The following is a 72,089-nucleotide window of genomic DNA, read 5'->3' as shown; positions in this document are numbered from 1 at the left end:
TCATTAATTTTGGAATGTGCTCAGCTATCGCTCCTTCAAATATTTCTTCTGTTCCTTTCTGTGTTTCTTATTCTGTATTCTAGTTATGTGTATGTTACATCTTTTAAAATTGACTCACTATTCTTGGATGTTCTGTTTTAGTTATCTTTCCTCTTATTTGTATTTTACTTTGGGAAATTTTGATTGATCTGTCTTCAATTTTAAATTCTTTTCACAACCTTTTTGTGCCTATAGTGAACGCATTGAAGGCATCCTTCATCTGTTACATTTTTAATTTCTAGTGTTTCTTTTTGATTTTTTCTTAGAATTTTCATTTCTGATTACGTTTCATCTTTTCTTGCATGTTGTCTGCTTTTCCCATTAAAGTCCTTAGCATATTAATTGTAGTTATTTTTAAATTTCATTCTGATGAGTCCAACATCTGTATCATGCCTGCGTCTGGTTATGATAGCAATTGCTTTGTTTCTTCAAAGTGTGGGTTTTCTTGCCATTTTTGTTGAAAATCAGTTATGTTAAAAGCCATATATGCCAGAGATAAATAAGCCATTAGTGTGAGAATTTATGTTAAATGGGAGTTTATGCATAAGATTTGGGTTGTATTTAATGTTTGCCAGAAACTTCAAATTCCTCTAGTGTTTTTGTTTGACTTTGGGCTTCCCTAAGTACCCCTCCTTAGAGAGTCTGGGTCTTGCAGCTCTATTAGCTAGAATTCCCTGTTATTATGCTGGGGACATGTTGGTACAATAGTAAGATTCTGGGGAGAGAGAGCATTCTATAATATTCAATTAATCTCAGCATTTCAGTGAGCCTGTGTCTGGGGACTGTGACTCTTACAATAGTTTCCCCAATTGTATAGCTTTTTACCCCCACTCCTACTCTTTTCTGACTGTGGTATTTGCAGCTACGTCCTAAAAGCCCTGACCCCTGTTGACTATTTTTCTTCCCTTGTATGAGACAGAAAGGCAGCTTGAGTTGGATAAATACTCTCCATTTAGGTGGTTAAGTCTGTGATAATATCTTTTGCCTTATAGAGTAGGCCTTTGTTGCTGTGAAGGCTCTTGATGTATTTTACAATTATTACTTTCCCCATCATCCTACCAGCACCATGAAGTCTCTTTCTTGGAGCTTCACATTGAGAACCTGGTGGGATTCCTGCAGGTGAAGCCTACAACAGTATGTAGGACCCCCTGAGACAACAGCTCTCATAAGTTTCTCACTTTCATGCTAGTCCATATTTAGCCTTCAGAAATGCATTAAAATTTCCATTCAAGTGTTTCTACCAGTTTATGGTCCCAACAGCTTCTGCTTTAGGGAAGCAGTTGTAACCCTCTGGATGCACTTGTTTTCCATATTTTGGAGTGGCAGTTTGCCTTGAGTCCTCATTTCTCTGGTGGGTCCAAGAAAAGTCACTGATTTTCAGTTGTTCAGCTTTATCTTGTTACAACACTGGGAGCAACAACTTCCAAGCTCTTGGACTTTGAAGCTAAATTAAAAGTTACATCTTCTCATTTTTAACTTGTTTTTCCAGTCTCCATATTTTATTGTTTACTCTAATTTCCATCACAACCCCCTCTTTTTTTCATTATTATTTTTTTTCTATTTGAATTTTGGGGGCTTTTAAGCATTTCCCATCAGCCAAATCTGAATTTATTGTCTTGTGCTTGGCAGTCATAATCACTGGTGCTACCTTGATGGCTTCTTCTATTTTAGGCTGCAGGGTCACCAGGAGACAAATGCTACTTTTATTCGTATATTAGCAACATTTGGCAGTAACAAATTTGTTTGTAGTGAAAAATGCATTGGTAACTTACTCTAAGTTAAGGGGTGGGACACTAGATTAGAGAGTGTCATGAACCAGAAAAGAGCATTTTTATCAGAGGACCTGAAGTGTATCAGTCAGCATTTCAGATATCCTTATTTTAAATATCATGTGCTTAAGTGTTTAGTGTTTGGGGGTCCTTTAGAGTATCCAGACAAATGTCATAAACGATACAGGTGGTCAACAGATAGTAGATCAGTGTACACCAAATTATTATAGAACAGGATCTCTAAACTCAATAAATGGACACAGAAGAAAACTATAACAAACACATACAGAGTCCAAAAGTGAAAAGTAAAACAACAGTGAAAACCCTGCCTCAGCACATCTACCTTGGGTGTGGTTGTTGCACTGAGAGTATATTTCCTTAAATAAACTTTCAGTAGTATAAAGGTTAAATAATCCCGGGAAAATAAAGCTGTTTTTTAGTTTTCTAAAGAAGACAAAGGAGATACTTTTGTTCCCATTTTGATCAGTTTGGTGGATTTAATCTAGAACCTGCAGGGTCAAGAACAAGAATAATAGAAGCAGTGAGAGATCTTTGTTAAGATAATGATTTTCCCCTGTGTTTTTGCTATGAGGTGGCTGATTTGAGACACATGGTATAGAAAATTACAGTGTAGCTTGGGGCAAGATAAATTTTTCAAAACTTGAAAAATTATCCTACTGAATAATCCGTGTAAAGAAATGCGTCACATCTTGATTTATAATAATAAAACTTGAAAGAACCTAGATAATCATCAACTGAATACTGTACTTTGCACATTCCATGGAGCACAATATAACCATGGTGTCATTTTTGCTGTGTTTTGGAAAAATATCGCACTTGCTAAGATCATCAATGTTCTCCTTGCTGACAAGTCCAATGTACGGTTCTTTAGTACTCATCGTACTGTGGAAGCTCAGTTCCCTGGGAAACAGACTCTAAAATACAGATTTACGTGGATGAGAGGTTAAAGAGCACCCAGGAGCAGCACCAGTGCAGGAGTGCAGGATGCAACACTAGGCCGAGGGAGAACAAAGGCTTAAGCCCATCCTAACAGGCAGCTCTGAAGCTGAGAAGACCCTTCAGGGTTGTCTTGGATTGGGGCAAGGGTTAGGACTTTCTTTGCCCTTGTTGAGCAGTCATCACATGCTGGCCATTATGCAAGGAAGGCATGACCTTAGGCAAAGTAGTTCCCTTTAGCTGAAGGCAATTCCCAGAGAAGGGTCAGCCGAGAGCTATTGGCCACTCAGAAAATGGAGGAATGAGGGGTAGGGTAGAAGGGAAATCTGGCCATATCATCTACTCCTTCTCCTTTGCTTCTTGCCATCGTTTGGTATGATTAGATGCGCCTTCTGTCAAAATGCTCTTCCCTTTGCTTCTGAGTCGCCACATTGTCTTGGTTTCTTTTTTTCCTTTCCCTCTGAGTCTCATCCTTCTTACCCAAATTTCATAGAGATTTCCCTGGACCTTCATTTCTTTTCACTCTACCCACATGAGCAGATTCTTTCTCATGTCTTCAGATATTAGCTGATAACTTCTAACTATAACAACTCACATCTCTCAACTACCTCCAGTTAGAACTATGTACCTAACTGGTTATTCCTTATTTCTTCTTGATTGTGTCATAGGCATCTCAAACTGAGCACTTCTAATAAAAACTAAACTCATTATTTTCAGTTGCAATCCTCATTCAATGTTCTCCATCCCAGATGCTCATGCTACAATCCAGAAAGTCATCCTTAACAGCTCCTGCATTATACACTCATTCAAGAATGACATAGTCCTAGTGAATTTGATAAATAAAATCCATCTCACATGCATCTCTTCTGTTATTTTTTTTTTTCTATGTCTATTGCTATAACCGGATTTTGTCTGCACTGCTATGATAGTCTCCTACCTGGTCTCCCAACAGCAACTTTTACTTCCCTCAAACTCATTCTTCATACTGCAGCTAGTATGACTGTTTAGGAATACAGATATTACCATGTTACTCACGTGTTGAAAACTTCGCAATAAGCCCCCTGAACACTTTGGATTGAATCTAAAATTATTGCCATGACCTAAAAGGCCCTTTTGAGGGTACACTAGACTTATGTGTATTTCTCACATGTGTTTTTCGTATGCTGTTCCCACTGCCTGGAAGATAGTCCCCTCAATAGTTCTGTAACACTTGATAATTCTTTAAATTTCTGGACAGAATCAATATGTCACTTTTTCAGAGAAGTCTTTTCCGACTTCCCTGGCTAAATTTGCTTCCCCTGCTAAATGCATTTTTAGCGTTCACTCTTTTCTCAGATGCCTTATCAGAATTTAAATATAATATATGAGTTTTATTTGTCATCTGTCTCCCACATTAGACTGTAAATTCTTGGGAACTAAAACTATGATTTTTGGTTCACCACTGGACTATCAACGTTTAGAAAGTTTCTTGAACATGGCAGTGTCTCAATAAATTTTAGTTTAGTATTTTATTAAATACACACATGTACATAGAGATTACATATACATAATAAAATACAAAACAAGTCTGGAAGATATGACAGGAAATCATGACTTCTATATATAAATTCTGAAAATGTGTTAGAAAATTGAGGGAATAAAAGTTGAACAGCATATTACCAGGGGCCAGGAACCTTCCAAGAGAAAGATGACACCTCCTTATATCTGCTCCAGCAGTCCTAGACTCTTGAGTTCCATCAAGCCGCACAGCCATTGAGAGTACCAATGAGCAATATGTAAAATCGTGTAAAATTTGTAAAATATGTAAAATTTCCTTGGTGAATAAGAAAAATTCCATGTTGAATGGGTGGCTGCCTGAATTGTTTCTTTTTTTTTTCCTGGGAAACTTGCCCCTGAATAGGCCGTGTAGGTTTATGATGTCATAAAATGCCAGGAGCAGCTTCTAAGGCAACATTTTCCCCATAATTAATATGTGGACTTGTGTTTGGCTTTGACTAGGAAAGCCACATAATCTTTCATTGAGTTAGGATGCTACCTGCTTGATTTTTCCTTTTTCATGAATGTAAGCATAAGCTATACATAAGAACAGGCTACCTTTCCCTATGCAGCGTTTAGGGAAAGCTTGAGCTTTCAGACTCAGCCTGGTACACGGGGAGCCTAAAATTAAGAGACAAGAGCCTGACTTATGACTTGGTTTAGAAAGGTGTGCAGTGATTTAGTTTAAGCAGTCATGCAAATGTGTGATCCAAGAAGCATTTTCGCTAGTCCAGAAACTGCTGATTTGTATTTCCCTAGTTAATCAAATTTCTCTTGTGTTTGGCCTTGTGACTATGATGTAATACGGCCTGCAAAATGGGTGCATCTTATTTGAATAGACCTTGGTAAGTTTCTTTTTGTGTTGTTGCCAATATTTTTATGTGTTTGTGCTCATCTCTTTAAGATTTTAGGAGAGACCCAATGTAGGTGTGATTTCAAGTCTATTCGTTTCCTAATGTCTCTGAGAATAAATAAATGTGTATAATAATTCAGAATCATTAATTTCAGAACTTTTGTAGGAATCTTGGGGAGTGCCAAGTTTGTGGTATGTGTTTGGTACATGCTTATTGATGAAGTAGGCAATAGAATAAAGAGAATGGTGAGCCATATTACCACTTTGTGATCTGGAGTTTGAATACGTGAGTTACTGATAAAAGTCAGGGTGTTGGATGCCCTTTCTATCTTTTCCTGTCTCATCATGGATTATAATGAATTATGTTCCAAAGTGTGATTTTTCTTGTATGCTTTGATATTAACACATTACAACTTTCTCTGTTTCAGTGGAATTTGGATAAGCAGGTGAGTTAAATGAAAAGAAGTGTGAATAAATCCTACTTTCTAGCATACAAAATAAATTATCTTCCTAATTTTAAAATCTAAATGAAAAATTTGAAAGTTCTTGGCTCCAGGGTGTTTGCAGTCACCACATGACCAAGTGCAGCTAGAGATCATCTAATGATCTATTTAATATTCACTGACACCAAATCTGCTGTGGAAAGCACTAGGCAACTGACTGAAGACCTTTCCTGTAAACTAGGCAGAAATTCTGAAGTAATGAACTGTGCTCCCAGTGTGGGTACCATAAACTTTGTAATGAATAACACTCTTTGAATGTCTGGACAAGAAAGATGTCTCACTCCAGGGGGGATGTTTTCCTTTCTGTAACCAAACTGTGCTTTGCTGATATTTGAAGCCTGACTTCACACTCTTCAGAGTCCTTCTTTGATCCAATACGGTTTAGTCAAATTGACTCTGATATGTTTGCAGATGGGAGTAGGGGTTAGGAAAATGTGGGAGTGAGGGTGTGAACCCATATGTTTCCCTTCAGGTGGGAATTTGCCAATATTTGTCCCCTAAGGAATAAGATTCCCTTTCCAGTTTTGATTGATCGATGGTAAGAAGAGATTCCAATATAGCTTTTGGCTCTAAATGCTTTGGAGGAGAGTCCCAAAAAAGAGCCACAAGGTTGGATATGGTTTGACAAGTGAAATATAGAAGGGGAGATGAAAGAAATGTCAGGCTGGAGGAATGAACATAGGAACAGTTGACTAATGGTCTTCAAGCATGGAAGAAGAGGGTTGATTATTTCTCCAGACATACAGAGGAGAAAAATAAGAAAACCGCCAAACTGTAGGCTATTGTATGAATGCTGACCACACGTAAAAAATTTTTTGTCAGTTAAGTTTATTGAATAAAAGAAAATTATCAATGGAAATCCTGAAATATTTTCCAGAGTCTTTCTAATGAGGCAATTCTCTATCTTATCTCACTTAGATGTTTGAGATGCTTTACATTAGAGAAAAGATGATTGATGATACCTTTTAATATATGGAAATTTAGTATTTGTGGAAGCTTATGTTATCATTCAGCAAACACTAGCCTTCCATCATCTGCCCTCCAGCCCCTCCATGGGAGGTGGTGTACTTTCCCACCAAATGGACACTGGGCTCAGCTCTTGATGTGCTTTGAACAAATGGATCAAAGTGAAGGGTACCAGTTCTACAGTTCTAAGCCTTGCCCTTAAAAGACATCACATTTCTACTTAGCTACCTGGTAGTTTCTGACTTCCATCATGAGAAAAATATGCTCTAGGTGTGTCTTCAATTCTGGATTCAGACTGGGCCCCTCTAGCCTGGATCCAAATTGACACAAATGCTGTAGACAAGTTGACCCCCAGTCTGAAGCAGAGCTGTCCTAGCTGCCTTGTAGACTAATGGGTGAGAAATAAATGCTCATTGCCTGTGTCACTAAAATTTTGTGGTTGTTTAAACGAGTTCAGTGCTTATTCATCAAGTCTTTATTGGGCATTTACCATGTGCCAAGCTCTGTGTTAAATCCAGGAGATACAAAAGACCCAGCATTCAAAGAGCTTCCAGTCTGTTGAAGGAGATGGATATGTACACAATGATTCAGTTCATAAAAGGTACCATAAGTCTTTTGACAAACACTGTAAGAGGTAAAAATATAGTGTCATGCAGGTTAAGGAATTGAAGAGATAACCAGCTTGAAGGGGGTGAGAGTATATTAGGGGTGACTTCATAAAGACAAGTTGTTGAATATGTTAATTAGAAACACTGCTTGTATAAATTGCATTGACTAATGCCTCGTATGTGTATGTGTATGTGTATGTGTATGTGTGTGTGTGTGTATGTGTATGTGTATATGTGTGTACATGGGAAGTACTTGCCTCCCATAGTGGAGCTATTGGATTTGTGTCATGCATGAAGCAGCTTTACAGAATGAGGGTCAAATATACATATCCACAGCATGAGGTCATTTTTAAAACTCAGTTTTGAAATGAATAACATACCAATTCACCAATTTTATCTCTATTCATACAAATGTAAAACCACATTACACAAACTGGGATTTATAGTTCTCATATGATGAAAAATACACAAATTAAATTTGTTGAGTCTTTTTGGAGCAGAAGTAGTCAGTTCCTAGGAAGTAATTCTTTTTGTGAAAAGTCAGATTTCTCATGAAGTGCTGGTACTATTGGAGCTGGTACTATAATCAAAAAATATATATTTATCTCTGCAACAAGTAAATAGAATAAAATTTCAGGAGCACAAACTTCAAGAAAACAATTTGATTTTTGACATCTTGACTTTATGGCTTAGATTTTAGTTTAGCTGTAGATTAAAGGGCAAAGTCAAGACTTTAAGAAATATTTATTTGTTTATTATTTATTTACATTAAAATGCAAAGTTCTGTCCTCTCAGGAGCACATTTTGTGAACTCAGGATGCCTGGATTTCAATTTCATGTTCAGTTTTTACCAGAAATATGACACTGAGCAAGTTCTAACTCTAAGCTTCGGTATTTCATTCTGTAAAGTGGAGATAATAACATCTTAAAAGTTGTTGAGAGAATGTATGTAATGTACTTTGCATTGAGCCCGGAATTTGGAAAAATGTCAATGAATGTTAGCTGCCATTGTTATTATTGTTAGGATGGTAGCTAACTTCCTTTCAGTAGAGGAACACCAACATTTAAAATATACTAGTAGTCATTATCTATGAGACATTTGTGAGTATGAATATATGAGTGTAAAAACCTGCACCCTTAAATTAGGCACTGAAACTTTGTATTCTTTTGACTTCATGTGACTGAGAACAAAACTTGAGCTCACCTGAATCCTCTAGACTTTATGAAGTACTGTTAGAAGACACTTGTGACAACAAACAGCACAGAGAACCACATTCCCTGCCTTTAACTTCTGAGTCACAGTTATAAAACATAAATCATACGAACCATCTCGGACATGTACCATAGCTCAAGTCTCTCCTGCTCAATTATTTTCTTTTAAACTCAATCTGTGAGGAGTATTAGGCTAAATAACCTTTCTCCTTGTTTCTGTTACTTTCCACATGTCAAAAATAGAATATGGTCAAACTATTCTTTTCCACATTACTCATTTTAACCAGGAGTGCTCAGAAAAGTTTGGAAATGACTTTCAGAGAAACATTTTTAATTGTTTTTAATTTATCTAAAAACAGGCTAAAAAGTTTAATTAACAGGCTCCAAGTAATAGTTATACCATTTTTCCTCTGCTATCAGCTTTCACTTTTATTTACGATGGGTGTCCCCTTGTGTCTCCTCTACGCCAAGGTCCACTCTCACTAATATTTCTGTGATATGTGAATAAACCTAAATGTAAAGTTAGCACTTGCAATCAATGCAAATTAATGATTTTTTTTTTTTTTTAAATTTCAATCAGGAAAAGCAGCTTTGTAGTTGAAAATCCCATGCTGGCCCTAGAGTGGGAGTTTTTCCAGCCTCTGCTTAAATCCAAAAAAATACTGCAATCTTCTGGCACAGGCTCACTGTAATGCTTTAAAAACAATTTAGCAACTGTCATTGCTGTAATTACAGTAACTAATTACCATCCTTAGCAAACAAATAGCTTAACATAATACGCAAGCCGAATCAATTTTGAAGAAATGCAAATTCCAAAAGCGAAAAAGGGCATTTTGGCAAACCTGAAAGAGAAGCAGGAAAATAATACACTTTGTTTTATCTGCACATAATTCCCAGGGAATATCATATCATAAATATTTGCATTCAGTTCTTATCAGGACATTTGCATTTGCTTCTTATCAGTGTGCAGACCGGACTCTGCCAGATAGAGAGGGGAGCGCCACACCATGCACATATTTCTAATGAATCACGTCTCGGGCCCAGAGAATATTTTGGCTGGAACTTTATCACCCAGATGAAGAGGTCATTTACTCTTCGAGTTGGTTCATCTTGGAATTGTCTTGAGATTTTGATGTGATTCACCCGACGCCGCATTTATTTATTTCTTTATTTTAGACAAACACTGGAGGCAGTTTTTTACCAGAACATTTCTTCCAGAGGCAGCTATTCAAAGGACACATTTCCCCTCGCCTGCCACCCCCTACCCACCCACTCCTCAACTTCTGCAAAAATAAAATCATAAGTAAATAACAACTGATTCTAGTTATTTCTAATTCTGTACCAGGCGCGGCCATCTTTATTTTGTGGGAATCAATAAAGAGAATAAAAGCAACTCATAGAATAAATCAAGCCCTACTCGACCATCATTATCTGGAAATTTAGGGCCAAATCCTGTTGTTCTCCAGGCGCACATTTGATTAGCCGCGGCTTCCTTCGTAAGGGGAGACAGTGTTGCCGGCCGGGAAGCACCTTACTAATGAGACCATCAGATTCCTCTAACAGTTTATCCAGATAAATCAATTTCTCATCTTCTTATGAGTAACAGTGCATCTTACCCGTGAGCACACATAAGGTCAATAAGGGAGCTGATAGCAGCTTCTCTCATATGTGAATGAGAGTTTAGTCCTTTTAAACTCTTGAATTATCATCTGACATGACACCCAGCACGCATTGGCTTGCTGCGCCTGAACATAAAGCGCTCAAGCCGTCTATTTTGTTTTGGAGAGAGAACCAGAAATATTATTCATCTTGATTGGATCCTTTCTGTTGGGTCTTGCTGTTTAATTAAATCAGATCTGTATTTTAGCTGTTTGGTAACGTGGGCTTCAAATAGACAGGGATATTATATCCTTATGTAAAGCAAGGGCAGGTTTGTATCCAAGAATCATGGCTATGCAAGTAAAGATTTCTACAGGAGTGCTATTATTACACAATTTCCCCTGTAATTTTATCATCTACTTGATATTATTGCACAAATTCTGAGGTCACACTTCAAAGTAAAACTCTGGATGGGATCAATCCGAGTACCAGGAATTCAATTTCCAATTATAAATTAAAATATAGGTATAATGGGAAAATTTCTCATTTATAGTAGTAGCAAAAATGCATTTAATTGTGCTTCATAGCGATTTTATTCATGAATATGGTCACTTAAACTTAATTTCACCTTTTGCCCAAGTAGAATTTCACTTTGATTTATTTGTTTAACATAAAAAGAGAACTTCTGGCTTATTATGATTCAAATGATTGACACATCTCTATTGGAATCCAGAAAATGCTATTTAAAATCTTATAAGAACGTAAACATCTCATGAAACTTTATTCCAATAACCGTAAAAGAAGTTTCTGTCAAATTATTTGTTTTAATTATAATTTTTCTTAAAAAACACAGCTTTTTATTTTTCCCTGAATAGTGCTAACATAGGTATTTAAATATTTTTTTATTTTGACATAAATTATTTCATTTAAAAAGTCTAGACATGGTTGCTCTACTGACTTTAAGAATTTAGAATATTAATTAAATCTTAAATGAACATTTCATAACATTATCTTGTGAAATTATTCCAAGAATTTTCCAAAATTTAAATAAGAAATGAAAATTTATGTCCAGATGAACGGTTAAAATTATGTGGCATCTTAAATTCACATGAAGTTTTCAGAACATTTATGTATTTTGTCTAAATTCAACTTTTGTGTACATATTTACATTATGTGTTATGCTCTAACTCTAGGATGCATCATGAATTATATTTAAAAAAAAAATATCCTACAAAAATGTAAGAGCCTAGAGAAAGAATAACACTAAAATGTATTTGTGAGACTCAATAATTCATCTGGAAAAGACTTCCTATCTATCTTTTATGTTTTATCATTGCTTTTAGCTGTTTCTTTGAGGTGGGAAGAGCATATAGTTAAGAGCTCATTATCAGGGTGAAGGATGCAGGAAGTCCAAAATATTTATGTTTGTTCATGGCACATGGACAAAAGACAGTTCTCAGGAAAAGGGCTTTCTGATTAAGTGATTGAAAACACTCTGGGGTATTTTAATAACGTCTTCTATCCAAGAGATAACATCATCTTTGTCCTTATCACTGTTCTGAAACTTATTTTAAACATTCTCCTGTTCTCTTCCAATTAGATACTCTGCTCTCTTGGCTTCCTGTGTCCTCACTGCAACTCATCTCATTTGTTTGCTTTCTCATTTTTGTCAGCAGGTTGGGTGTAAAAGAGGCATTTAACAGATAATTGAAGGGACTTGCTTTCCAGAGTCAAATTCGTCTACATGGCATTCAGCAATAGGCTCTCAGTGATAAAACATGGACGCGTAAAACATCAACTTGTGATTTGTAAAAGCTTAAAATATTAATGATTGATTGAACAGGGTTACAGGAGATGATAGAGGGGAATCTGTTCAATTTTAAGCGAAAATTGATGATGCCCAAATAGCTAATATAAAATCAGATCAAACACTTGGGCAAAATTTATTTAAGGAAAACATACATATGGAGAAGTGGTTTATATTATATCTACATTTGCTCACGCCTTTGTCTAAAATTCTTTTCTCCAGACTTTTGTATTGCTGGTGGTTTCCATCATTCTGACTCAACTGAAAAGTTGCCTCTTTAGAGAAGCCCTCCTTGGCCATTCTAGCTAAAGTAGCTGCCTCCCACATACACAGTCATTTTCTGGTTCCTGTTTTATGTATTTTTATTTACTTCATGGCATTTACTGTTGCCAATAACTTATATATGTTTTATGTATGGATGACTTTATAGTTTGCACTTAACTCCCTTCTGATGAGGTTTCCTATTGCAATAAAAGTGTCTAGAATATTTCTAGTATTCTAGTAAATAATCCTGTTTCCTTTTATTAAATAAAGGAATTTATTAAAATCCAGGTGATGTGATTAACCTTTAAAAATAACATTTACAATGATCGTACCAGAAAGGTACTAGTAATAAACCCATCTCGTAGATGTGAACTCTGAGACTTAGAAAGGTTATCAAAGGCACACAACTAATAGTCACTGGAGCTGGGACTCAATGTCAGGTCAGCTCTGGGTTTTACAGCTCTTGCTCTTAATAACTCTACATTTGCCTATATGAAAAATTTCAAATAATTCTGTTTTCATTAGATAAGTGTATATTTTCATACAACCTGGAACAGAGGTAGTGTAACTGAGTTTGGGGAACTTTCGAGAGAAAATGACAACAGACCTTTTTGCTGCATTTTTGGAAGACACATCTATTGACCTTCGAGTTTTCCTCTCTTTCGAGCATTCAAGCTTTTAGTAGCACATGGACCTGTGGAAACTCAGGTGACAGCTGTGACTTAGAAAGATCTTTTCCCTTTTGCACAAAGCATGAGCATTGCAAATTTTCCTCTCAAGGAGGATAAGATAAAAGAAAATTAGAAGTGATATTATTCTAGAAGTATTCTGCAGACCAACAGCCCAGACAGAGGATATGGATAAAGGTTTCCGTAGGCAGATTACAAAACTGGCCTTGAAGAGAGGGGAAAATACACCCGTCGGAATGTCTGCTGAAGTCTTATTCTACAAAAAGCAGGGCATCTGATAAATTTTAGACTTGCTGACAACTCAGAAAGATGAATAAGCAAGGAAAGTAAACAATATTCTGGACCAAATTATGAAAGGGCTGTTTTGTGATAGAGACGTGATATCGGAAACTTTGTAGGAAGTAGTCAAATCATTTGAGACATTAGGTTAAAAGAGAGAGAGTGAGCATAGGAGACACTCAGTATTATATCTTAGGCTTTAGGAAATACATTGCTTAGAGTTTATAACAAGGGCAAGCCACATTTCATGGTCAGTGAAGTCAAAAGTTCATGTGGCTCAAGAGTGAATCTTTGAAAAGTCTAATTTCTAACAATTTAATCACAAATGAGAATACTTAAGCAGAAATGTTTCTAGCATTCACAGTGTGACCACAAAGAAGTCCTCTGATAAAGTCATCCAGTAGTAGGGCACCTATAGAAATGGATGGAGGGAGGCATTGGCCAAGTTACTGGCAGGAGAGCAAAGTGGACTTACAGAAGAATGTCAGGAAGTCCAAAGTCCAGGGTGAAGTGTAAGTTTCAAACAACAGTTGAATACTACCCAAAGGGCTTATTGCTTTCTGGAGAGTAAGAACAATAAATAGATCAGTTGATCTATAAGTGCTACCATAGATACATGCCCAAAGTAACAGCAGAATTATTTAGATCCTACTTTTATTACATGCTTACCAGCCAGGAGGATCATCTTCAAGATAGACAGGTAGACAAGGATCATGGATCATTAAGAGGAAATAGATGCCCAGGTTGGATGAGCAAACAAATTGTAAGGAAATATCTATCAGCTTTATATGAGTAAAGGCCTAGATGAATAAAATTGTAAAGTGCCGGAGGATCATGCAGAGAACATCAGTATCATTCTGGGTGCTCTGTTTAGAAATCATAGTGGTTGAGAGACTTACCAAAGTACTGGAGATAGGTATATTACCTGCTTTTAGGCAGGGGAAAATGGTGGAATTTATAAAACTTGACTGCTCAGTAAAATGCTGTCGAACCATGTCAATGTCTTTGGAACAATGATCACATATGAGGTTTGTTAGTACTTATACAAAAAACAAGTAGTGATACTAGGAACAAATATTGACACATGGATATTATCCATTTAATTTCCTTCTAAAATGAGGCCATCAGAATGCTAGAGAGAATGCATGGTAATGGTATATTTTTATTTCAGAAGGCATTTGTTGGACAAAATAATTCAGGAAATGTTGGATAAGATGGAAAATGTGGCTTGGATGGATTTATCCTAGCAATGCTTTATCCCACACAAATGTTGTTGAAATGTTGATTAAATCAGAGTAGTTTTGATTGATGAGCTGCATTTTAGTTTACCCACCCTGAAAATTTGTGATCATCAGATTTGCAGATGTCACAAAGTTGAATATGATGGCCACTGCAAAGACTGCTTGGCTGTTCAACACTCATATTCTGTTTACCTCTGTCATACCTTTGTGCCCTTGAACCTCTTAAATGCAGCTTATTCCAGAGGGAGCTGTTGGACACTAGTGTCAAAGCCGCAGATGCTCAAGAATGCAGAAACTTGTGAACCCTCAGTGGAATGTACCACAGAAGGTGGATTGCTGGCTTTTTAGTGCTATTCACTTTGTTGACTGAGACAGTAGAGCCTTTGTTTGTTTGAATCAATCTTCGCTGAGAATTATTTCTTTATCACTCTCTCCGTCTCTCCCTTTCCCCCTTTGCCAGTCGTTCCTGAGGCTGATGCTGTAGATGCTCACCCAAATGTTCTTTAGTGAGCTGGTGCATCTTTCCCCTACTAGCTGAGAGTGTTGGCTGGGTAAATTCACAGCTGCTTCTTCCTCATTCTCTGCTGAAGGAAACAACACCAAACAGAGATGCCTGGGACCTTAAGCCTCACTTCTAGGTGTGGCCTGCAGCCAATGACTGACTCATTTGTGGGTACAAAAAGCTGATCCGTGGCCTCAAGCTAGGATTGTGGTGTGGTGTGATTTATGCTCTAGAACTCTGCACAGGTTCAGGCTGGAAGTAGACCACAGTGGAGACCCCTTATTTGATTAACTCCTTCCCCTCTTTTATCCTATTCTCCCTGCTTCCTCCCTTCTTTCTCTTGAGATGCCTACTTCAAATATCACTTACCACAAGAATCAGCTCTGCCTCTAGGAAACGGAACCTAAGGATCCCCTCTTTCTCTCTTTTCATTTTCTTTCTCTTTCTCACTTTCGTCATGGCAAATAAGGTTAACCCATGGCAACGCTACTCTGTAGTTCTGTCTGTAACCTAAAAGGAGAGGTCAAACACTTAAATTAACATTTAGCTCAATTAGCACTATTTCTGGGTTTGGTGCCAAGAAACAACTGGGAGGTTTATTAAAATGCAGATTCTTGAGCCTCATTTCAGAATTGCTGACTCTCTGGGATAAGACCCTGGAATCTGTATTTTGTCACATCACCCAGGTGCTGCTTTGTACAGATACATAAGGATTTAAAAACCCTTGAGATATGATATGATTATACTGCTGCCAAAGTTGTGAGTTTGATCCATTGAAGGCCACTTAGGTAAGCATGAAACATCATATATATATATATACACACACATATACACACACATATACACATAGACTTTTCCAGGCTTCTGAATTTTACTCTAATCTTTCAAAGCTACTTGTAAACATGTAATACTCAAATGGACTCACATGTGTACAGTACATTGTTCAAGCTCAATGTCACCTCAACTTTGCGGGGGAAAAAGCACATCAAAGGGCCTGTGGTGAAGCTTCTTCAAATACCAGGGTTCTTGCATTTAACACAGGCACTCTTTGTCTTGACATAAAGTTCCAATCGCTATCCTGGGGGTGGAGGTGGTTCCTTGTTTTTCTGCTGGTGTTACTTTTGTGACAGAGAGACGGGGTACAACCACTGAATACAGCACAACTACGGCAGACAGCACCTCACTGGCAAGAAAGCAGTAGATAAACAGAATTCTTGCTTTCAGGCAGTAAACATCTTCAATCTAGCAACTTGCACAGAGGCTAAATTAATCTACTTAATCCTATGAAGATAAAGGGGTTGGAATCTGCTACTATTTCAGTTTTTTGAAGGTGAAGTTCAGATGTGGAGTTTTACCCTCTCCCTGGTAAAGCTTTCCCAGCCAGTGATGGCATCTAAGAGTAAAGCTGCCTACCCTGCATTCCCCTGTGGCTCTTGGGAGGACGGAAGAACCACAAAAAAATTTATCCTATAGGTGTTCATTCTGTCTAACTAAACTGAGGTTTCTGACCACTCCTTATTTGGTACTTCTCCTTCAGGCCTGTTGCAAAGCCTTAACTGCAATATCAGGCCACATTCCACACACTCCATTTCATGTGCTTTCTTGGCTTTGGCTGTCGCATGGCTGTTGAAGAGCCCCCAAAGTAAGCTGGTTAGAGGTTGTTCTGGGGTTGCTATTTGTATGTCAACGTCACACTCAGGTAAGAAAATTAGATTGAGTTAGGCATCAGTGAATTCTCACAGACAATGTACAATACAGGAAACATAATATCCTACAAAGAAATGGTGGCTTTGGAAAGCTAAAATTTGCTCTTGGGGGAAAAATGCATGCATCTGGGCTCTCCAACCTCCAAATTCACAGATCAGAAGAGTGTGGAGCTGTCAATATGAGAGGCTGATGCAGGCCAGGAATAATTTCCAGAGCTCTGCTTCCAGCTCCCTGATACCGCTCCACCTGGGTGAGCCATCTGAGCTCGGCACGGTGATTCTGCCATCTGTCACATCCCTCTGGGTAGCGGCCACATTTTTGCACAAGTTTCTTCCTGAAGAGAAGTGTTGGCAGCTCTGGGGACCTTCTGACCCACCTGAGGAGACTTTGTGGACACCTATAGAAGAAAGTGTTATAAGAAGAAGAAGAAAAGAAGAAAAATAAATGAAAAGATGTTCTCTCTGTCTTCTCTTTAGTCACACCCCTTGCATTCCTGACTTACTTCTAGGAGGCAAAGAAGGAAAAATGAAAAATCATGAAGGCAACAAGAACATCAATATTAGGCCATGCACTATGGTTTTACAAGTTGCCGTTTACGCCCTCAAGAAAATATTTAAACTAGATGTTTAAACAGATGCAATTCTAAGAAAGAATAGGTAGCTACATAAATGTATGATTATGAGATACTATAGATAACATCTAATACTGACTGAGGAGAAAAATTGCATGTGTACACACATGCAAATATACATTTGTTGTTACATGCACTGTGTGTGTGCATATAGGTGTTTTGCAGGTGTGTGCATACACAAATATGTGTGTATGCATGCACCTACATGTATGCATGTCAGTGGTTTGTAGGTGTGCACACGTGTGTAGCTGCAGGTATGTGTGTGCATTCTGTGTGTATATGTAAGCACATACATGTTAAAACCAAACATAGGCTTTCAGTAGGAGAGAACACTTAGGCATCCATGATATGGAATTCTTTCTGACCATATCTGTAATGGAAAGTATGAACATTTTATTAGTTTTAGATGGGATATGTCTCACTTCTGATGTGACTTGTCTCAGGAGATCTCTGTTGTTGAGAGTTCAAACCTCGTGCCTGACATTCATGATTCCAAATTACCTTTCCGGTCGATCTCCTTCCTTTCCACATGTATACTCCAAAGAACAGGGGTTCTTCACTTTCCATGAATACACCATGTTTCTGTGACTTTGCTTATTTTCTACTCCTTGCTTAGAACACTTTTTATATGAGTGTAATGCTAGTGGCTGTAACAAATAAATCCCCAAATGTCAGTGACTTAACAGAAAAAAAGTCTATATATATTTTCTTATGCAGCACTCATATAGGTATCCTGGTCTGCAAAAGAAGGAGAAGGTGGGGAAGGTGTATCTGCATCTTTACTGCCTTGATGAAGGAGAGGCCTACATCACTTCCGCTCAGATTCCACTGAGAACCAGTCACATGGCACAGGGGCCAGGAATGTCATCCTGGAGAGCAGCTTCTCCCAAGTGACAGCTGTACTATGGAAGTGAGAACACACATATTGGTGAACAGTTAGCTGTTCTTTCTAAAATAATGACCATCTGTCTAACATTTCCAATGATCTCAAATTCAAATTAATTGTTTCACCTTCTCTGACCCCAAAGCACTTTGTTTACACCTCTCTTATAATAAGAATTATGTTATTGTTGTTATCATTATGGCTGTCATTTGTTTTGGAGTATAGCACAAGATACAGAGTAATGGTGAAGAGGACATAGGCTTTGAATCAGTAGACTGGGTTTGGATACTGGCTCCATGGTTTGGCAGTGGACCCTCAGATAAGTTATCTGATCTTTCAAAGGCTCTGGATTGTTTTTATGAGGGCAGTTGTATCTGCATAATGGAGATTAATGGTAATATACCTCCTAGGATTGTTGTAACAATTAAATAAAATCAGGCATTTAAAATACTTAACAAAATATCTGTTAACTCTGTCTCCCCAGTAAATTACAAATTTATTGAAAGTAGAAGACTCTTTTATAGATTTGCATCATCCAATACAGTGCCTGGGACATAAAAAGGGTCCAATAATGTTGAAGTAACTTATAAGAGCTGGTCTGTTTTGCATTAGAAGTGTAAATAGGATCAAAACAAGTTTACTTTCTCTATTTTATTTTCTCTAAACAGAACTAGTAGCCATCTGTTTTAATTGGTGTCTCACTTGTCTATAAAGCTGGAAAGCACAGGGGAAAATGGTCTTATGTCTCTGTCGTGAAGCAACTTGAGGTCAAATTCATGGATCTCCCTGGAGATGAAGTTCTTCAAGATTCTCTGGCTGCCCATTCCAATTCCTTATCATTCCATGCTGAGAAATTCTTCCTTAGGTAGGGGCCACATTTCTCCTATATGACTTATGACTATTTCCTACTTGAAAACCTTTGATCAAAAGCAAAAATTAAATCTGGCTTCAATTTCCCCTATTTAGATAAAACATCTTTATTTTCTTTACATGGTATATGTGTTTTAAATTTAAATATTTCAATTCTTACTACCAGAACTCACTTTCAGAAATGATATCTCAAACTGAATATGTACTTTAATTAATGTGTCTCCTATTCTTGATAGAAAACACCATCTCCCATTGTTGACCATCATAGTTTCTTTAATGAAGAGAAACTCATTCCAAAGATGGTATGGTTGCTTCAGAGCAGAGGCATGGGGTGGCTGACTATAAGTTCCCCAGGCTATAAGTTATGAGACATTGTGTTTCTTTTCATTTGACAATGTACCCAAGTACCAAACATAACCTGACACATAGCAGATGATGTATATGTATCATAGGGGTTCAAAAATAAATAACTTAATTAATGGTGAATCAACTAACTTAATTGGTTAGTGGAAGGAGGTGATCATTGGTCCCTGTATAAGAGGAAACTTGTACTTCTCTATTCCCCCTGTTTTACTAAGCAACTTGAATACATCCCGTCGGCACTGTTGCTGTAACAAACAGAATCATCCCTTATGTTTAAATTTCTATAGCTGACTTTATGTACTTTTGGCAGCTCTAAAACTTTTTTGAGCATTCCAATCCTCTTTGTCTTCTAGGGTCTTAGGGACAGAATGAAGCATGAGTAGCTTGTGCTTCTTCACCTCCCTCCCCCTCCCACTTTCCCCACTCACACAATCTACATTTATTCATCATCAACAAGGAATCTAACAGGCACTTAGGATCATGGGGATGGCAACAGTTCATGAAACACCCCAGAGAATGACAAGTTTATTAAACTAATGCCCCAACTGTACTTCCAGATTGATATGGCCTGGGGAGAAAGCTTTCATAGTAACCCTTCACAGGGATTTCTAGTTTACAGAATGCTTGGACGTACATTATCTCATTTGATTTTCACACTAAACTATTTGGTGATTGAAGCTCAGAGGAATTAATCAACTTGTCCAGGATCACATAGTCAGAAAATCATGAAGACTGGCCTTATAGCCAGCATTTCTGGTTCCAAATTACAGCTGTTACAGAATCTACTTTTGCTACGTATAATAACCACGTTTCTGCTGGAAGCTCAATTAGTATTCTACCCTCACCTATTTTCTGCCTGTGTGAAACTCACCCAAAGGAGTTTATTTTCTATGAGCATTCATTCATTGATTCCCCCTTTCAACAAGCATTTATTAAGCACTTTATACATTCTAGGCAGTGTACTAAGTGGTAAGACACAGCACTAAATAGCATAGTCATGATCCTTGCCCTCTCAGGGCTTATAATCCAATAGGAAGCGAGGAGCGGGATATAGAACATTCAAAATTCAGATTCTGCTCATGTACTACAGAAAGAGCGGCAGCAATTCCACTTAAACTCATTGCAAATATTAATAGATCATGACCTAAATGGGCTTTGCCTACCGTCTTGGGCCCAGGCCCTAAAACTGTGGCACTGCCATTTCAACTGCTAAATAATTTGCTCCCGAGTATTTGTGTAATGGGAAGAGTGTGAGTGTGTACGTGTTTACCATATTAGACTGAAATGTTTTAAAAAACACACATGCACTTAAGATTCTGATGTAAGTGTTAAGATAGGAAATGTGTCAAGAGCTCTAGAAGCATGTAGCTATAGCTAGCATGCGTTCATGGCTTACTGCATGTAAGGTTGTATTCAAGGAGATTTGTATTTGTATTATTTAATCTTCAGAACAGTCATGTGATGTAAAAACGATTGTTACCTACATGTTTCTAACAGGGATTCAAAGAACACAGAGGCTAAGAAAATTCCCTAAGGAACTTTGGTACCAGGGTATATATCCTAACTACTGCCTTACAGGAGAAATGATTAAATTGAACCTGAGAGTTTGGGAAATTCTCTGAGAAAGTGCCATATAAATGTCGCATCAGTTTTTTTTATCTATAAAATGTGGGCAAAAGGCTTTCTACACCAAAGGATTGCTTGAAACAATAAATAAGGTAATATATGTAAAGTCATAATGATACACCTGTCGTCGTAAGCACTCAATAAATTTAGCTATTATTAGTATTCTTATAATTATTAATAAATGGAGAGACAAAGATGCTGATAATGAGTTAAACGAAATGAAGTAAGTGGTAAAGGGTGCTCTGAAAGAGGGAAGGACATTGGTGAAGGCTCAGAGGTGAAGGAGAACATGATAAGATCACATTCAGATATCTGGAATATTGCTTATGACCTTTTGTAGTCTGGCATTTTTTTCCTGCGCCGTATAAATTGTCTTTGCCACTGGGTGGTGTGCTGCTTGATGGCAAAAACCAGGAAAAGTTTTCAGTTTAGAAGTGAGAGTGAGTTGATATGTTTACTTTCTACCTATGTGAGTGATGATGGTGATGACAGTCATAACAGACTTCACAGTTGATGTAGCATGTCTAGAAACATTTCCTCATCTCCATCTCCATCAATTGTTATGAATAGCGATATCAATTAGAGCTGCATGAAATGATTTGACTACAACCGAACTTTTCTTAGACATAATGCTGGTCCACCTTTACCATGATGGGGATGCTCTTGACTCTGAACCTGAACCATGAGAGTGAAGCTCTCAATCCTTTGTAGTTATTACTTTGTTACAGGGCAGACTTCTTTAAAAGATAGCACAGATTTCCAGCTTAAAATGGTTGATTGACCACATGTTTATTTCCACTTTCTCTACACATCAAATGGAAAGAGAGGCATAAACACACAAGAGATGGCGGATGGCTTGATGCTGTTCTTGAGGTAGTGAGTTCCCTCTCTGATGAGGACTGGATTAGTTCTTGTTGGAACAGAGTGGATCGTTATAGACAGGACGCCCTTCTGGCTTTGCCTCTTTGCATGTGTCCAGTTTCCCCAGACCTTCTCCACCATGATTTGACACAGCTTGAAAGCCCTTGCTAGAAGTCAAGTTCATGCCCTTGAACTCTCTAGCCTGCAGAACTGTGAGATAAGATAAACCTGTTTTCTTTATAAATCACTGAGTCTCAGGCATTCTGTGATAGCAACACAAAGTAGACAATACCCTTTATATTCCCTGTTCCACCTAAGCTAAAGACTGGAGGTTTACTTTCTGGAGAGGCTGCATCACAAAGACTCCGGTGTCTGTACCACTAAGCAAAGCAGAGGGAGGATAAGTATTACATGGAAACAGAGGGATTAGGTAGACATTTCATACTGGAAAAAAGAAAAAAAAAAACACTCCCTTTTTTTCATTTTTACCTCCCAGAGCATTGGGAATCTCTTTTCCCACTCAGACAAGATGGAAGGATTTTTCTTGAAGGAAACTGACCCACTCAAGAGACAAAATCTACAAGACTAGACATTTGTGATTTCCCCTCAATACTGACAGTCTGGCAAATACCCTCCACCCAATTTCTCTTACTGAATAAAGCCCACTATCTGATAAGCCCTTCTCATGTACACAGACATATTCCAACTAGCACTTTACTACTTTGCTGAAATTGGAATGGACCCCAAGATTACCTGATGTTTCAGATAAGTCTCTAACATCAAAGACAGTGCCCAAAAGATATAGAAAAAAAGGAAGCCAGAAGATAAACCATACAGGAAGCTAAGTAAATTTCAGAGAAACTATGTTTCTCTGAAAGATAAGATATTGCACATATGAAATGCAACCAAGATGGTATAAGTACCATTTAGAGGCCCAAAAAAAATATTGAAAATAAAAAAAGTAAAATATTAAAAATTAAATGTAAGTGTTGACTAATAAGCAAATCTTCCAGAAGAAAGACCAAAATATTAAATACATAAAAATATAGGAGAAAAGGACAAGAAAATTAGAAGATGATTCTAGAAGTTCCAATGTCGAAAAACGGTTACTGCAGAATATAACAAAATGGTGGGATAGACACCATTAAAGAAGTAATAAAAGAAAATTTACCACAACTAGGAGGGCTGGGCATGGTGGCTAACGTCTGTAAGCCCAGCACTTTGGGAGGCCGAGGTGGGCAGATCACTTGAGACCAGGAGGTTGAGACCAGCCTGGCCAACATGGCAAAACCCCGTCTCTACTAAAAATACAAAAAAATTAGCTGGGTTCAGTGGCATGTGCCTGTAATCCCTGTTACTCTCCGGGCTAAAGCAGGAGACTGTCTTGAACCTGGGAGGCGGAGGTTGCAGTGAGCCGAGATCGCGCCACTGCACTCCAGCCTGTGCAACAAAGCAAGACCCTGTCTTAAAAAAAAAAAAAAAAAAAATTAATTTCTAGGTCAAAACTCTTACCAAGTAAAAATGGTCATCATGTGAAGGGATCCATAAAAATACAAACTATCCAATATTATTTTATGAAATTCAGAACAGCAGGATAAATAGCAGATCCTAACAGATTCCAGAGAGAAGAATTGAAATAAATAGATCACATAGTCACACAGTAAGAAAGGAGCAGAGATAGAAATGACTTATTTCTATGACAATGGGGAAATATCTTCAAAATTCTGAGGGAAAATGATTTTCAACCTAGAAATCTATACCCACTAAAGCTGTCAATCAGTTGTCAAGATGGAATAAAGATATGTCCAGTCAAGCAAAGTCTCAAAACCCAAGTTCCTCAGTACCATTTCTTAGGGAGCTATTAGAGGATGTATTTCACCTAGGGAATAAAGGAAGGAAGAAGAGCTTGGGTCAGGCAAATGTTATCCAAACCAAGAGAAATGTAGGGACTTCTCAGATGGGCAGCGGAGGAAATCTTAGGATAATTGCTGTGCTGCATCTCGGAGAATTATCCAGGCTGGAGCAGGCAAAGGGAGGCTCTAGGTCAGCCAATGTAAACTCACCATGTGTACCAAAGTCTGTTGTCAGGATTGCCGAAGAGTAAAGGAGGCTACACTCTGGAACAAGCATCAACTTGCAGAGAATTGAGAACAGGCCACATTGTGCTAATGGCTAATTTGTATTTCCTTTAAAGGAAAAATGTAAAAAGCATGATATCTATGCCTAGCAGCTTTTTTTTTTTTTTCTCAGATAGAGGTTTTATTTTTTCCCACTACGTGAACATATGGAGTGCTAACCAGATTCTTTAGAAAAGCCATGTATTATCTCTAATATTGAATGATTTTTCAGTGAAAGCTACAGTGCTTCTGAAATGCCACTACCATCATAATCTTCCAGAAAGATTTAAAATACTATGGTAGCCAATCTCTTTCAGTCGGTCAAAACTCATGTCAAATGGTGTGCTCAGATATTGAACTCAAATGCAACTCCAAGCCTTACAACTCTGCTCTTGTTAAGGTTAGTGTCATTGAAGGTGGATCTTTGTGTTTTTATTCCATGAACAATTTATTGGGTGTTAGAAATAGGACTTTCTTTTTGGACATGAGTGAGTTGGTTTGTGGCATGGATGTAACATGAATCAGATCCAGTACGAGGCATCACCTAGACTCTATAGGAAGGGGCATTTGAAGAAACAGATACAGTGAACAAAATGCTTTGAATTTTTACTTGAATCTTTCAAATATGGAAGGAACTCAATTTAACACCCACCACACATATCTCAATCATCTTTTCTCTTTTCTCCAATTGTAGCTCTGGAGGTCTTCACATGCCAAACCTTTAAAATTCTCCCCAGAACACAGCTCATGAGGCTTCACTGTGTCACTTCCTGTTTACCCTTCTTCCTCAACTCTTTATAGTGTAGATCAACTTGGTTCTCTTGACTTAATTCCATACCTGGCTTTGCCGTAACAAAGGAGAGGTCAATAAATGACTCAGCAAGGAAGAATTGTTTTTTTATTTTTTTCTTCTTTAGAATTCCATGTCTTTTATCCATTCTCTGGATATAGCTTTATGGCAAGGTGTCAAAGACATGCCTTAGAAAACAAGGGGGAAATTTAGCTGATCCTAGAAAGACAAAATTATGTGTAGTAAAGGGGGAAGATTACATGTGAGCTGAAAAAATCTACACATGAATAAGTCATGTTGTTAGATAGGGAATAGTTTTCATTAGAGGTTCTAGAAGTGGTGCAATTCTTCTATCAGTGTATGCATGTAGATACATCAGACCGCCCGGCTCCACCACTGTCAGTAATGCTACCCATTGTCCTACTTTCTTAGCCTGAAACAATAAATGAAAGCCCTTCACATCCAGAAAATATACTGATTGAAATATCATCTTTGGGAAGTCTGTTCTAAAGACGTTAATTGATACTGTGTGAAGAAGTATAAGTGTCTGTCATGAAAACCATTTTAACGGCGGGCTTGTTTTCTTCTTTAGTTTGTGTAACTTGGCAGAGTGTTAACTTCCCCCGTAGAAAACCTATTTTGATTTATGAATGTTTTCAAAATTTTAAGATTCTCCAAACCGTTGTTTCACCTGTAAGTAGAGAGATAGCTTGTTTGGCTAACTGCCTTGCGTGACTCTGTGCCAGGCAATGAATAATGCCATGTTCAATATTCTAAATTTGTGTTCCAAATTCTGAATTTCCAATGAGCTGCATGGAACGCTACTGATAAGTGACTGATTTTCCCTGCAAGGATTGTCTTATTTTAAACTTCAAATTTAGTTACCTTACTTTATGTAAGGCAATTTTGAATGGGTTTTAAAGTGCAGCTGAAGACTATTCATACCTTTCTAAACCTAGAAGGCAGAAGAAGTGAACTAATGATGGAAGGCATCTTATCTAACAGGACTACAGGTCTTAACAGCAGCACACAGGGAACTTTCTTTCTTTTGAAATGATGCTAGCCAACCTTTAATAGAAATCTCAGGTACAAAGCATTACTGAAGTTGCTGGTATTCACCCCAAAGGATTTCTGTGTATTTAAAAATACAAATATACTGGTATACATCGATCTGGAGCTGAGGAAACAGCGAATCATATGAGTGACCAGATATTTCTTCAGTACTCAAGTAGGCTGATCTAAAGTTCTAAAGTTTGGCTGAACCTAAAAATGCTGTTTACCAATTTTTGTCATCCTCTGCACCTTATCCTAGGCTGTATTCCAGCCTTTCCAGCATAAGGGGGAAGGAGGGCTTGTCAATGGGGAATGTCTGTGAGTATTCCAAAATAATTTTGTGAACTTGGGCATCATTTTTTTTTTCTTCTTCTCTTTTTTTGTTTCCAGGTTATATGTCAGCCAGGACTGTACCTAACTGAATCTGAGTTTGCATAGATTATGCAGCTCATTTATTTAGTATAGATGGTTTGAGTACAGGTGCTTAGATAATTCACACAGCTTTCCACACTGACCTGGGTTGACCAGATTACTGCACATTCTCACATATCTCTTTAGCTTTGTAAACTGTCAAGAGCTGAAAAACCAAGACTTCCTTAAAAATTATGTTTAAAATATATTTAATATCATCATTCATGTACTACATATTTTGATTAAAAGTATAAAATATGACTTTTTTTTCTGGATGTAGGGACCATTGCTCTGGAAGAAATGAATATGTTAATTTCTGGAAAGAAAGACTCAGTATTTCTGTGGCTAGAACTGTGATTGGGCAGGCAGGATTCTTTTGTTTTCTGTGGTCATATCATATTGATAGGTGATATTTTGTATATTATCAGAGGGATAAAACAAAACTGATGATAGTCCCGAATAGTGACTGAACCAGGAGAAAAATACAACATAGGGCAGTTAAGCTACCTATCAAATGACTGCCTGCTGGAGTTAGATCAGGGAAGTGTGTTAGTGCTGGCAGGCATTTTGAGTGAAGAGACAACTTGATAAGCTCTTTCTCCAAGCTAATTGGGTAGATGTGCTTAACATTGCTCCCTCTAGTGAGGGGAGGATAAAAGTGTAAAGAGAGACGAACCAGGGGAGGAGACCACTGCACATTTTGTTCTGATCTAGAATGTGGAGAACATGTAGGAGACGGATGCACCGACATACAAAGCCAGCCATGAACTTGCTGCACAGAGGCTAGAGTGACCGATTTGCCTTTTGGTTACCCCTCATGTTGAGAACCATCTTATATAAAACACAGACCCATGAAATACAAGAATGAATAATTAATCTTAAACAAGAGTAACTTGTGGCCAGGTGCAGTGGCTTATGCCTGTAATCCCAGCACTTTGGGAGACCGAGGCAGGTGGATCACGAGGTCGGGAGATCAAGACCATCCTGGCTAACACAGTGAAACCCCGTCTCTACTGAAAAAATACAAAAAATAAGCCGGGTGTGGGAACATGCTCCTGTAGTCCCAGCTACTCGGGAGGCTGAGGCAGGAGAATCATGACTTGAACCTCGGAGGCGGAGGTTGCAGTGAGCCGAGATCACGTCACTGCATGCCAGCCTGGGCAACAGAGTGAGACTGGTTCAAAAAAAAAAGGAACTTGTATTAACATCTCCATTGCCCATTTTCACTCCAGAAATGGCTCATTGAGGGGAATTACAGCTTTCTGCAGAGATGTAGGGAAGTACTTTGAGTGGTAGAGGTAGAAGTGGTGACATCTAGGGGACAGTTGGTATTTGCACAGTCTGGGGATGGTATGGCAGAGGCCGGTGGCATAAAGAGCTTCATATGGAGACACTGGGTCTGAGATAGGGATTCACAGTCAGTGTGGTGGGGGAACAGGTGTGGATCTCTGAGAGTCCACTTAGAATGATGGTGACTGAGACAGCGTTGCTAGGTGCCATGGACCAAGACATGTGAGGACTACAACAACCATGGACAAAAGAAGCTACTTCTCACCCACTTGTCTGGTGCTGTGTAAGTTCAGCATTTTTATGAGGTACGAAACAGATGAGGGGCACCCCAGTGACTGAGATTGAAGTTCTCAGCAAGCAAAAGATTAGGGGTTTAAAACTAAAATTTGATTCAGAGAAATTTAATAAAACAGACACTTTTAAAACTCTGATATTTTAGTGTTAAATTCTTCTGTGTTTTGGAGGAAAGATGTATAAAACACCAAGTTCAGAGCATGGTTTATGACAGGTGTTATTTCTTCAGAAAATGTTTATTGAGTACCTACCCTGTGCCAGACTCCATGCCAGATCTTGGACATAGTGAGTCAAACAAAACAAGACTCAATTCCTGTGCTCATGGAGCTTACCTCAATCAATGGGGCTCACTCCGTTCAAATTTAGTTACATGAGGGGAGCCAGGTTTAAGGACAAAGCTGACTCACAGATGAGGTCAAAGCCAAGGAAACCACAGGGAGGGTAGAGTCAGTGGCCTGATGACACTGTGAAAGTCTGGTTGAAATCCCTGCTGGGAGTCCTACCTCTGACTTTCAGCTACAGGAAGAAAGAAGCTCCCCTGCATGCACACACATATTCTCTCTCTCTCTCCACCCCCCACTCTTTTTCTCTCCCCCAACCTTTCTCTCTCCTCCCTCGCTCCCCTTTCTCTCTCTCCCTCTCTCTCTCACCATTTCTTTTTTACTAAGCCAGTTAGAGAGTTCTAACACTTGGAACAAAAGATTATTTACTAAAACACCCAGAAAAGAAGAGAATGGCCAGATGTGTATCATATTTAAGGATGGTAAATCAGAAAAATCAACCAGTTGAAGGAAACTTAAGCATGTTTGCATAGCCTCGAGACCAGAAAGGAAAGCTGTTCAAAGAAAAGCGCAGTGAGTTGTATGTAATTGGAATGTGATAAATAGTGGTTTACTTGAGTAAGGTTAAGGTAAGCTTTACCAATATTATAAATCAGTTGACTAATAAAGAGGATGCTTTTAAGGAAGATGCAGTGATGGTTACAGGCAAGAGGAAACTCTCCATCATTAAGCATTCATAGAAAAGAGTGAATGAAGGAGGCACCTATACACTACCAGGAAAACGACAGGATAGAACAGCCCTGTAAGAATTCCATTATATTATAGACCAAAGCTCTAAGATGCTGAGGTTTGTGAAAACTGCTAAGAATCATCAAAAGGAATTTTAAAAAGTTACAGAATAAGCTCTCCTAACTGACCTCTGCCTAATGACACGCCCGATTAACTGACACTCTTTATTCTGTTTTTTAACATCCTGCCTAAAACCTCAGCCCACTGAAGGCTCATGATTGAATCCCAGGCTCTTTCTAGTGTGCCTGTGCATACTAGGCAGACCTGCAGTCGGAACTGCATGCAACTGGGGATTCCATTTTGTTTCTTCCAGTTCGTGACAGTTTTATGTGCCGTAGTAGTGAAATATGTGAATTCATGAAATGATTAGAAAAGGTTAAAAATTCTAAATTGAGTGTTTTAAAAGACTTTGTAAAAATGAGTTGCTAAAACAATATAAATGATTAATAAAAATGAGATAAAATAAAGAACAATAAAGGAAACCACATTCTAACCAAAAGTTCCTCTTGCTAGTGTTCTAAGTTTTTACCGCACTTTAAGAAATCAAAAGTGGAGGATTGGGGCCTATGTTTCCGAGTTATGGCATCTAAAGGAAAGTAGGGCAGAACTCCAAACGGGAGATTCACACTCAAAAAACAGGCTCTTACTCTGTATCAAAGGAGTGGGGAAAAAATGTACATTTAGATTGTTTAAGTGCAACACACACACACTTGAATCTACCAACTACTCTAGGTGGATCACATTAATTAAGGAATTTCTACTACATGTTCAGAGGAAAAACGAGAAGGAGCAGATCTATATAGGACACTTGTGTTATGCTAACTGATGAAGTCCACAGAAAGAGCTATGTAACTCTATTTTTGTTCCATCTCTTCTGTCAGTAAGAGTGTTCTTTATATTAGAAATAATATAACCATTCTAGTTAAGAGGGAATTAACAAACAACGCAGGTGAAAAAAGTGCCAAGATGTTTTAAAAGTTTAGTTCTTCAGGCTTTAGTAAATTCATTCTACAGGTTTCAAGAGGAGTTACAGTTGAACTCTAAAGAATGGTAAAAAATAGAAGAAATAATAGAGGACTTGTTCTAAGTTTCCAAAAGGGAAGAATTTGGATTCAGTATGTTTGATTCAATGCTAGGGAAACACTGGAATGTTTTATTAAATGTATTATTTATGAGAACTTAGAAACAAAATCAGTGATCACTTAGAAATCACATCAAAACAATCTCAAATCTTTCTTATTGTTGTTATTTTATAATATGCTGATGAAATCACAGGAAACAGCCAGAAAACTCTAGACACAGGACTTCAGCATATTTATTATGATATTCTGATGGACAAGCAGAAGTGATATGGTAATATGGAAAGAGCTGGCATTGATTGAAGGACTGTATCTAGAGTAGAGTAAATGCTAAAGAAAGGCCTCCATTGGTGCAGCTATGTTTTCCTCTTTGTCTTATCTTAGCTGACTTCATCAAATAGTACTGATCAAATTTTCAGATGACAAGAGATGACATGTTTAAGACGAAGGGTAATAGAATCAAAAGAACATGACCAAATAGAGTAATAGACTGAGGTCTGTTAAGACTAAAATCCAACAAGATTGGATTTAATTGGACATAACTCATGTAGTTATGGGGAGTTGAATTTGAAACCCATTTATCCGGGTTGGTTCACCAGGAAGTCTTGTAGCAGCCGTGGAAGCACCATTAAAGGATGTTAATGTTATGCAATTGGCAATGTCTACCTTATAACATGTTGAGGTTATAAATCATTAGCCATTAGACACAGTGTCTAGCGTGTGTGTTAAATATTCTCAGTTCTCATTCCAGTCAGTTCCAGAGCATCCTGCACAGAATGGAGACTAGCTATTGAGGAAATCTGGGCAGCGTGTGGATGTTCAGAATTCCAGAGAGAGCTTCAGGTCATAATCTTGAGAAATCTATTCGTATGAAAAGGACCTCTGAGGAAAGTGTATCAAGAGAAAACAGAGTGAAAGCTAGCCAGCAAACAAGTACCCACGGATGGAATTGGAGTCCCAGAAGTAGGGCCATGGTCAAAATGAGACAGATTAGAAACCTAGACTCAACCTTTATCGATGGACTCAGTAAAGGTATGAGAAATGAGTTAGGGAGTGACCGAAGAGACCATGTAAAGACATGTAAAGACAGTGAAATAGAAGCAGTAGTTCAAAGTTAAGTTCTAAGTTAGGACTGGGCCTAAGTTTGGGCTTCCCTGTGATGATAGCAGCACTTGCACATTTTTCTTTTAGCTACAGCAATCTGCTTTCCATTTGGGAATCCCCTCTCACCCACTGTGTATTCTTTGTGGGACTACACACTAAGTCACCTTGCCTTTCTGTAACCAGCATGAAGATGTGACCCGAGATAAGACACTGGACTCTGTCTGGACTTTGAGCTTTAAAAAAAGTGGGATGCAAGAATAAATACAAGTAGAGGGAAAAATCTTTCTTTTCATTTTTGGTTCAACAAAGGTCTGTTTAGGCTCTTATTTTTCTGATCCTAGTTCTCCTACCTTCTTGGTAATTATTCAACCTTTGAAGGAAGTTTTTTGCTGCTAGAAAAAATGAAAAGTGGCCAAATACTGTGGTATAACACTTTAGGAATGTACTTGGGTTGCTGTTTGTATATTACACCTCAAGCTGCTTTCTGGGGGAAAGTCTGGCTTTTCCTATGGGTACTTGGGGAGCCTGCCTCCAGATTGCCTTTCTCCACTAAATCATTTTGACACACTTGTGCATCACCATCGATTGTGTGGTGTGATATGAATGATTTGTTTCTGTAGTGATGTTTGTGAGTGGCTTATATTTTCTTATAAATTAAATCAGATCCAAGACTCTCTTTATAACAAATTCACTCCTATTCTAACCAACTTGGTTGCAAATAGACTTTCTTAAGTGGGAGAGAAAAGTCTGGAATGACTGGCAATTAATGGAATTATTCAGAGCCTGGTGTCGGCTGATGGGAATGTGTCATGATAGGAATCTCTCACGTGTATCACTATACGCTGACTGCTTTCCAGAGCATAGTGAAGTCATCAGCTGGGAGATGAGTAATATTACCTTTAGGAATCTAAATTCCATCCTGGACAGAGCTTCCCAGCCTATATAGTCTGATATAGTCTGTGGCTATATCATCAGATAATAGTATCTTAGTTTGTTAAAGAATCACCTATACTGATACGTCCTTTAACATTTTACCCCCATGTTTCTTTTTTTAAGGACACATGAGAAAAACATACTAAGTGCTTACTACATGTGCTGCAAAATATTGCTGAGGACACTGCCTGCCATGTTTTCAAAAAATATATTTTTAATACCTTCTGTGTTTCAGATTCTGTGTTAATCTCTGGGTATACGATGAGAATGAGGACAGACCCAGTTGCTCAACTCATGGACCTTGCATTCTAGAGGTGGAGACACATTAATCAAGCAATCACAAAATTAGATGTATGATTACAAATTAATAATTGGTATGAAGAAAAAACATATACAGTGTCGTGAGTGCTTTGACAATGGACTCTTCAGTCTAGGGAGGACTTTCTGGGAATCTGAAGGATGATTTAACAGCTGAAGGATGAGTGGAAGGCAAGCAGGAATAAGGTCAGAGCAGGGACTCCAATCACACATTTGCTGGATATTTGGGTACCATTATTGTCTCTTTACCTTTCTTCAACTCCTATATCCAATTTGGACTCTGCATAAGTTGTATTTTTTTACCTTGGAAAATCTATCCAAGGCAGAAAGAGGCTTATCTTTGCTATATTTTGAAAAATGAAATAGTTTATCTTACTTTTTCTAGGAACATTCACTTCCTAGCTTGAATTCAAATCTTTTTTTAGTTGATCTGTTTTGTAAATTGTGGTTACTATGACAATAAATTGATTCACTTCAAAAGCTATTAACAGCAGATTGGCTCTTCTGTTTTCTTTGTTGAGAATATTATAATAGGTAAAATGTCAGCAATAACCAAGAAAATTCCAGGGACAGAGAAAAATGGCACAGGAATTTTGCAAGATATGATATGCCTCCTGATGCATTATAGAATTTAATTTATGATGGGTAATTGAGAGATATTAATTCATCCCATGTGAAAAACCAGAAGCACAGGTTTAAGAATGATAACCTTTCTTTGGTTTTCACCTAATTTCATTCAATACTTCAAATCAATATTTATTGATCTTCTACTATGAGCCAAGAACTGTGCTAAGTACTAAAAATAAAAAGAATAATAAGACAGACTCTTCATCCAATGATGAAGCTACCAGCCTGAATCGTCATGGGCACAATGGAGAAACATTAAAGTCAGAAAAAAACATGAAGCTGATGCAAGGTATGTTTCCTTTCTTTTATGCAGCATATCATAAAAAAGACAAGAGTACACCTGAGCCAATGACAATGTCTTCAGTGTATTTTCCATTTCCTAAAAACAGTGGATGTGAGATAAATACATTATTCAAACATACTATCTGATGGTAAAAATACCATCACCATGGACACTTAGTACAAAGCCGAGAGGGTCCGTGAATTACATACCCTGAGAAGAGGATATGTCCATGAGTTCCCAACCAAGAACTTTCTGCCTTAGTTAAGAGCTGGCCTGACTTTCGGGCCAGAATGCCTCCACTCACATGTCAGCACTGCCGGTTGACAACCATGTAATTTGGGCGTGCCACCTATTCTGAGTTTCAGTTTCCTCATCTGTAAAATGAGGACAACAATACTAGTATCTAACTTAGGGGGCTATTATGAGAAAAATATTAATATTTATAAAGCTCTTTGAATAATGACTATTAAATAGTAAATACCCATGTATGTATGTGTGTGTGTGTGTGTGTGTGTGTGTGTGTGTGCCTGTATGTTTGTGGTAAATAAAATGAATATGGCAACTTCAGGCTGAAATGGTTTTTCTTTATCTAAAGGGAAAGGACCAAGATCAGAAATCCAAAGGAAACACCCAGCTCACTTTAGACCTTGACTTTAGGCTTCCTTCACATTCGAATTGTAATGCACTGGAGGATGTTGCATCATGGGACGCATTCCTGGGCCAAAAGTCTGTACGGTCCTTTGCACCTGGTCCTGTGATGGCAGAACCTTTCATCTCATCTTTATTATTATTGTTATTTTTTTACTATGACTCCGGTGTTATCTTCAAATTAAAAAAAAAATTGTTATTAGTTTCATTGTCGAATGACCATTTTTGCTCTTGAACTTCTGCATATACCTTCCTTCTGAGCTCTGATTTGCCTTTCTTGACTGTGGCCATCACCATGGCACCCACAGCAATATTGGAAAGTCTATTCAGCTGTACCTTGATCTCTTTCATCACAATGACATATGGATTTTCAGCTTCTGTCCCATCAGCATAGTGGATCACTGCTCCTAAGGAAGACCAAGGGCAATCGAAATTTACATCACAGGACCCACCATGTCCTGGCTTCAACATTTTTAATGCTGGAAAGGGACAGAAAGGAAATGGATACACAGGACATTAGGATATGAATTTTGACACCCCATCCTCTCTCTTCACATCTTAGTTCTCTAATCCTGAAAGGTTAAAAAAACCTTTAACATGTTCCCACTCTTAAAAATCTCATTTGATCATGCTGGGTTAGAAACTCGTAGTAATTAAGAATAGCAACTACAATTTCTTAAGCACTTACATTGTGCCAATACCATTATAAGCAATTGACATAAATTAACCCCAGTTGTAAGCACATTTTAAAGATGAGGATGCTGAAGCTCAGAGGACTTAAAATACTGCTCACATTCAAATAACTAGTAATCGGCAAATCCTGTATTAGAGTTCAGATCTGCAAAACTGCAGAGTCTGTGTTCTTCCTATTGTCACAAAATTTCTTCAGTCTTCAAGTCACTTCCACTTCATTTCCTACAGGGAAGAAAATAGATTGACTTCATAGCTTATTATCCTCCATCATCTTTCAGTTATTCAGGATCTATTTTCCAATTTCTGAAATATCTTTGCCTCTTATTGATCAATCTCTTTTATACTGTTTACTCTTTATATATTAAATGGCTTTTTAGTAAGTCTCCTGAATCATGAAATGTAGAAGGACTAAAGTTTGAAATCAGTGAGCATTCTTATCCAAAACTTATAACAATTCTAATGTAAGAGAAGCCTACAAATGCCACAGTATTGAGAATGTGAAGTGTTTGAAGGCTGCTACTTCTAGAAGCTTTGTGTTTTCATAAGTTTCCTGTGTAGGATTAGTGTGCCTCCCCATTCTGCTAACTCCCCACCCCACCCTGGTCTTATTTTCCCTTTAATTTGCATAGCAAGTTTTTTCTTAATCAGTAATCAACAGTAGCATGTAGTCTCACCTAGGACATAATATCATGAATTCTGTGTTACTGGAAGCCAAATTAATGAAGTTTTACTGTATCAAATTCCTGCCTTATTTTTTCCATTGTTCCTAGGTTTATTAGTTTTCTTTTGATGAGTATTTACACCTCCTTAACGAAGGAAGATTACTTAACAAATGACCTTCCCAAATGACAGAAATACCAGTATATGTAAAGCAGAGGCCAGTAAACAGCAATGACTCACATTGATCTTAACTTTATCGAAAGCATCATTGTGTTCCTTGGCATGAGGAAAAGTAATACTTTAAGTCTTTCAAATGCAATAATAAGAGGCTGTAGTGCTTTAGGAAATTGGAATCTGGAAGTCATAGGATGGGTCAAGAGACCAGTTCCTCCTCTAAGGAGCCTGGGTAGAAAGAAAAATAGCAGCATTGTGCTAGAGGTCTAATGAGACACCACCACCAGGGGCTCTCCTGCTGAACTCCCATGTAACCTACTGAATGCTTTGAAAAAACCTACTTAGGTAATTCTACAGTTGTGAATTGGCAAATTGGCCGGAGTCCTGAATAGCCTTGAATTTAAGTCTGAAAGGAGGAAAAAAAGGATATTTTATCAGGTCTTGTAAACTTATTTGGTTTTCCTCAGAGTTCAGACCATCCCAAAAACACCCATTTTGACTTTGAATATGTCTTATACAACCTCCATGAGGCCATTGAATTCTTATCTATTTATATGCAGACAAATGTGTGATGTGTGTGTATGTATGTGTGTCTATGGGGGTGGCAGGGTAAATCTTTTCAAGTGCAGAAGTTTAATGTTTCAGCTCATTTTGGGTCCTGCAAAATAACTTAAAATGGTCATACATAAGTGACATAAATTTATTGGCTTGCATTCCTAATTTTTTTTTTTTTCCAGAATAAAAAAGCTTTCCAAAAATTACCTGTGGGTCCCAACACTTCTCTCTCCCAATTTTGGTATTGCTTTTTTGTTTATTTTGAGGTTGAGGGTTATCTACGACTTATTGGCAAGCTCCAGTTCAATCAATTTAGAAAGAACTTTTAGGGCTGAGTTATTTTTAAATGCCTGAAAATAAGAGAGCCGTGAATGGAAATCTAATCACAACTTAACCTGTAGTCATGCAAACAGCTATGAAATCAAATGAGTTTCCAACCCTCTTAACCCATTAATGCTTTCTGACTGGCTGTGTTGGCCAAACGTCGTTTTTCAAAGAGCAGGAAAAGGGAAAGGCACATATCTGGATGGGGGTGCGGTGGATAGGAAGGGAGTGGTGCTGCGGATGCAAAGAAGGAAATCTCTAGGATACAACAATTTCCTCATAGACACAAGCATGCAAGCTTACATAAGCATATATCTTCCTGTGTTACACATTGTTCATGGTTTTTTCATGAAGCCTTTCCCTAGTAAATATCAAGCAAAAAACTGTATTGTTCAGCTGCATCTGATTTTGAATACTTGACGTTTTAGATATTCAGCCTCTGCTGTCCTCATGATTGGACTTGCTGAGAAACACAGTTTCACAATTTCTTGGGGTTTTGTGTCCATTTGAAAAATATATAACTTTGGCTGGCTGGCTCTCTGGCAAACCTCTATTATCTTTCCCATTTTGCAGGTTTCCATCACTATTTCCGTTCTCTCTCTCTCTTTTTTTATTTTTTTGCCTTTGACTCTATCTCCATTTCCCTGCCACTTTGCAGGGTACTCTGATCCTTTTCATATGCTCAGCTTAACTTTAATTCTGTTACTATTCTAAGAGCTACATCAACAAACAACCAAAAAAGTATCCAGAAAGGCTACTCTGGGGAAAAAATAGTTGTCTAAAAGTATAAGGATTTGAATTAGTGAACAGCGTGCATGTAAGAAAAGAGGTGCGTATGTTTGTGTGTATGTCTCTCTAACACATATCTAAATGTCTGGTATCAATACAGGTGGTTAACTAACTGATATGTGTTAGTTTTCTTTCTTTTATTTTTGTACTTAGGCCTCTTCAGAAAAGGCAGGCATTCTGTTATGACACACACACCAACTATTGCAAAATAACAATTGAATTAAAATTCTCTACTTCATTAAATTATCAAGGCTCATTTCTAACCTCCTGAGTTGCCACCCCAACTAATCTGAATCTAAACCAACATAACAAACCTGCGTGAATGAGGAAAATCCAGTTTGGCATTCAATGAAAGCCATACTTGACTATTTCATCTCTTGGTAGAAAAGGCAAGCTTGTTAAATGTTGCTTTAGTGCCAAGTGGTAATTACCCCCAAATGATTTCCTAGGGTTGGACCAAGCCGCTTTTATGAACATTTACCTCCAATGTCGGAGTATGAGAGAGAGTAAAAACAGTCTTTCTTTTTCTTACATACACTTTCATAAAGACGAAAAATAAAAGGAAAGCCAAAGTAAACATGTTCTGTTCCTTTCTTTTGTTGGGTGTGGAACCTTGAGTAATGCATCTTTCCCTGTGCATTCTGAAAGAGGCAAACTGGGAACACGGTCTTTTGGTGGAACTTACACAATCTATTTATTATACTTAGTACATGAAGTAGCCGGTTCTTACGCTATTACCCCTGTTTTCAAAAGTCTACCCCAAACTGCAAGAAAGAAAGAATCATGTCTTGGTGTTGAAAAGGTGGCAATTGCATGGAAAAAAACACCCCCCAACTTTTTTGTTTTGTTTTGTTTTGTTTTTTTTACAGGTGTCATCGTTCCTTTACTAAAGATCTTCTTTGCCATTGTATACTTATCTATTATACTCTACCACATCCACACCAAACGGGTGTACATTTGAAAATTGAACGGAAATCGCCTGCCCTAGCATGTGCAGCTCTCGTTTTATTAGTTGGTATACGCAATGCTTAAGGCCTTATGTGGCTCTCCTTTGAGACATGTTATCACAACATTTAATAAACTGGCGGTTGATTCATACTCCAGACTGCATTCTAAAGAATCTCAAAGTCCTTTCAAAATGTTGTGAACAAGCAACAAAGTATTTTTTTGGTAAGTTTTTAACATTTTGTGATAGTTATAAACTGCTTTGTCATTAATATCCATCAAACTAAAGACATTTGGCTGAAAATGAAGAAAAGATTTATGAAATTTAGCTTCAATTCTATTCATGAGACTGAAATAAATGTAGGAATATGAAAAAGACTAATGTCTCTATGTTAAAGAAATCGATTTCCAGGGTGCCAAGTGGAAAAGTGTAATTGAAATTGACCCATTAAATGATTACATTATTTGTGTACCAAATCTAATATATTTCATAAACTATAGAGCTGTTTCAGTAACTACCTGCCAAACTGTATATATTGTTCCTAATTAAATTTTATAAATGTACTTCTAGAAATGTGGAGTTGCAGAATTATCCAAGTAATATGTCTCTACATTTATGAATCCTGTTCCAGAGAATTAAGACAAGGCAGTGCATTTCTAATCTCATGATTATTTCATGACTTGTGAAAGCTATAATAAACAAGATGACAAAATAAATATTCAAGGGAAGGTTCCAAGTTAAATTTCTGAAATATACTTGGAAATACACCTATTTCTTTCTTATTTTACCCCGATTAATCACACTGTAGTAAGCACCTGACCTTTACAAACACATTTAAAGTCTACTCTTGAGTACCTACTAAGGTATGGTAAAATGCCAGGTGCATACATTTTCAAACAACTTTTCCTTTAACCTTGGCCACCTCTAGGTATAACAGTTGTCATTATTCCTTTTGTTCAGTGACAGGTGATGGGCAACTTGTTTATAGTACAAACATTTAATTTTATGGTTGCTTTAAATCTCCCCCCTTTTATTATTAGACTGTGAGTTTCTGAAGGGCAGGAATAGTGCCCTATTCATTTTTGTATTGAAAGAATAAAAGAAAAAATGTATTGTTTTGCAAATAACTTAAAGGTGTGTTCCCCCTTTGATTTTGTTTTGTTTACATTTAATTTTCACTGAAAACAACCAAAAGACTCCAAGATAATTATTTTATTAGGGTATAGTTGACAAAAAATTTGTATATATTTAGTTTCATAATGTGATGTTTTGATATGTGTACACATTGTGAAATGCTTAAATAAAGCTAATTAACATGCATCACCTCATACTTTTTTGTCATGAGATCATTTAAGATCTCAGCAATTTTTAAGTATATAATATATGATTATTAACTATAGTCACCATATTGTACAACAGATCTCTTGAACTTATTTCTCCTGTCTAACTGAAATTTTTATCCTTTGATCAACGCCTGTCCTTCCCCCACTTCCTCCTCCCCCAGCCCTTGGTAATTACCATTCTATTCTCTGCATCTATGAATTTGACTTTTTCAGATTTTAGATACATGTGAGATCATGAAATACTTTAAAGACTCTATAATTGTTCTAATTTACCATATATATGGTAAATATATATGTATATTTTACAATCAGGGTAAGAGTAAATTTTTTCACAATGTACTCTTTGGGAGAAAATATGTTCTCTTTCATATGAGAAGATGATTCTACTGGCCAATCTTATTTTTTAAGAAGTTACTGAGTATAGGCCGGGTGCGGTGGCTCATGCCTGTGATCCCAGCACTTTGGGAGGCCGAGGTGGGCGGATCACGAGGTCAGGAGATCGAGACTGAGACCATCCTGGCTAACACAGTGAAACCCTGTCTCTACTAAAAATGCAAAAAAATTAACCGGGCGTGGTGGCGGGCGCCTGTAGTCCCAGCTACTTGGGAGACTGAGGCAGGAGAATGGTGTGAACCCGGGAGGCAGAGCTTGCAGTGAGCCAAGATCACACCACTGCACTCCAGCCTGGGCGACAGAGCGAGACTCTGTCTCAAAAAAAAAAAAAAAAAAAAAAAAAAAAAAAAAAAAAAAAAGAGTATAAAGCATGCATACTGCACTATGTTAAGTACATATAGAGATGAATAAGGCAAAGTTCTCAAGGAGTTAAATTGTTAAATTGTGAAATAGGCTGTCAGTCTCCCTGGTGCTTTTTCTCTCTTTGGTCCCTATGGCTTGTTTTTCACCCAGGACTATCTTTCTTGGGGAGAATTAAATACTTCTTGTAAGTCATTTGGACCGAACTCAGAATGAGTGAGATGACACAGGTAGGGGCCTGCTCTAGGAATTCATCTGTCCTCCTGTGGTGGCGATAGAACACAGTGTCTGCAGAACAAAGACAAAGGCAACAAGCAAATCCACAAAGCAGTTGGTTTCCTCTAGGTCGAATGAGTAAGCAACGGGGGGATATTTACAGTAGGGAAATCAGGACCAGGGGACACATCACAATCCAAGAGAGCAGATAAGGCACTGAGATTGACTGGGATCCAGTTCCCAATCCCATCAGAGTCTAGTCCAGAGCAGTGGAAATGGCAAATTTGGTCCCCAGACCTAGTAACTGGTTTGCTAAAAAGTTTTATAAGAAAAGAAGTTAAAAACAGAGAGAGGCCCAGGTATGGATGGGACCAAGGTTGGTGCTCAACTAGTTAAGGGTGATTAGATGACAGCCTTCCCCAAACCATAGCAGCTTCTCATATCCATCTACTCATGATACGGGATTAGTTCCAAAGACAGCGATGGGGTTGAACCTGTGTTACTGGATTAGCTTCCTATGATTTCGGTGCTGTATATCAAACCATGCGAAATCTAACAGACTTATGAAAATAAGCACTTACTGCTTGTGAGTTTATGGTTCTGCTAGTCAGGTGGGCTTTGGCTGATTGCATCTGAGCTTATTAGTCTGCAGTCAGCTGGCAGGAGCTGGCTGGGATGGCTAGTCAAGGATGGTCTTGTGTGGCTCGCTGATAGTCAGGGTGATTGGGGTTACTGGGATACACATCTCACATCATCCACCAGCTTAGCTCAGCCTTATTCTTATGGCACTAGATCAGGTTCCAAGAGAACAAGCAGAGGCATGCATGGGTTTTTGAGGCCTAGGCTCAGAACAGGCATGCTGTTGCTTCTCCCTCATTCTACTAGCCCAAGTCATAAGGAGAGCTGAGATAGATTCTACCTCATGATAGGAGAAGAAGTAAAGTTGCATTCCAAAGAGGATGGATATAGGGAAGAGTGAGGAATTGTGGCCATTTTGCAATCTACCACATTTGGGGCCCTGAACTTCAACTGTTAGGAAGAAGCAATATGTAGTCTAGAAACTAGGTGGGGCCAGGTGGGTTTCTAGCTCTTCTATTTCCAGCTATAAAAATGCTTTCTCACCTTGTTGATGAGGGATAAGCATATGACTATAGTAACTCTCCCTAGTGCATGAATAACTAGTCAGCTGCTGAACAATCTAGTCCTTGTAAAACAATTTTAATCACAGTACCTTACATGCAGTTTCTTCTTCTGTAAAAGGTGGATAATTGTAATACCTCATACGATTTTCATGAGGATTAAATAAGCTAAGAAAAACACATAGAATGGCATCTTGCATAAAATGGTGATCAGCAGGTGTTAGGTGCTGCCGTTATTGTTTTATCATCATTTTTGTTATTATTATTTGTACTAGTTTACCTAAATAAAATGAGATGGTTGCAGACAATGGAGACTATTAAGGAGTATGGACTTTAAAAACGAAAACAACCTTCTTTCCTTCACATAAGGACAGCTTTGAGGAAGACAATCATTTTGCATCTTTTTTTTTTTTCTCTGGTGAGGGTGATAAATGTGTGCCAACTGGCTATATTTTCTGAGGAACACAGCTTGAAAATCATTGCTCTAAGAGACCAAGGATCACACACTCAAATGCCCATGAGGCCTGACTGGTAACACCAATCAGCAAAGCCAGTAGGGTGTAATTCAGTAGAGAGGTGGATACTGTGGCCAACTGGAGCACCAGCTATACATAAGAAAGCTAATCTCAGATAGAATTGGCCTTGACTGGTGATAGAAGGAAAAAAGAGGCTATTTCTTGTGATCACAACTTTTTCAGAAGGTAATGAGACTGGTTGGAAGAATAGGAAATAAACATGATTCCACTGGGCACGGTGGCTCATGCCTGTAATCCCAGCACTTTGGGAGGCCAAGGTGGATGTATCACTGGAGGACAGGAGTTCAAGACCAGCCTGGCCAACATATAGTGAAACCCCAGCTCTACTAAAAATACAAAAAAAAAAAAAAAAAAAAAAAAAAAAAAAAAATTGCCAGGCATGGTGGTGGACACCTGTAATCCCAGCTACTTGGGAGGCTGAGGCGGGAGAATTGCTTGAACCAGGGAGGCAGAGGTTGCAGTGAGCCGAGATCACATGACTGCACTCCAGCCTGGGCAACAGCAAAACTTTGTCTCAAAAAATAAAAAAGAAAATAAACATGATTCAAGTAGTGAGATTATGGAAGCTCTTGAAATTGAGACGTAGTAGGGAAATTTAGATTTAACGTGGTGATGTTGATTCAGTGGAAAAGACGACTTTTAAAACATTTACCTCCATTTAATAAAAAATAAAAGTAGTATAAACCATGAAAGTATAAATATTGCCAGAAAAATATAAGTATAACCAGGAAAGTATAACTAATGAAAGCTTGAGCTTGCTACTGAAAAGCTGAGGCCAGAGGTAAAGACTATGGATTTGGGGGAATGAATATTCTTTGAAGGCATAAGATTCTGGCCTGAGGTGCTGAGGACCAGTAGTGCTAGGAATTTTGTATGCATGACTATAGGGCTCTTTAGAATTGTGCCATAGTACAGCATCATGCAATAGAATCTAAGTTGTTCTTTGCAATAATGAATGTCAGCAATAGAAAATAAACCTGAGACATGTGCATTTCAGTGTATGTGTGTGGACAGAACTAAAAGGTTTAACATCACCTACAGATATTGCTGGAAATTCTGTGTACAGATTATTGTCCTTATGTGGTACATCTAGCATATATTTCCAGATATTTCTCTGGCTCGAAAGCTTGGTTTTCATTGGGGTGTGTCATCTTCCTCTTGCAAACACAAGAGTACTAATGCACTATGGCTCTATTTTATGATGATAGTCTCTCCCAGAACCATCATCTACTAATTTTGTTTAAAAATGTAAGCCACATCCTACTTCTCTGATTGGTAGATTTCTTCCCACCTTCCTAATGAATCTCCTTGGAATTCTTCATTTTCCCCTGTAGGTGATGCTCTTGAGTTTATCGTATTCCTTCTCTATTTAGTGGCACTTGGCAGTAGTTCCTGGCAGCACGTTTATATTTTTTTAAATGCCCACCTTTAGCTACAGGAGATACATTTTTTTCCCCCTCCAAATGCTGATTCTGCCCATAAAGGTGCTGACCCTTTCTTCATCTATGCCTTCATCAATCCCTGTCTCTAAAGTGCACTGACCATTTTCAGATGCCCGGGTTTACCCTGCTGGGTTTATAGTAGCAGTTCCATAGTCAAGTTACAACTCAGTCTCTTGAACTGACCAAGAATGCAGATTATAGAGAGAGGCTGACTTCAGAGGTGTGTCTTCTTTGTACTCGTTGTATTCCCAGAGAGAGGCATCATTGGTCTGCTGAAGGGGTCAATGCTTTCTTCTGACCTGGAAGCTAAGGTCGAAGTAAACTTCTAAAACTTCACACTGGGACTCCTCCCAAGAACTCTCTCAGCTGAGAAGAATCGGCTCAGATTCTTCCCCAGAAAATAGACTTTGAAGGCAGCTGTGTCAGCTGCTTCAGGAATACTGACCTGTGTTTAGTCTGAGCAGAATTCTGTCATAGGCCAGTAATATTACTTCTATATGCCTCAATTTCTTTCTTCCTAGAATAATGGGTTCACACTAGGTGATTATAAGTGTCTTTCAGCACAAAGACTCTAATCCATGTTAATTGATAGGGAACCATGTTGGGTTCTTGAGTAATATAAATTATTGTGAAGATACATGAGCCACATTGAGCTACTCTTCTTCAAACATAACTTTTAGTAGATCAAAGCCTCATTGCTCTTCCGAACCTTCCCTTCATGTGCCTGCTTGTTCATCGTTCCCATTTTTATAGAGAAAGCAGATGAATAAAGAGCAAGTGGAAAGTGGAAGAAAAATAATAGTCACCCAAATGGGAAAAGCTGGTTTGGTATATCAGTCCATCCCTCCAGATAGACTGTATTAGAAGGTTATGTGAAGACAGAAAAAAGATGTGTTAGATAAACTGAATTTTTAAATAAATTAGGATAAAGAATTCTGACACATCCATTTCAGGAGAGAGACTGTGCTGCTAATGGGATTAGAAATCTGCCAAATTCTTTGATTTTTAACTTTTTATGCATTCATCCTCATGCAAGAAATGGCCTTTCATTCCATCTGGAGAGGACGGACTGATGTCCAAAAGCTCCCTTTCTTTTGGACAGTGCTAAAGTCGGCACTGCCAATGTTTGTCTGCCTGACTCTCCTTTTGTATGCTTTCTTTGCTGAGTGAGTCTTATTAGCTGATATTTTCTTTTTCAGATATGTTTGTTTATTTGAACAGGATGCAGTCCAGTCTTGCTGACTTGCGAGTCATTTTTTGTTTCTTGCATGGCTTCGTCCATCTCTGCTTTGCTTCATTGAAGGTTGATATTACTCTTGATTTCTCAATGGGAAATCTTTTTCCCTTTCCTAATACATGGGAGGTGAAAACGTCACTGAATTCCCAAGTAATAAGAAACACACAGATACTTTCATTTTTATTCTTGGCATGATTTGTACACAATCTTGCATGAAGAAATTGGGATATATTTCAAAGTTATGTTCTATGTCCATAAAGTGTTGTGGGACTTTATTAGAATCACAATCTATGAAGGTCTCTTTTCTCAGCTATTATGACAACAATTTTTAAAAAATTAATAACCAGCCTTTTACCTCTTGCATTACTTATTTAACTTTGCTGTCTGACCATTAGCTCTAGGAGAACATGTATTATATTTATTTTATCTACAGATCTTTGGGGCATCAAAGTCACAATGCTATACTGTTGAAAACAATATTTAAATATGATCTAACCCAAAGCTCACTCCTCCCCATTACCCTTCCTCTCACTTCCCATCCTACCTCTTGGTAAAATGGCATGCAACTTCCCCAGAAGTATGTATATAGCTACATAGCCTTGTGTTAAAATATTATTTTACTTTCAAATAAACCATTTTACAGTTATTTAATGATAATTTTTGGAATATTTTTTGAAGAAAATGTCATAGCTTGCTTAAGAAACTGTTTCAAATAGCACCCAACACTCTCCATATCTTCTTTAAATCTAAATTGACCTTTATCTGGATCTCTTGTCCCAGTAGAGGATTGACTTGCCATCAGCAAGTCAAAATTTCACTTTGGCAGAAGTCATAAGCTTCCCTGAATTTACCCAGATGATGGTTTGCTATTTTTGTAAGAGAACACTGCCATTTTGCCAAAAGTCTTCTGTCTTGCAGGAATTGGCTGCCAGTACTGATTTCTTGGGCTGCAAATAGGGCAACAGCTGTGCCTTCCATACCAGGCTGTGGATACAAGGTTGCCAAAGAGGCATTGTTCTAAAAACTGAAATACTCTGATAGTTAGCTCAGCCATCCCTGTAAACTTGTGTTTTTATCTCTTGGACTTATGAAAAAATTAGGCTCAAAAATAGACATTATTTGATTTTATGTAACTTTTGTTAAGTCCCTGAAGTTCACTAGTTTGAATTCTAGTTCGTACAATAGGCAATGATGATGTAGTGGAGGGAAAGCAACTCTAAATGAAGAACGAGGAGACCTGGGAGTTGGTCCTTCCTCATTGCTGGACCTATTGAGAATTTGGTCTTACCATGTATAAAATGAGGCTGTTGTAAAAGGTGATATTTCACGTCTTTTGGTTCTAAGATTATCTGTGAGCATTTACCTCTGTATTAGGGTTCTCTAAAGGGACAGAGCTAATAGGATATATGTATATATGAAGGGGTGATTATTAGGAGTATTGACTCACACGATCACAAGGTGAAGTCTCACAATAGGCCATCTGCAAGCTGAGGAACAAGGAAGCCAGTCTGAGTCCCCAAACCTCAAAAGTAGGGAAGCCAACAGTGCAGCCTTCAGTCTGTGGCTGAAGGCCCGAGAGCCCCTGGCAAATCACTGGTGTAAGTCCAAGAGTCCAAAAGCTGAAGAACTTGGAGTCTAATGTTCAAGGGCAGGAAGCATCCAGCATGGGAGAAAGATGGAGGCCGGAAGACTCAGCAAGTGTGCCCTTCCATCTTCTCCTGCCCGCTTTATTCTAGCCGTCCTGGCACCTGATTAGATGGTGCCCACCCAGATTGAAGGTGGGTCTGCCTCTCCCAGTCCACTGACTCAAATGTTAGTCACCTTTGGAAACTCCCTCACAGACACACCCAGGAACAACACTTTGCATCCTTCAGTCCAGTCAAGTTGACCCTTGATATTAACCATCACAACCTCTAATCTTAGAAAAGGACAATCTTTCTGATTTGTTTTCTTTGGGCTATGAAATGTTTAGAGTAAGTTTTTGATAAGCCAATAAACATATGCTACAGATTTCCAGGTCTAATGTATTAGATGAAAAGATCAAACATTGTTAGAGGAATTTCCAATCACATTTTAACTTGCCATTCATTCAGACGTTATTTGGACAACAACTGTAAGCTTCCATGTGGGGAATCTTCCACCTGAGGACCTGCCTCCTTGTACGGATGCCTCCGTATTCTCTCTCTCTCTCTCTAATTCCAGTATCTGTTCTCTAGTAATATGGGAAGATACATTCTTAGGGTCCTAATGAACATTCTTGTTACATAATTAACTATTTAGAGGGTCATTTTAGGATTTTATTTAGCAGTTCACAATGAATTTGTGAATTCCATATGAAAACTCAAATTGAGTGTATGTCTTTTACAAAGGAATAGATCCCTCATATTCTTTTGAGTCAAAGTATCTCAAATAGGCTTCCTTGCCTCACTCAACTGTGTGTTTCTGCCTAAAAATGGTGTCATTCCCAAGCCACTTTTACATCCTCAAATTTAAGCAGCAAGGTCATAATCTCTCTCCAGTGCCAGTGGTTGTTCTTTCTAGTTATGTGAATTTTGTTTTAGCACGCAACAGCATAGATCATTTATTTGTTCTGCATGAGAGAAGAAGAAAAGTGTAGAGCTTAAAAAATTCTTTTCAAAAACCCATGAGATATGTTTTTTATTTGATTATATAAGATTTTTTGCTTACTCAAGCTAAAGGAATATGGAAAATAATGATTAGCTCATAGTAAAGCTACTTGAGGGCCTTTTGAAGAGTTAAATTGTGGTATTATTTATAGACAAAAAGGTAATATTTTCTGTGTTTTCTCGCCTCAATTTGTCTTGTTGCTTTAACACATTACATGTTATAATGTAATCTATGAGATAGAAACAATACCAGGAGTCCTAATTAAATTAAAAGTAATTACCAGTTGTACAGATAGGGCTTTCAATGAGCAGCAGGAAGTTGATATTTTGTCATCCCCAGTTTATCTCCATGCACCGAGCACCATTCTTTGTACCAGTTATTAATGGCATTTTCTCAACGGTCATGAAGAGTGTGGGAAATAGGGAACAAGAAAGAACAAAAGGAAGAGAGGAATTAGAGGAGGCTCGGAGCAAGACAGAGACAGAGAGGAATCTTTCTGATGCTCTTCTTCAACTAAGATCCAGAGAGATTTTTCATACATTGAGGGATCTATTGCTGTCCTTCACTCACCTATGAAAGAAATATTTGCCCTGCCCATATTAGTAGCATATCCTAATTTTTTTCTGACTACGAGCAGAATTTTAAAAAGAGAACCTCACACATTCTGTGCTCAAGGTTTGGTTTATGATGTGACAGATTTTCCATTTTCAGAAGGAAAAAAAATAGTTCCAGCTCCCAACAGGAATTTAATTTGAGAGAGGGAGGGAAATGGCAATATATAAAGATTTCCTACTGTCCAATTTCTTATTCTGCTTTTCAACTGGGCATCTTTTAACAGTTGGAAGCAATGCCATTCTCGCAAGAAGAAACAGTGCAAGCTTTTTAAGAGCATGTACAGAGCGATGTCCGTTTGATTGACCGTTATCTACCTGGCATGCTGCTGCTACAAATATGAGCAATTATTGGGAAAGCAGTCAAATTAAATTTTCATAACTGTAAAACTGCATTTTACCTTAGGGGCACAGCTTCCTGCCTATTTCTACAATCTATTTGCTGTGCTTTATATTAAATCTAAACAAATGAATGTTTACCAACATTAATATTTGAACAGCATGCCAGTCTGTGCCCTCTCTCCCAACAACTTTCTCATCTTTCTAGAAATGTTCTACAGGGAGTTTAACTTTTCTAATATAATGTGGATGTTTCGGATAGGCTTCACTTAATGAGTTCTTTCCTGTCCACCCAAGTATACCTTTGGTTCATTCTTGCCTTTAATAATCAAGCAAAATCAACAAATGGCTTAAATGAAATCAACATTTTTTTTCTTTTTAGACCATTTTTACCAAGGTTTTAAAGCCTGATGACTTCAACAGGTCCAAGCAATGTAAGGATGACATATGTTGTATGTGGCAGGTGGGACAGTGTGTTCCTTTCCCATACTTATGGCCAGCATTGCTAACTGATTATGGCACAGTACATCATGGAGAACAGATATTGGCTCTTGGCAGCCATTCGAATTGATTTGAGTTGACACATAAGGTGAAACCGATCTTGCTGTCCCTGGTGTAAATGGTTTTATCTTTGTGTTCTTGCTGCCCTGCATGGCATCTTGCCCTGTCGCTCCATCTTCGGCTCAGCCTCACCTGGGCTTACTCTTCTCTGAATCATATGGGCCTGCTGCTCCCACTTTCACCTGTCCTTCCGATCTAGCTCAAGTCCCATCTCTTTCATGAAACATGATTTTTTTTTTTAGATTTCTCTGGATCACATCGACCCTCCTTCTCTGATGATTATACCCTTGTCACTAGAGTGACCCTATGTCTTGGTTATTTTGGACAACCCAAGATTTGCCTGTTGTCTTGGACTCCTAGCTGGCTAGTTCACCTCTCTCTCTTAAGAGTGTCCCAGAGTGTACAATATATTACATGGTCTCCTTATTCATAGCCTGTAACTTATATTTGCCTTTTAATAACCTGTCATCTTATATGAATCTAATTGTTTTAAGTGAACATTCCCCACTGGCGGAACTACTGGAAAGCTTCTCTTTTATCCTCCCTCTGGAACTAGGTTACGAACAAATAAAATAGCTCATAAATCAATGATGTTTGAATACTGGTACATTCTCAGTGGAATGTTTGGAAGGTTGTTTTTTATTTTTTTAGATGTGCTTGGATAGCCCTAATTGTGAAGGGCCTCTTAGGGCTCTGCCAAGATATATGGCTTATTCTTGTTCCTAATCTGTACCTTCCCTCCTGTGCCCTCCCAGGGGTAATGTCCTTGGCAGCAACCTCTCCCGAGTTGTAGGGGTTTCTGACGGTTGGTAAAGTAGCTTTTTTTGGCCTACTCTGAAGACCCAGAAACTCCTGTCATCTCTGACTGCCTTCATTTTAGCAGACATTTATGTGTTACCTTGTTTCCTTACCTTTCAAGGAGGCACTAGAATACATATATTATTTAATGCGCATGGAGATTCTTTTGATCAAAGGGAAAGATTAGCTTGTGTTTATGCCTAAATGATGTTGTTTGTTTTAATTTTGTAGAATTGGATAATATTAGAACAGAAAAAACATCCCCAGAAATGTAATTTAGGCCAGCATCTCATTTACAGAGGTTAAGAGCTTCAGAATTTTATATTTGAGTTCTCATCTGGATACAAAACTGGGCAGATTGCAATTAAAATATTTCCAAGTTGTTTTATTGCTTGTTTTCTAAAAGGTGATGTTTTGATTTGAGAAAAAGAAATTCTTACCAGGAAACAGTCATGGGAAAGGAAAAATGGAGAGCGAAACAACCTAGAAGAAGTCACAGGTTCTTGAGAATCGATAGTACTGCTGGATGGGATGAGGTCTGTACAGCTCAGCTCATTGACTTCATTCATCATCAACAATCTTAATAGTGAATATGTTAAGATGAACATTTACTCATGACTGTTACTTGATCTTGTTGCATTATTATCTTGTTTGACAGGGATGTTATCTTGACCCTCTCACTTTGTCTTCAACTCTCTCTTAAAAAGGCAAGGAAAAGGAAGGAAGAGGAGGAAATACTTAAACTCTTTGTTGTCTAGAGAAAATTAAATGAAACGTTGTTTGTAATATAGAATAGAGTAGAACTAGAGAAAGATCATTTAATTACTCACTCTCAGGCCTAATACCCGAACCCAAGCATATACTATTTCCAAGAAGTTGAAAAAGGAGAGGACAAAATAATAATTTCTGGAAATAAATGATTTATTATATTAGAGACTGCCTGTGCAAAAGAGTGATACAAAGAATGTTTAGTTTTCCTAATAATTATTCACTTTTTATAACCCATTCCATCCTGATATATCTTTGTGATGATTCTTTAATTTTTTTTTTATCTTAAGACTTTGTGTTAAAGGTATATCAAAAGTGAATGCCATGCTGATCACCAAGGGAAAGAGTTTTTGAAATATCCACTAATCTTCTCAATCTGAAACACTTATGCAGACTCAGATGGCTTTAGTAAGTGGAAAGAAAGAAACGTAAAAAGTGATTCATGCCTTCACCATAGTAAAATTTGGGCAGTTGTGGACTGAACATCTGTGTTTCTCAAGGGAATCAATCCTATGGTTTCAGGCAGTGAAAAACATTTTTGAATCCTTTCCAATGGCTTCCCACCTTTCTTGGCCACATAGAACTGGGCTAGGCAAATAATCAACGCTTTTTTTTTTTTTTTTAATCTCACTCTGTACTGAGTGTTACACTAGGTGCTTTGGGGAAAGATGCCAGAAGGTGTATATATGGTGCATTGATATGGCTGCATACTCTATTCTCGCTCTCAACTTATTCTCAAAAGTCTTATTTCTCAGGAGAACAGCTGGATGAGCTGCTTCTTCCTTCAGCAAAATGATGCCAAATATTGGTTTCTGAAACTGGTCCCCTGATACCTGCCTTTGTTTCCTGAGAGACCCACGCTTCAACCACCTAGGAAGGACCACAATACACCTGCCTGCTTCATTTGTTAAGTTGCCAGTAGATGTTCAGGATTTTTCAGTGTGATAACCAGTAAATAAAGTTTTAAAAACAATTGAATACCAGTTTCAGCATTATTTTCTTAATTAGACCTTTTGGGGAAATTATTGAATCCTGATTTAGGAAACATTATTGAATTTTACATTATTTAAATCCTGAATTAATAATGTATAGTTTACACTAAACCGTAAAATGGAGACAATTCATATGTATTTCAAATTATTCTATAGGAATTTTAGTTTCTAATTTTGTTTAATCAGTCATTTATTTAACAAATATTTGAATACCTCTTATTTGGCAAATTTTATGCCAATTGCTGGGGATACAAGTAGTAAAGATGACAGGTTAGCTGATGCAATGGAAGTTAAATATGGTATGGGGGAACTACATTACATAGTAATTTTTTACTTTTAATTACAATAGCACAATTCTAATTCGTTAAGCGTTTATGAGATATCTACTCTCTGAAATCATGGACAGTGCTGCAGACACCGTGGAAGGAGTGTACTATGGTTCTTGCCTTCCAGACTGTCACAGTGTGGTCTCTGATTAAAACATATTTAAAATTATTCTTAAAGCAGACATTGTGACAATAAATGAAGTGCTAGGAGAGTTGGAGGAAAGAGAGGACAACTGTAAAAGAGAGTGAGAGTAAGAGAGAGAGAGAGGAGTTATACATGAAAGAATTTGAGAGAGCTTCTTGAAAGATGATGGGTTGGAGTTGAAACTAAAATAACATATTGAGAAAAGGCGTGGAGAGGAAGACGGGGAGAGGGCAAGACCTTTCTGAAAGATTAACCTGGCTAGCCTTATGCAGAAAACTTAAACTGGACCCCTTCCTTAAATCTTATACAAAAATTAAAATGGATTAAATACTGAAATGTAAAACCCAAACCATAAAAACACTAGAAGAAAATCTAGGAAATATGATTCAGGACATAACGATGGGAAAAGACTTCATGATGAAAACTCCAAAAGGAATTGCAACAAAAGCCAAAATTGACAAATGGGATCTAATTAAACTAAAGGGCTTCTGCATAACAAAAGAAACTGTCATCAGAGTGAACAGGCAACTTACAGAATAGGAGAAAATTTTTGCAATCTACTCATCTGACAAAGGTCTAATATCCAGAATTTACAAGGAACTTAAACAAATTTACAAGAAAAAAACAACCCCATCAAAAAGTGGGCAAAGGATATGAACAGACACTTCTCGAAAGAAGACATTTATGCAGCCAACAAACATAGGAAAAAAACTTCAACATCACTGATTATTAGAGACATGCAAATAAAATCACAATGAGATACCATCTCATGCCAGTCAGAATGGCAATTATTAAAAAGTCAAGAAACAATAGATGCTGGTGAAGCTGTGGAGAAATAGGAACACTTTTACACTGTTGGCAGGAATGTAAATTAGTTCAACCATTGTGGAAGACAATATGGTGATTCCTCAAGGATCTAGAACCAGAAATACCAGTTGACCCAGCAATCTCATTACTGGGTATATACCCAAAGGAATATAAATCATTCTACTATAAAGATACATGCACACGTATGTTTATTGCAGCACTATTTACAATAGCAAAGTCATGGAACCAACCCAAATGCCCATCAATGATAGACTGGATAAAGAAAATGTGGCACATATAAACCATGGAATGCTATGTAGCCATAAAAAGGAATGAGATCATGTCCTTTGCAGTGACATGGATGAAGCTGGAACCCATCATCCTTAGCAAACTAACACAGGAACAGAAAACCAAACACTGCATGTTCTCACTCATAAGTGGGAGTTGAACAATGAGAACACATGGACACAGGGTGGGGAACAACACACACCAGGGCCTGTTGGGGAGTGGGGGGCGAGGGGAGGGAGCTTAGAGGATGAGTCAATAGGTGCAACAAACCACCATGGCACATGTATACCCATATAATTTGCACGTTCTGCAGTTGTATCCCGAGACTTAAAGTAAAATTTAAATAAAACAAACAAACTGGATGTTAAGATAAGCAAGTAAAGTCATTTTCTAAGAACAGCGAGAAAAATTGCTATAGATTGAGAATTAAATCTAGACATGTAAGTAAAGCCTGTGTTATTAAGGAATTTAAATGACAGGTTGAGGGAGCAGGACATAATGGAGCATGTGAAGGAGGCCAACTAAAAGCTTTACAGCAGGGAGTGACACTGGTTTGATGTTTCAGAAAATAATGTGGGTGGCAATACTCATATGTATTGGAATGGACAGAGACTGGAGATCAGTTAGGCAGCAACTGTAATTGTTTGGGTGAGAGGTAATAAGGAGTACAGCTAGGGCAGGGGAAGTGAGAACTGAAAGGAGTATGGAGGGGAGAGAGTGAATTGATACAAAACCGGTAGAGCTTTCTGACCACTTAGAGGGTGGAAGTATGGCGATTATTATTTGTGAGTGAACTGACAGGGATGCTTGAAGGTTCTAACACTGACAATCTATGACTGAGCCACAGATTGGATTTTGCAGGTGAAGTTTTCGATGGCTTTTAACAGGGCTGTTTTAGTCAGCATCACAATAGTAATGAATTAATGACAAAGTAGAATAGAGGAAGTTGCATTTATGAGTAGAGTCAACTCAATATGTCCACTATGGAGCTAAAAATTGGCCAAAAAATTAGAAGAAACAGATTTATTTTTTATTTACTTAGGACCAAATGGATTTTTTTTTTTTTGGCTGCAAAGAAAGATTATGAAAAGATTTTCTTATTTTAATAATAAGAATAAAAACTAACATTTATTGAGCACTTCATAGGTACCAGGGACTGTTGCAGGTGGGCTTATATGTATAATGAGAATGTCGATCATATAGATCATACAGGATTGGTAATTATCAAATATCAGTAGCAGCTTCATTTTCTGTTATAAATTATAAATACAAAAAAGATTAAATCCTCATGTCTAATTTGTATTATGTTGTTTGTCCTATATTTGTTTGAATACCTATCATGCAGAAATTCTGATGCTGAAACAGAAAATGTAATAAAATATTCTGCAATTTCTAGCTGACTACTTGGCTCTTCTGAGCCCTTAGCTTCAAGGATTTTTCAAAATATATATATTTTTTCTGCACCACAGCTCAGAGTTGCTAAATCCAGAAATTGAAACATTCTGAGAACCAAATCGTTTCAGGGTGAATCAAAGCTCTTGGAACATTGCCCTAGGATTTTGAAGATAGTGTTTAATAGTGAAAAATGTTCCATATTTTTAAGGAAATCCCAATTATGGAAGCTGCCCTGCTTGCATCCCCAGCAATGCAAGGTGTCTGACACAGGGTGTCTTGGCCCAACTTTCACTCATATGACAAGACGGGAGGCTGTGGGTAAAGGCGAAGGTCTTCTGGCCCCTTAGGCTGGTGACTGTTTCCAACTCCACCTTAAAATCTAGAAATAGGCATCTTCTTTATTTGGTTGTAACAAGCTTCTCTCCCAGCTGCCATTCAATGCCAGCAACTGTGGGACAGTTTTGAGCAGGAGTTTCTCTCCCTGGTCAAACCCCCACCACTATCTTGCCTGTGTTTTTGCTTGTTTGTGCCCTGCAGAACTGGTGATGGGCCCAAAGATGGTGAGAGAGAGCAAACATTGACAAGTCTTAAGACTGAGAGGCGTGAGTTATGGAGGCTGACATAATGTGATGTTACTAATCGTGTCACTTGAGAGCAAGTTATTTAATGCTTTTTACCTCAGTTTTCTCATCTATAAATGAGAGTAACAAAACCTACATCCCAGGGCAATTTTGGGAATCACACAAACAGAGCATATCACACGTGGTTAATACATGGGAGCTGCTGTTATTATTATTCACAGTAATAATAATAATAAAGTAGAATAAAAACAAAAGTGAAGCAAGAATGATGGGGAGCCATGGAGTAAAGGCCATTAGCTGGAATGCATTACAATTCAAAAGATAACTCTTACCACCTCTGTAACATGATGGAGAAACTTGACTGTCATTCTACAGGGACTTTGCCTCGAGTAAGCAGGAAAGCAAGGTAGGGTGAAGTTGCATTAACTTCTCATATTTTCTCTGTCCTCTTCTTCTTTAAGTTCAACTCATTTTTCATAAGCTACCTGAGCTGTCCTTTTCTATGATGCTGTCACTACTGGCTTTTTCAAATCATGACCTCCTTTTGTGTTGCATTAAGGCAATACATAACATATTGCCTGTTAATGTTCTCTGATTGCTTTTTGGAGGTATGGCTTCCAAATGAGATTGAGATTTCCCTGAATACAGGCAACTTGCCTTATAGTTCTCATATATCCACCACAGGACCGTATATAGCTGAGTACACTGAGAAGAGCTAAACCAAATACCATGATGAGATACAAAGAGTAATAGCCTTAAGTTTCTTGTTTTAAACTTTTTTCAAAGTATTTATTTTTATGCTTTATTTTTCATGGCAAGACTAGTATGTATTTGCTGCACAAAATTGGAAATTTACAGAAGAACACAAAATCAAAATAACTTATGATCATATTAAACTGAGTTATGTATTGTTATATCATTTGAATTACTCTGAATACATATTAAACTTTGAGCTCTTGTGGAGTAAAAACCCTTCCCATACACTATTTGGGATTCCTCGTGTTAAGTTTCTTATATCATGTAAGACCTTTTGGGGGGAAGGTACTTTTTTCTTCAATAGATAGTATAGGTTGGTGCAAAAGTAGTTGCAGTTTTTGCCATTGAATGTAATGCTAAAAACTGCAGTTACTTTTGCACCAAACTAATAAATTTTCCCTCAGAGATGGAGGGAGTATGTGCTTTTTCCATGTTAATTTTCCACATGTGACCTCACTTTCCTCTCTGGTTCATACAAATTCATAGATCCTTGACTTAGATGGAGTCTTTAAGATCATTTTATTTAAGTTTCACATTTGAACCATGGGGACATTGCTAGCCCAGAGGCTGCAGTGATAATAGTCAAATGAGGTTTGGTGCCCAAGACTCAGGCCTTCTGGGCCAGGATCCATGGCTCCTCATCATTTTTAGTGGAGAATGATACCCTTCATCTGACCATCTGCATATACTATGCCTGTCACCTTCTCTTATTTTTCCCCTATTGAAATCGTTCAAGAAATTTCCATTTTACAGAGGTGAAATGTATGTCAAAAAAGGGATTTCTAACTGGACTAAATTAAAGTTTGCTAGGGTTCTGTAGAGACATTTCCACTAAGTCTTTGTATTTCTTTGTGAAATTCACTCTATTTTACGTTTCTAAACTTGAGTACATGGACACGTATGTGTCTGCATATACCTGTATGTATGTGTGTGTGTATATATACACACACACACTCCTGTCTCCACTCTTAACTTGACTATCCTAGTATCATCTCTTCATCCTTTAATCCCACATCCTCTCCTCTCTTACGTTAGCTATCTGCTGTTATGTAACAGACCATTTCAAAACTTAACAATTTAATACAACAAACATTTATTATCTCAGTTTCTGAGGGTCAGGAATCTGAGAGAGGCTTAGCTAGGTAGTTCTGGCTCAAGTGTCTCATGAGGCTGAATTAAAGCTGCTAGTCAGGGCTACAGTCATCTGAAGGCTTGACTAGGGCTGGAGGATCTGTTACCACGCTCACTCATGTGGCTGTTGGTATGAAGCTTCAGCTCTTTGCTATGTGGGTCTTTCCAAAGGGATGCTCCCAATATGGCTTTTCTCCAATCAAGTAACCTGAGAGAGGGAGAGAGAGAGAGAAGAGAGAGAGGACAAAGGAGGTAGAAACCACAGTGTCTTTTATAACCCAATATTGGAAACTGCAAACCATCACTTCTGCTGTGTTTTATTCACCACACAGACCAACCCTGGTACAGTGTTGGAGGAGACTATATAAGGATGTGAACACCAGGAGGCAGGGACCATTGGAGACCCCGAGGTTGAGGGGTCTACCACATCTCCCCTCCCCCTTAATTTTCCTCCCCTTTATCTTGAAATCTCTCCCTTCAGCATTGTTTGTTGGTTGCCAATTGGTAGAAATTTTGTTTCATTCCTATCTGTCATATATACACACATAAACATGCACACGGGCATGGACACACACACATCATCAAATTTTAATGCTTGCAAAAATGTTTTCATTTGAAATGTGTAAATGATTCGTGACTTCGGAAAAAAAATGTGACCAACCCTGTTTACACTGCATTGCTGCTAGACAGTTTAGGGTGCTTTTGATGTGTGTGGACCTAAGGTGAACTCTGAAGGTAGAGATAGGATGGGGCTGGTTGAGTTCATATTTTGAAAAATAGCCAGATGAATTTTTAAAAATCTGGCTGGTTTCTAAATACCTGCATTTTATTTCTGAAAAATATTCTTTAGACAATAAACAGGCAACACCAGGCTTTCCATAAATGCTACTGCTAATTCTCAAGGGTCTACTTGTAGTCCTTTTCAGTGCATGTTTTTTGGCCATAGCAATGACTGAAAGAGTAAGAGGAGATCCCAGGAAGTGCCTGTGACATGGGTTGTCGGCAGACCCTGAGGGAGCATACCATGTTTTACTAGATTTGGCTTTTCCATTAATATTGGACTTTTAAGTTCCTTTTCTGTATGTTGGCATATTGCAGGAGCATCAAATGCTACCAGCTGTTTCCATGACTGGTACTGAATTGGTAAAAAATGAGATATTTTCTCCTCCAGGAGAATGAGATGAGTGTTTGGTAGGGACACAGGAGAGAACTGCTATTTCTGTCCTCAACTCTTCACTTTCTTTCAGAAAATATTCCCATCAGCGGTACAGGTCTTTTCTGTGTATACTCAAGTACTTATGGAAACACTACTATTTAAGTAAATTCCTAGTATTTGCAACAACATCCTGATGAGATTACCTCAATTTCTAGGGAAAAGACCCAATTTCATCTCTCTAGTCTGAAAAACATTGCTTTTCTTTATCATATTTCACAACATCCCATTTAGTCACCATTCATTCTATTGCAACATACTGGGAAGATTATTCATTTTTGGAGTAAAAAACACTCAGGTTCACATATCACTGCTACTCACTGGCTGGATGGAGTGTCATGCCTCAGTTTGCACTTCTGAGAAATGAAAAGTAATAGTAAAGATATTAGGCATGGTGAAGCTTACCTACATTCTTCAATTTAGTCATTCTTCAATTTGTTAAGATATTAGTATATGTGGTAAGTTTTCACCACATATACTAATATTGCCTGTATTTTGAAAATAAGAAGATGGAGATACAGACTTTAAGTTATAGAGCTGATAAGTGGCAGTGTTTTGATGGAGACTCAGATGTGCATGACATTAAAGTCTTTCCTTAACTCATTTGCTATGCAGCTCCCCATAATAGTACCAACATATGAATTATGTTGGTTTAAGAGTTACATGTGAAAATGAACTTGTATCGACCAGCAGAGTCTCGTAACATTGACACTTTAAATAAATCTTAATTATCTTTACTTCTTTTATTTTGAGCAATTTAGCCAACAGATGAATGGAAGAACATCTGTTTAGCATGACGACCTCTGTTAAAAGAGGCTTCTATCTTAGTTTTGCATAATGATACCATGGTCATTTTTTGGGAAACAAATTATAGATGTTCATAAAATTGACAAAGGAACAAATTGGGCACCCCTGTATTCTTTCTAAGGCTTGAAAACCTGTATGAAAAAAAAGCACATTAAAGGTAGTTTTTCCTCTCTTAAGTAGTGCCTATTTTAATCATAACCTTTGGAAGAAAATTTAAATGTAAAAAGGTGAAAATTAAAAGAACTATAAATAACAACAAATGGCTACCTTGTAAATACAAAGCCACATTCACTCCTGGGGCTGTTATGTCTACAAACTATTTGAACAACAGTTAATAAGCACATTCCCGATGAAAGAAAGAGCTAACTGATGTTTCATCTGAGTGCACCCTTTGTTGAGCATGTTCGGAAATGTAGAGCTGGGAGATAGGGATTTCTGTGCTTTTCACATTAAGATGTGTACATGTGCCCACTGAAGAAAATGAAGGGTTTTTCAGGTTCCCCAAATATTCCTTTGCAAATATTCATCTCTGTCAAAAAATAATAATGTGCTCTTGTTGGATTAGCTGAAAAATTATCTCCCATTCTTGATGGTTTTCCTTTTCTCTGTGTTCTCAGGCTGAGATAACCCACGTATGGCTCATGGGCCAGTATTACCTTGATTCTTATGTTGTTTTTTAGGCTTTTGGGGATCAATGGCCTAGACCAGGGACAGCAGACTCCAACTTTGGCTCTTTCTGTGTAGCAGGGGCGGACCAGCAAGTCACTGGTCTAACTGAATTTCACTCTATCCTGTACATTCTTAACTACAAACCTGGGGGCACTACAGGACTAAGAACTCAGGCTTGCTTTTTAGAAATTTGACCCCACATTCTTTGGGCCATAGAAAATGAGGATGACCCTAAATACTAAATTGTACATTTTTTTGTCTTCAAGTTCCCATTTTCCCTTGAATTTTTCTATTTTTTTAAGGGCAAAATCACCACCCCAGATAATATTATTTTATATGAAAATAAATTTATGCTTTTGAATGGTCTGGCACATAAACATGCTATTGGAGTGATTAAAGCTAACATAAAATGGATTTCAATCAATTTTTTTAATAGTTTGGTTTCCAGATTACCCAGTTTCATGTTCTGATTCAGTTAGTTACTATGTTTGATTATGGAAAAAGTTATCAGCTTTTCTGAGTCTTATTTTCTTCATCTTTAAAATGGGAGAAAATAATGGCGATTTGATGGAGTTGTTTTGAAAAGCCATTGATACGGTCTGTACAGTGCTTGGCATGGAGCTTAGTAGAGTTAAATGTCATGGCATATGCCCCTTGACTATTTGAGTTTACAAGGACAGGAAAATTAGCTGGATTCAGTAACTTAATGCATTATAATTACAAATTAGTTAAGCAAAAATGACCTGTTTCTTCTAGCCTACAAATAAATACAGGTATTCGGAAGGCACATCTGTAGCTCATAATAACTGCTGTTTATTGAGTACCTAATACCTTTGTGGAAACCAATGTAATACAGTTTTTCAAAGATATATGTTACCTAAATGAATCCTTCTAGTCACCTATTTTTATTTTATAAATTATGAAACTAAGGCTCATAGACAGTAAGGACTTTGTCTAAGATAAAACAGAGTTAACAGAGCAAGAATTTAAAAGCAGCATCTCACTTAGCCATCATGTTGCACTGTCAACTGATCAGAGAAGCTAAAATATAGTCTGGGATTGTACCAGGATCACTCAAAATATAGAATCATAAATTATAAATATTATATGAATATCTCAAAGTATGCCTAGTGTGTTTAAAACCTTTTAACCAGTTCATTTGTCCCAAGCCAGAGCCTTTGAAAACCTTTGAGTCCATGGAGGCTTGCAAGTTTTTATTTTGACCATTGCATTAGTAAGAATATGGCTAAATTTCTTCTTTAAGCTTTTCTTATATTTTTATGTTCATGCTAATTACACCATGTACAAAGGAGTTTCACATATGTTTACAAAACAAACCCTTACTATACTTTTGTAATTACAAAGTCTGTCACTAAATTACTGTTTCATGTGTTTGTGTTTCAATTATTAACTGTGGCGGCATATAACTAAAGCTGAAAACATGTCATTTCTATGATAATAAGTGAATGCAATTAGCAGCATATCTATTCCACACACAAAATATATTCATTTGCATTCTGTCTCCTTGTATTATTTAACTGCATTTAGGCCAAGCCATGTCATTTCTCTGTTACCTTTTTTTTTTTCAATCTAGAAGAACTCTGTCTTATTATATAAGTGCTTTTATGATGTCTAAATAAACAGAATTGGGTGAGGTGAAGATCAACAGACACATACCTCACTCACTCATTTGGTTATTTTCCAAACATTCTCCAAAAGCTCTCAATTCTTCCAACTTGTGGTGATTATTATTAAACTGATGAGCTGGACAAACAATGAAACTTTGCAAGTAAGTTATATAGTTTTATCAATCTCTTTTCCTGGGTGGGAAGCCAAGTCTCTTTATTACTTTCCAGCCATAGGCAAGTGGAAAAGTAGCTCTACTGTCAGTGTTGCATTCACATTATACTAGCCAAAACTCTGGGTGGTATGTCACAGAAACTCAACTCAAAATTGTTTTGGCAAAAACATGAATTCATACAGATAATTTGGGATCTCACACAGAACTCAAATCTAAGAATGTAGCTGAACCTAATAAATGAATTGAGGTCAGGGACTCAAAAGTCATCAATTCTGGTTCTCTCTCTGTTATCTTAGCATCTGCTTCTTTCTTCTCTTCTTTCCACACTCTGCTTTATCAGCCATTCAGCTATGGCGCTGGGTGGAGTCATCTGTTTATACTTGGCTGCTCCTTCTGCAATCTTGTGGATTAATTGCACATTTGTGATTATGAGGAAAAAATTCTTAGGAATAGGAGTGTTGGTCAGGCAATTCAATCAGCAGTCACACATGTACACAAGTGAGCACACACAAATCAATGGCATGTTTGGATGATCAGAAACTATTTCCAACACCATCACCTGCTTCATATTGGTCGTGTTCTCTGATTACATGAAAATCAAACATGCTATAGTATAGGAAAGGGTAATGGTTTCACTAAATGCAGTGAAATAATGACAATAATTGTCATTATTGAGTTATTACCTTTGAGTAAGGCGGTGTTAGAAGCTTTAAAAGCATTATCAAATTTAATTTTCACAGCAATACTATAAAGAGGAAAATATTATCCCCATAGAAGAATATTTTGACGATGAGCTCCAATACTAACATTATTATTACATGATGAAACGAAGGCATGGAAAGAGCAAGAGCCATCTCAAAATTGCTCAGCTATGAAGTGGCAAAGCTGGATTCATTCTGCAGGCTCTGGGGCTGCAGAACCCAAGTGGTTAACCACTAACCAGTTTATAATTGCATTTAATTTTCATTGTGGTGTCTTCTGTTCAAACTCTCAAAGTCAGTTCCTAAAAACTAAGCATCCAGAGCATTCCATTGTGCCACATTTTGATGGATTGAGATAAACTGGTAAGTGATAAAATGATATTAATTATAAGAGAGTTGTAATTGTAGCAGAAATTGTCTGAAAATGTCTCTGTAACACTTGTATCTTAGTCCAGGTCCATTGGTTTTTATCTGCCTAACCCGTTTTCCTTTCTAATGTCCACTTGTTTGCCTTGTATACATTTTTTTCTACTCTTGTTCCTTAGAATAGGATTCTGTCCTATTCTGTTACCCTGCTTTTTTCCTTTACTTTAAACTTGGAAGGCAATCCTATGCTCAAAAAAGAGAAGAGATCCTAAACCAAACTCTACTAACCCAAAACAGATGTAAAGGATACTTTATAACATCTATGTACATGCCATTCCAAAATGAAAACATATTGACATTTAGTCATCTTTGAATCAGCACATCTATAGAAAATATTAATAAAACACCACAGATATATTCATCACTATTTTTAATTGTTTTGTACATATTTTTAAATTTACATAATTGGTATTATGCCACACATAATACTGTGCTGTTTGCTTTTCTTTTACTAGATCTTATGCATTTGAGATCTGAATAGATTAATATCATGTATTCCCAGTAGCTGGGACTACAGGTATGCTTCCACCACATCAGGCTAATTTTTATTTTTGTAAAGACAGGTTCTTGCTACATTGCCCAGGCTGGTCTCAAACTCCTGGCCTCAAGCAAGTCTCCTGCCTTGGCCTCCCAAAGTGCTAGAATTACAAATATGAGCCACTGCACCCTGCTCAAAATTTTCTCCTAATAGTTTTAGTTATATTTTTCACATTAAGATCTTTTTATACATTTACACTTCATTTTTGCTTTATTTGTTTTTAGTGTGTGTTGCAGATGCTGCTATTGTCTGCACCTACCTAAACTCTCCTGCAGCGTAAGAGAATTTCTTGCATGCTGACTATCTCCTTAAAAGTACCTGCATCTCTCTTCTGTGCATGGGAGCTTTCTCTGACACAAGACAGGTTTCAAGATCCTGGACAGGTGTTGGGGGAGTTGATGCCCCTGGGGCAACCTTCAAAAAATGAGATCTATAGCAGTTCCAGGCATTTCAGGAGCTGCGGCTTAAGATGCAGATATGGCCAAGTCCAAGAACTACACCATACACAACCAGTCTCGAAAATGGCCCAGAAATGGCACCAAGAAACCCTGATCACAAAGATACGAATCTCTTGAGGGTGGGGACCCCAGGTTCCTGAGAAGCATGTGCTTTGCCAAGAAGCACAACAAGAAGGGCCTAAGAAGATGCAGGCCAACAGTGCCAAGGCCATGAGTGCACTTGCCAAGGCTATCAAGGCCCTTGTAAAGCCCAAGGAGGTTAAGCCCAACATACCAAAGAGTGTCAGCTGCAAGTTCGATTGACTTGTCTATATTGCCCACCCCAAGCTTGGGAAGTGTGCTCGTGCCCACATTGCCAAGGGACTCAGGCTGTGCCAGCCAAAGGCCAAGGCCAAGGATCAAACCAAGACCCAGGCTGCAACTCCAGCTACAGTTGCAGCTCAGACTCCCAAAAGTGCCCAGGCCCCTACAAAGGCTTCAGAGTAGAAATCTCTATCTGCCAACGTGAGGACAGAAGGACTGGTGTGACACCGCTGGGCTGCCGTCTGCATAGGGCTGATGTCCTCCTATGTTATTTGTACAAATAAACCTGAGGCAGGAAAAAAAATGGGATACATAGATAACTGTTACAGTTTCCCATCTTCTGGGGGACAATCTTAAGAAGTATATGCCACATGTTTTCTCCAAATTCACAGTGAAGATTAAGCTCCAGTAATCATGAACAGCAATCTGTTCATTAACACACCTTTTCTTAACTTTACTCTTCTCACTTCCTCCCACTTCCTCACTTGAGCCACCAAAGATTCTCTTCCAAGTAAACTGCTTGCACCCAAGTCTTCATCTCAGGGTCTGCCAAGCTAAGACACTAAGTGAGACTTTTTACTTTTATTTTTGGAAAGCCATTTTTTCTCAATGCCATATATGGAGAAAATCTACTCTTTTTGCACAGATTTGAAGAAGATAATCTCATACGAGCTTGGTTCCATTTTCCACCTCTCTATTCTACTCTTCCATTCATATATTTCCACCAGTACTGCACTGTTTTAATATTCTGCCTTCAATGCATCTTTCTTATCCTGCTATGCAAGTTCTTACCTCACTTTTCCTTAGAGAATATCTTACCTATTTTAACCCTTTATGCTTCCCAAATGAATTTTACAATCACTTTGTCAAGTTCCATAAAAGATTCCAACAGGATTTACACTGGAATTTTATGGAATTTATATATTGATGTTGAGATCATTTATCCTTATAAAACTGAATCTTCCTGTACATGACAAATAAATATGCCACATCCCTTCATTTAATGAGAAATTCAATTAAGTCTTTCTGAAATATTTTTTAAAATTTCTCCATAAAGACTTTGAACACCTGTTATGAAATGTATTATTGGTTTACAGTATTTATTCTCTATAATCAATGTTATTTTTTTGTTCTATTGTCTTTTCTAAGGAGTTAATGCTGCCTCCACTGCTGCATGCTCATCATTAATCCTTGCCATTAATGGCAAGTATGTAGCCTTAGCTCTGTGCCAAGCACTAGTAATTGTTGAGGATACAGTAATAAGCAGGACAGTTGGTCTTGCTCTCTAGGAGCTTCCAGTCCAATGGGGTAAGATGTCTCTTATTAGTGAGTATTCACAAATGCTATGAAAAAAGTGATAGTATAAGGGGAAGGAACATGACTTGGAGCAATAAGATTCAGGAAAGGCATCTCTGAGCAGAAACATGAATATGATGAGGGAGAAAGTTACTCAGTATCTTGAGGGAAAATCCTTCCTAGCAGAGGAAATAGCAAATGTTGAGGCCCTACAACAGACAAATTCTCAGTATACTTATCTTTTATCCCAAAATCTCAATCAACTATCTTAATTATTCTAATTAATTAATTAGAATTTCTATTGCATTTCTACACAGATAATTCTGTCTAAAAATAGTAAAGGAGTATTACTTCCTTACCAATCTCTATGATATTTATTTATTTTTCTTGTTTCATGAGATTGACTGAAAACTCCAGTACAATGTTAAGGAAAGAGAGATAGTAAATAACTTTAATAAGAATATATGTAATGCTTAAAATATCTTTAGTAAAAACCATTTATAAGGTTAAAGAAGCTCTTTTCTGTATCCTCTTACTATTTTTTAAAGTGGTGATAAGTAGTACATTTTTCTGCGGGAATTTTAATAAAAATTAGCAGTCACCTTGGCCACTCCTCTCAACGCTGATTCCTATCCTAAGATAGGATAGGAATTGTTTTTAGAATTTCCTCCACATTTTTGAATAATACATTAATATGGTTATTTCTTTGTTTTTTTAGTTGTAGACATTGTTTTAGACTTCCTGCTAGAGGAGCTTAGGATTTAGTTCTGTTTTTACCACTCCATTAACACTTCTTTTACCCCCTTCTTCTGATGACAGTTATATCAAAATTTTTGTTAATACAATATTCAGTGTTATTATGATATATGGATACGGATATCTAGATATACATTTCACAACCAAGTCATATAGTATACTACGTGCACATTTCTCATGTGACATTTTGTTTCTTTCCTTCCTTGTTTCTGCAGAGCACATCCTTCAGTTGCTTCCTGAAAAAGGATGCCAGTGGGAGGCAATACATATTTTAGATCTTTATTAAGTGTAAAAATCTTTATTTCTACCCTCATACTTGATTGGGAATATGACTGGAAAGAGAATTCTGTAATCAAATTGCTTTTCCTCAGAATTATGAGGGGTGTTTTTGCATTGTCCTCTAGTTGCCAGTGTTGCTGTTAAAATGTCTGATGTCATTCTAATTTTTAATACATTTTGCATGATTTTTTCCTCACTAGAAACAAATGTTAAGTTCTTATCACTAGAAACTTTTAAGTTATCTTTATCCTTAGTGTCTTGAGATTCCACAATAATGTTGCTCAAAGTCTGTGTATGTGTGTATATGTGTGTATGTTCTCATATTCATTGTGATAGGCACTCAGTAGGGCTTTTCATTTTGAAGACTCATACCCTTCAATTATGGGAATTTTTTTTGTCTCTAGTCTTTGACAATTTTCTCCTTCCTGTTTCTCTGTTCTTTCTTTCTGAACTCTTAGTATTCACATACTCATTTAAACATCTTTTCTTTTTTAATCTCTTGAGATTTTTGCTTTGCTTTCTGGGAGATTTCTCCAAATTGATTGATGGATTGATTGATTGATTGATTGATTGATTGATTTGAGAGAGGGTCTCACCCTATCGCCCGGACTGGAGTGCAGTGGTGTGATCTCGGCTCACTGCAACCTCCACCTCCCAGATTCAAGCTATTCTCCTGCCCCAGCCTCCGGAGTGGCTGGGATTACAGATGCATGCCACCACACCCAGCTAATTTTTTGTATCTTTAATAGAGATGGGGTTTCACCATGTTGGTCAGGCTGGTCTTGAACTCCAGACCTTGTAATCTGCCTGCCTTGGCCTTCCAAAGTGCTGGGATTACAGGTGTATGCCACTGTGCCTGGCCCCAATTTTATATTTTTATTGCCCAATCCTTCTATTAACCTTTTTATTTCTGACACTATTAAAAGTTTTTTCCAAGACCTCTTTCAGAATTTGAGTGTTCCTTTTTTTCAGACTTCCTATTCTCATTTTTCAAGAATGCAATATCTTCCCTTTTCTTTGAGACTATTAAATTATTTCTTTAGAAGTTTTTTCTGCTTCTTTTGTCTTTGTTTCCTCCATTTTTCTTTTTCCTTATGTATTTACTTTGTTTCTGTCTCGAAGGTTTAGTGATCCATCAATGCCTGTTCATGTTAAAGTGTGAAGCACAAAGGAGCTAACCACAAATGGGGATGTTGGGTTCCTCGTAAAGTGAGCTCATTGTAAAGTGACAGGACAGTTATTGTTAGGTCTTTGCCCTTTGCTCTTGGGCAGGTTGCTTTTCTCAAAAATGCACCCACTAATGGTCTGCCTGAGGAATACAAGCAAGTCTGCTGGTCCAGGGCCAAAGGGAGGAGAGGCTGGAGTTCTCACACATCAGGACGTAAATGCTCACTTAGCCATCTTGTTTTCATGACCACTCCCTCAGCTCTAGTGTTTCTGCCCAACCTCCCTCTGGTTTAAGAGAGTGAGTCTTCAGGCATTTGCCTGTGACTGGGCTGATAGTGGCCCTGCTCTGTTGGGTGGATGAGGGTATCTAGCACTCTAATTTTTTCAAATGCAAATTTTCAACTAATCTTCCTGTCAGTCCCACCTACATCTTCCTGAAATATAGTGTCTCTAAGTCCTGTGTTTTTCAGAGCTCAAAGGCATAAACTGGATTATTTCTTGACTCTCCACGCTACACCTGCTTCTCCACAAATGCAGACTTAACTTCTAAGAGAAAGTGAGTTTGTTTCCCAGCTTCAAACATTTTGTAGACATTTCTCATCATTTTTCTGATTCCTTTCTCCTTGAGGATTTTACCCTTCTGATAACTTTGTCATCATTTAAATGGGGTTTCAAAAAGGAGTTAAATGCATGGAAGCAAGAATAGTTTTTAAACGTCAGAGTAATGCTGACAAAGTTGCTAACAAATTAATTCCTGTTAGTCAATTGTAAAAAATCTGAATATATAATAATATTAAATATAATTACTGATATTCTTGTTCTTGTGGTTGTTGTTAGGGTTTGGTGGAAGAAATTAAGTCTCTGAAAGGTCACAGATCCTTAATGATACTCATACAAGAGAGAATACGAAGTGTAAAATATTAGATGGTTGTAATTCAAATAGGAATATAATAGTATATATTTAATTTTTATAGTTTTTAATAATGAGAATAGGGTTTATATATGGATATATTTGTTTCTAAATTATGAATATGTAATTGTTTCTATTTGGAAAAACAATAAAGAAACAAACATGGGACTTTGAATAAACTAAATAGTTGTAGAACAAGTGGGAGAAAAGATAAATAAATAGAATAGACTATAAATATGTAGTTTAAACAGATTTCTAGAAGCACAAAAAATTCAAAGATTATAAATCATAGTCAAAACTACACACAGAAGTTGGTATTGTGACATGAAAGGGAGTGGGAGTGGTCTCTAGGTGAGTACCTCTTATATATTGCTCCTGAGTATCAGCCCAGATTATAAGCTCATTGATTCAAGATCTATCCTTTGCGAAAACGATATAAACCTTATTACACAGAGTAATATACCACATTATAAACTAAGCATTTAGATTCTTTAAATGATTACAAGTCCTGAATCATAAGAGAAGATAGGCAATTTCCTAGCTAGCATAACAAAAAGGAAAGTAAACTGAACAATGAGATCACTTGGACTCAGGAAGGGGAACATCACACACCAGGGCCTATCATGGGGAGGGGGGAGGGGGGAGGGATTGCATTGGGAGTTATACCTGATGTAAATGACAAGTTGATGGGTGCAGCACACCAACATGGCACAAGTATACATATGTAACAAACCTGCACGTTATGCACATGTACCCTACAACTTAAAGTATAATAATAATAAATAAATTTAAAAATAAAAATAAAAATAAAAAATAAAATAATAAAATAAAATAAAATAAAATATTTAAAAAAATTAAAAAAAAAAAAAAAAAGAAAGTAAAGAGGTTTCTCATGTGTATGGCATGTATTACAATGACCATAGAAAACATGTCTAAATGTATATAATGTGAACCTTAATCAGGTAAAAAATTATAAGAATCAGAACTTGGTACTCAATTGTATCATTCCTTTCCTTTTCAGTGTTTGTAGTTTATTTTTATTTTGATGTAAGTTGGTCTTAATTGAGGAATTCTCAGTTTTTCTGCTGCTGGTATTTGTGTTTCCTTGCCTGAGGAAATGGATGATAAGGAGTCCAGGGAAGTCATGTTGTGATAATTTGGTAAGTTATCTTTCCCAAGCTGAAGTCTATTCTATTACATTATGAGTCTAAGAGTCATGAAGTTGGGTGTTTCCTGGAAGTTTGAGATTTTGCATGGTCATTTGTCTGTGTAGCATCCAGTAATAAAGGTCAGGTTTGCAAATATTATGAATTTTCTGGTCCAAGTACTCATCTGATATTTGAATTTTCCCTGCAGCATTTCTACCAAGTGGCAAACTGTCAATCTCTGTAATGATCTTTCCAATCCTTGATTTCCTGTTCTTCTATAGAATCTCCCATTGTTTCCAGTTTTATCCTTTGATCATCAGAGCAAACCTAAAGTGTTCCATTACCCCTGCCAATAATACTTTTTCCCCACCTTTACAAGACACAGTCATGCTGATTTTTTAAAATCAAATTTTATCTCTTCTATAATTATTCTTTTGTTATTAAAAATAATCTTAAAAATTCCTTCTCTAGGAAAAATCAGTTGCCCTCTTCATTATGATATTGTAGACATTGTTCCCAGCACCACTATAGAAGTTACCACATTAGACATGGTTAATTGTATAAACATTTCTTTCTCTGCTAAATTTTAAGCTACTTTAGATGCCATATCACTGTCACCTTGCACTTCCTAGTACAATATCTTGAATAAATAATAAGTATAAACAAAATACGCTGAAGTTAATTTATTTGAAAATATTCCCAGCTCAGTAGCGGCGATGGGCTTCTCAAAGAAGAGTAGCATAAAACACAAGACAAAACAAGCAAAGTTTCATATTCTTGCCCTAAAGCGGTCTGCAGAATTTTTGAGATTTCTATATAAAATTATTTGTTCATTATGAAAGGAGAAAAACCAAGCCATCACCAGCTATAGCTAATGCCCTTGAGCAGCCCCAAACCAACATCTCAATCCAATTTATGAGTATGCCTAAAGAAGTAATGAGAACAGCATTTATTCTGAACAGACTATATGATGAGCAGTTGGAGAGCTTTTGAGTTTCTTCTAATATCCGCAGAAGAATCCCAAACTAGTATATGCTGGTAACTACCAGGTCAAGCCAGTGACCAGATCTATGGTCATTTGGCAAATGTTGGGTCTTCACATGTTATGGAAGTGATTTCCTCTAGTGTTTAGTAGTTGTCTATTTCTAAAGCAGTTTTGTTGTAAAGAAAATAATTAAACTATTATTACTACAGGTGACACAGATTTTATTGTAGTTAAGAGTGTAGTTAAGAGTTTAGGGCTAAAGAGACATTACTTAGATCTTTGATCTGCAGAGGTCACTTAGAAGGACCTTAGATAGTAAAATAGCTTATCTTTGTTTTCCTTTTCTCATCTGAAAAATGGAGGTATTTATCTCCAACTAATGTTCTCTAGATTATACAGCATATTTAAAGTACTTAGCTAAATGCCTGGTACTTAGTAAATACTCAAAACCTGTCAACTCTCATTATCATCACCATCATCATCATCATCACTATTATTAACAAGAAACTCAGTGATTTATTATGGGTCTATAAAACAAAAGACATACTAACAAATTAGTGTTAAGTGTCAGATGAAAACTAAATAAATATTTGGGGTGCATTGGGACTGGGAGGAAATTACTTCTTGACATTTTTTCCTCCTTCTGTTTATCAGTCAAGAGTATTGGATACAGTAAGAAAATAACAAAGCTTTAAAAATAACTTTATAAATTCCTCCTTGTGCATGCGTCCATCTTTGTATGCTGTTTCCTTTAGATTGCAAGGACCTTTAGGCCAGAGACTGAATTTAACCTAGTGTTTAATATGGGCATTTATTTATTCAGTCTTAAAACTTCACTCTTGAATAAGCTGCCTTGGAGCTAAGGAGATCAGGCATCCCATTTTTTGAGGGATTATTTTATTTTTTAGTACATTTGATGGGTGGCCTGTGAAATCCTAAAGCACAGCAATTTCTCCTCCCCACTTTTTTTTCATATTGCAAATATGCTTACTCTAGTGTAGTAGGATTGTCATTCCTGGGTTCAGGTAGTGGCTCTGCAGTCAGTACTTCTTTAGCATTATATAGCACAACTCTGCCCAGTCTCTCTAACTTTACAAGTTCTAGAATTAGTGAATGAATGAGCACTAAGCATTTTCTTTGGACTAGGGCCAGAGCTACATATTTTGAAATATATTATTTCATGTAATCATCAAACAACCCCAAAGATGCATATTATAACTCTCATTTTACAGATGAGAAAATAGGCTGAAAGAAGTTATGTGATTTACCTAAGGATATTCCAGGTGGAGGACAACAAGTTGAGAGGCAAATTTGGAATTGTTGGAGCATAGAGTGCTGGGAAGAAAGCAGGTGGAGGAGGTTCAGCAAAATAGATCTGGAAAGGCAAGCAAGGGATGTAATATGAAGCACTTTTTCACCATGCTAAAGGATTTGACTTTTATCATGGAGATTAGAGGCTTTCAAATTTAAGATTCATTGACATCATCTAGTATGACTATTAAAAATGCAAATTATTGCTCTAATCCACCACTCTGGTTCAGTAAGTCTGAAGGGGGGACTAGAATCTGTATTTTAATAAGCAGACCAAGTTATTCTGTTGGTTTGCAGTCTGTGGCCAATGGGGAGCTTTAGAAAGATATTTTACAAGTGAATTTCATCATTCTTGGGGAATGAGGAGGATAGATAATTGGGATACTAAATTAGAGGTAAGAAACCATTTAGATCACTGGTTCTCAAACTTGTCTATATATAGGAATCACCTAGAAAGCTTTAAAAAATACTCATGCCCAGGTTCCACTTTCAGAAATTAAAATTTAATCAGTGTGTGGTACGGTCTTGGCATTTTAAAGTTCCCATAATAATTTTTATATGCAGCAAATTTGAGAGCCGTAGTTTAGGAGGTTATTGCAATAGGAA

At 37.4% G+C, this 72,089-nt stretch overlaps 1 long non-coding RNA gene and 1 pseudogene across 2 annotated transcripts; both read left to right on the top strand.

Moving 5' to 3' along the window:
* The first annotated feature begins 20,845 nt into the window (after positions 1-20,845).
* LOC126960736 (uncharacterized) lies at positions 20,846-33,914 on the top strand. 2 transcript variants are annotated; one of them, XR_007728094.1, is made up of 3 exons: positions 20,846-20,996; positions 32,142-33,140; positions 33,730-33,914. It is a non-coding gene; the product is annotated as an uncharacterized LOC126960736 (long non-coding RNA). The 2 variants fall into 2 exon arrangements; XR_007728095.1 differs by lacking the exon at positions 20,846-20,996 and adding an exon at positions 25,508-25,900.
* A 29,433-nt stretch (positions 33,915-63,347) lies between these two features.
* LOC126961655 (60S ribosomal protein L29-like) lies at positions 63,348-63,814 on the top strand (annotated as a pseudogene).
* The last annotated feature ends 8,275 nt before the right edge of the window (positions 63,815-72,089 follow it).

This window comes from Macaca thibetana, chromosome 8 (genome assembly GCF_024542745.1).
Source record: "Macaca thibetana thibetana isolate TM-01 chromosome 8, ASM2454274v1, whole genome shotgun sequence".
Classification (NCBI taxonomy): Eukaryota; Metazoa; Chordata; class Mammalia; order Primates; family Cercopithecidae; genus Macaca; species Macaca thibetana.
This window is presented reverse-complemented; position numbering and strand designations above follow the sequence as displayed.